Raw genomic sequence first — 54,238 nt, forward strand, 5'->3', positions numbered from 1 at the left:
AAAAAGAAGTCCGACCATTTGTTCGACGTTAAGAAAAACCCAAATGAGTCGCTTCGAGACTATGTGAGGAGGTTCAAAACAGAGAATGCAAAAATAGTCGGATGTAACGACTCGATAGCTAAAGCAGCCTTCCAAAAAGGACTTCCAGCAAACCACCCACTATTCAGAAAACTAATAATGAAAGAAGATCTAACTCTGGCAGACTCTTTCGCTCTGGCAGAAAAGCATGCACTTTGGGACGAAGTTCGGCGATCTTGAATATGAAGTTCCCCACTACTCTGAAGGAGATTCAAAGTTTGACTGGACGAGTAGTCACATCTGAAGCAGAAATAAGCTCTACCATCATACGAGAAGAGCTGGGGGCCCGACTACCTATATTCCACAATTTAAAAGCTCTCCTCGATGCTATTAGTTGTATTCAACAGTTTAAAAGCTCTTATTGATGTTATCAGAAATTCAAAAGCTAACTTTGGCAATAGTTGTTGTAACCTAAAAGCTCAAGTTTTACCTTCAAACGCACGCAGTCATCATCATGATGTACCATTCTGCCGAATCCAGACGTGCGACGATAAAGGAGTAGACCTTAGTGGATGCAAAGCTTTCTGACGAACATAACAACTCAGCCTAAAAGACACGCCAAGGGCAGAAGAACATTGGAAGGAACACTCAGAAACAAGTTTTGTCCTCGTCGTTCCAGAAGATTCTACACAGGAGCAACATGTACCGGCAGTGGAACACTACCTTCTGCTGTGCGTCACACGGCCCTAGCCGACCCTTACTCCATTATTCAGCTCTATAGTGGCCCAATATCGAAATTTAAGCATTTCCTGCTACATGTAACATGGCCCTAGCTCCACGGCTCCCTGCCGAGCCTTCACGCCTAGCCTTGACAACGCAACAGAGCAGCCTAACGACGCCCCGAAGGCAGTCGAGCACACTTTATCCGCACCTACTCCCTCAATGGAGATTTCTGGCATTTGCATGTCAACGGCTCATCCAACTACAAAGGTTTGCGAGCAGTCGTGGTTCTTATCACCCCAAACAGTTCAATGCTCGAGCAGGCGATCACTCTAAGTTTCAAAGCATCTAACAACGAAGCAGAGTACGAAGCCCCACTAGCAGGCCTTCGAATGACAAAAGACTTGGCGGTGAAAAAGCTTTCAATTCATTCTGATTCCCAGCTAATCACCAGCCAGACTACTAGGGGCAAAGGCATGATGATCGTGGCAACCGACTACTTCACTAAATAGGTAGAAGCAGAGCCCATGACAACCACGATTCAGACGGACATAAAGCGCTTCATATGGAGGAACATCATTTATCGATTTGGCATCCCTTAATCCATCGTCACCAACGACGACCCGTAATTCGTGCGCAAAGATTTGGCGAAGTTCTTCCAAAAATATGGCATAAAGCAGCATATGTCAACGCCGAGATATCCTCAAGGCAACAGGCGGGCCGAAACATCCAAAAAGATGATCCTCAACTGCCTCAAGAAATCCATCACCAACAAGAAGGGAAGATGGCCAGACGAACTCCCTAGATGTCTATAGGCATATCGCACCACCAAAAGAAGAGTAACCGAAAGGAGATGGCCACAAGCTTAAATCTGGCAGAGGAAAAGTGCGAACAAACTATCACCTGCATCGCAGCTTACCAGCAGTAGTTCCTTTCCAGCTACAACAAAAGGGCCAAGATCCGGCAGTTCCAGCCCAAAGATCTAGTCCTAAGAAAAGCCTTCATCATTGCCCTCAAAGAAAGCTCCAAAAAGATGGATCTCATCTGGGAAGGTCCGTACAAGCTCAGCAGAATAGGCGGCAAGAGTAATTACACCCTCGCCACCATGAAACGATAAAAAGATCGAAAAGTAGTGGAGTGCCTACAATCTGAAGAAGTACCATGTGTGACCTCCCACAACATCAAAGCCCGAAGACTCAAGAAGTTCAACGGGCATCACCTCACAAGTCGAAGATTATTCAGTTGTTATGCAGTTCCTACCTTACAGCTAAGTTCTCGTTCGTTTCACTCGTTTTTCAATGAGGAATTCAGAAGTAATCACAACTTGGCTCGGCTACATGCTTACAACAACTGATCACTCATGCACTTCAAAAGAAGACTGCGCCATTCTTAGGGACTCATCGCAGGAATTGCGCCCCCCGAGGGACCAACCATGCTCTCCAATGCGAGAGGGTAAACTAATTGCTCTCCAGTGCGAGAGGGTAAACCAATTCCCCGACACCCACATGGGTCAGCTCTCAAAGACGGGAGGATAAACTCTACACTCCGAATATCCAGACGTGGATGAGCCTGGCTGCCCTGGTATAACTAGATGCACGATGGCTTGTGCCGGGATAACTAGAAGTAGCCACAATAGACTTTTTCAAGGCTTAGCTAACTGAAGAATTTTGGGTCTCTTGGCCTAATCCGCGGGGAACCGGGCCCTAGAGACAGAGGGGGCACATTACGCAGTACGCCCTATAGACAGCTACCCTGGAAACCCTAAAGCTGCTACCGAGTGCACTAAGGTAGCCTACGGATTCCGGAAGACTGCCTACGGCTTGCCCTTCGAGCAGTAAAGTCGCATTAGACTTATACAACCGCACATTCTTGTGAAAGGTTAAACAAGCTAGCGCGCATATACGAAGTTTTATCCACTATCGACATGCTACGTAGTCGATAAGCTTCACCTCTGCCAAGCGCGGAACAACCTACACCAAGTCCTAAAGTGTTGTGATACTTGCTACGCAACCTACGGAATTGAAGAAAGTCAAGGTTAACAGCCTAGTGGTTACGCGGACTTGTCTGCTTCTGTAAGTAAGGCATCCGGCTGCCAACCCTATGGCTAACAACTTTGCAAAGTTCTACACTAACACCTACGGCTGCATAGGCTACGCGAGCTTGTTTGCTTATAAAAAAGTAGCATGCCTGTCACTGGTCTATCAAGTCTAAAGGGTAGGGCATGAACAAAAGAAGCGAAGATGAAGAAGAACGAAGGAAAACATGTTTATAAACAACTAGCAAAGGCCGAAAGAGTTCAAGCAAAACAAGAGCTACAAGGAAAAACAAAGAAAATCCTAAAGGCTACCTAGAATACTACACTACAGCAGCTTGGACATCCCACAACTACTCGATCGCCACACCTTCAGTAGCCGTAACGCTCTTAGCAGCGGCATCATCCGGAGCTTTACCCTCGGCTGCCCCAGCCTGGGCACTAACTTCTCCAACTACTTCACCAATGGAAGCCTTAGTGGATTTCTCACAGCTGACTACGCGAGCAGTCTCCTCATTCCCAACAGGCGAATCAGTTTCAGCAGCATAAAGAATGGGCCTTGGTGCCACTTTAGCAATAGAGTCCACCTTATCGCTTTTTATAATAGCAAGCCTCTCCAAAGGTGAACCAGACTTAGCTCCCAACAAACGTCTTGGTACAAAATTCAGCACTAAGGGCATGGCAAGACCTTTATGCCGAACAATCCTATCAGCAATCGCACTAGCCATTCTTGACATGGCAGGCGCCACATGCTCAGATCTAGCAGCCTCATTTTTCGTCCCCTTGGAAAAAGTCAAGTCAATCACAAGCCTGGAGGCAGTCGGCGAACCAACGTGAGCAGCGAAATAAGTCTTTGGTTTTTTTCTCAGCCGGCATCTCTTGAGCAAGCAGAGAAGATCCCTTTTCCCACCTTCACTTGCAGCAGGATCCACAACAGTGATTGGACGAGCCAATGCATCCGCTTTGATCTTATTCACCTCCTCTTTTGGGAGCAGCCCACGTTTCTCCTGACGAAGAGAGTTAAAGTAGCCAACGTCATTCGTGGTACTTAGCAAGGGAGTTCAACCCAACATTTCAGTAGCTCATGAGGTCCGCAACCTCTTCATTTCTCTCAATCATCGGCCTAGATCGCGTAATGTCCAAAAGCCTAAAAGGACATGAGCCATGTGACTTGCCTAGCACTGCGCCCCAGTCACACAAGCTACCCTTTGTTTTAGCCAAGTCAAGCAGCTTAAAGCAGTGGTCCCTGCCACGATGCCTTATCGGCCCATGCCGAGCCGACTCCTGGCCCCTGTCAGCCGACGTGCCGCACCACCCCGATGACTGCCCCACAATAGCACTATCCAAGAAGAAGACAAGAAAAAATTAAATTTTTCTTACATCGGTGCGGCACGGAGAAGACGAAGAAATCAATGAAATATCCTCTAAGCTCTCTCTCTCTTGTAGGGTAGAATAAATCGCTCTCCAAAGTTGATTTAACAACCCACTTAAGGTGGACTTAAATAGGCTTTGAGAGAAATTTATTTCCCTTTCCTAGAAGGATCTAATTTCTTATTAAAGAGAGAATCTACATCAAAACAGGAAGCAGTCCTAAGTTTCCTAAAAGCAAGGAAATCTCTACACCTGCTATCCTTTCCTGCGAGCAGCCCAACAGGTGTAGGGGCATTTGTGGAGCCAAAAATAATCACAAGGCGACACGTGGATTTTTGGGTAAAAGAGGACAAAAATACCCTTGAGGCATACCGAGATTCCTACGCGCGAGCGGCGGACAATCATCCTCAACCAAGTCAAAAATGCTCCAAAAAAGGTAACCAATTCCAATTTATCTCATCCATCCTCATTATAGGTAATTACTTCATAACCTATAAGTTATCCCATAAAATAGAGATTAATTGGCTAATTAATGAATTAATTCCTAATTAATTCATTAATCACCAAATTTATCACCCAATTAACCACAAAATACATCCAATTCAACCCTAAAGCTAGTCAAAACCGGTCACCATCATTTCTCTTTACCTTTTTCCATTTTTCCCTCTTTATTATCCCATTTATGCAAATTAATCAATTTGGTAACCACCAATTTATTCCTTTAGGGTTAATTAGCCAATAAATTGGCTAATTAAATCAAAATTTCAACCTAAAAATCCCCATTAAGGTCGGCCATTTCTTCTCAAAAAATGGACAAGCCTAACCCTATAAATAGGTTCCTATTTTCACCAAAAACTCATTCCAACACTTCGGCAAAAATCCCAAAATTCTCTAAACACTCTTTCTCTCTAAATTCTAACTTTGGCATCGGAGGTTCTTCGGCCAAAGCCCCCCCCATTCATCGTGGGCGCGTGAGGCTCTTGGCCTTAACCTAAGGTGTTAATTGTTTTGTAGGTGCAAAATTGTCCAAGATCAAGGAGGAAGAAATTTGCATCCACAGTCATTTTTCGAAGAACTCCATTTTTTCTTTACAGCCTTTTTACCTTGAGGCCTTAGGGACTGACGAGTCAACACAAATAAATAAATTAAAATATTGATGCAGGTGGAATACATATAAATAAAAATATTATCAACTGATCCGCTAAACTTGTCCCACTACTCAAATTACTGGAAGCATGAGATAGAGCGTTTTTCTAACAAGTAAAGGATATGTTGAGTTTTTTCCAACGACCTTAAAGACCTTGACTACTTCTTGTGTGTTTTCCAAGCCTATCGCAAAACACTTCCGTAATTCTACTCCACATTTCTCGCAACTCCATCTCATTACCCGTAAACAGGTCATGACTAATTTGAACCCAGCATTGACACAACGTAACATCTTCGATAAGCTTCCACGTAGCCATTTTTTTCCACAAAAAAGTATATGAAAGCTTTGGTTGAAAGTGTTGAAAATATTGAAATGTGGTGTAAGGTAGAAGATGATGGTTAGGTATTTATAGAAAAAAAATAATTAAATTTTTTTAAATTTTTTCTTTTTTTTTAACATTTTTTAATAATTTTTTATTAAGTTAATTAATTTGGACCGTTGGATTTGAAAAAGATTCAATCCAACAGCCCACATGTGGACACTTGGCCAACGGTCATAATTCAACCGTTAGGCTTTTTCTTTGGCAAAAAATGTGGACCGCTGATCTCTGGATCGGACAGCCTTGATCACGCCATGTTAGTAGCTATTGGTTTTCAAATTCAAATTTTTTTTACCGTTGGAAATCCAACGGTCCAGAAATCTAGCCATTGGAAATCCAATGGCCCAGAACGAGCCACGTGCCTTCTACCCTGCTCCCTCTGTCGCGCCTGCATTGGCGGGCCCCGCCGCCTTTTTCTTGTCGAGTACGTGCGGCCACTCGCTTGTGTTTTCCACGCGCTTGGCGCAAAAAAAAAAAATTAACTAGGCTATGACATCACGTTGGTGTCACATAGATTGGGCCTTGGCTCGGAACATTCTGGGCCTGCCTAGCAGACGGCTTGGGCCATGTGCCAACCTATTAGGCTGGACTGGAGTATTTTTGGTGGGCTGTTTTTGGTGCTGTGTGCTAGCCTATTAGGCTGGGGTGGAGATGCTCTTGGTAGTAATGCACCTTCAAGCGGGTGATTGAACCATCCCACACTTCTCAGCACAAAAAGGCAAACAAAGAGTAGAACCAAATTGGAATTTCTTTCGAATCACATTATGTTTTGATAGCACTAAAATACTAAAATGAAAGTGGAAACAGAAAATAGAAAGAAGACCAAAAGGTAAGCAAAGTTAGGTAAATACGGAAAGGATATAGTACGTAAAAAATATATAAGTGTATAACTTTTGCGAAAATAAAAGTCCGAATCACATTATGTTTTTATAGGGGTAAAATGTGTGAATTTTATATGTATTATTAAAAATGTGTAAAAATAACATGTTTGAAACATGAAAAGTACATACGTACATGTATAATATGTGTATTATATGTTGGAGTTATAAAAAGTGTACAATTTAACAAATCATTAATATGTGCACAGAAAACGAATTTTTTTTAAATACGTAAATGTAAAATACGCATATTATACATGAATTTACTAACTATAAAGTTAAGTAACAATGCTAAATATTTTGAGAGTTGTTATTGACAGTTCAACAAATATCATTTTGTTCTTTACTAATAAAACATATTATAAAAATTTTTAGCAATTTTCATATTAAATTTAATGTTTTGTTTTATACAAGCAAGTTTATGGCGTGGGAAACCAATCCTAGGAGTTTTAACTACAACAGAAAAATGCTCCAAACTTGAGCTATAAGTCCCTTTCTGTCACGCCCCGAGCCCCGGGTAGGTGGGAAAATCAAACCCAGACCTAGCGCGCGAATAAAAATAAAATTAAATAAAAGGAAAGTGAAACGGGGTGGAAAATATAAATTCCTCTCATAAAACAACTCAAGAATTCTTTACAAGGCTAAAATAAATAAATGAATAAACTCTCTATCCTCACATCTAATACGAACTCATCCCGTTTACCCTCTTGACGGTCTAGTTCGTAAACCTGCATAACAATAGAGGGGTGAGCTTCAAAAGCTCAATAGGGGCATGATCTTACCACAATAAATTGACAATACTAAATTAAGTGTCATGAAATCACATAACCAATATCAAATTATTATTGGTAACAATTAGGGGTACAACTTTGGTTGGGCCAACTCGAACCCACCCTTGTCCAACCCGACTTTAATTGGGTTGAGTTGGGTTGATTATTTGCGCCCAAACCCAACCTGACTTTCTAATATATTTTTTTAATAAATTACCCCTCTAAACCCTAAAGCTATATATTAAGTTGTTAGTCTCCAATTTCATTATGCGGCTTTGCAAGATTGCAACTCAGTCTCTCTGTCCTAGGTCTCAAGGCTACAAGTCTCCATCTCTATCTGAAAGCCCAAGAAAATTTGCAGCTGAAGTATGTTAAGTGGTGTTATGCCAAATTTTATGAAAGTAAAAGGGTCACCGATATAATTGCTAAGGTTCAAGATTTGTCAGTGAAGCTTTATCAATTTTATTTATTAGAGAACATACAAGCATTGGATACTGGTTTATCTCAAAGTCCTAATGTCTCAAGTTTGAATGAAGTGGAAGAACTCATTCGAAAAGAAAGCTCAGGTTGGGACATTCATATTGTATTTTAATTCAAACTTTGCATGGATGAAACATTCATATTTAGCTTAACTTTATAACGGATACAATTTGTGGAATTGAATTTTAATTTTGAAAAAGTTAGGGAACCCGAACCCACCTATGTCCAACCCGAACTCGATTCAACCCGATTAAAACCCAACCCAAACTCGAGCCCGAATTGTAAAAGTTGGGTTAGGGTTGGGTTGACCTTCCAACTCGCCCAACCCTCCTGAGTTGCACCCCTAGTAACAATGCATGAGTGCAATGCAATACTCTTCATCTCTACCCGTTAATTAATATAATAAAGCACGCTGACCTGCACGTCCCATACCGTGCATTTTACCTTTGCAGTGGTGGTTTGAATGTTCTGGTATACAAATTAACCCCTTTAACTCAATCATCCCAATTTCCCCTTTTGTTAATTATTTTACCTAAACTCTTTGTCGCCAGTCCTGAATTACCCTTAAAGCATCTGTGCACTGTGGGCTAGCCTGACTTGGTACCTGTTACGAGTTTGGCTCAACTACCCTCATTTCTAGTTCCTTTCTCAAAACCAAAGTTCCAACCACTTCTCACACATAAGTGATGCACAAATCTCAACTCATGTTTCACATATATCACATCATATTATAACCGGATAACATTCCAGTATAACCAATAACAAATAAACACTCAGGTGAAGCAATTACCCAATTAATATCCAACCACATTAATCAACAAAAAAGATCAAGAGTATTATAACACTTCACGAAATCTAATAAAATAAATCTCCGTAAAGGTCTGCCATATTTCCCCTACCTAAATTCCATAGCATTGCTCTGACTCTCTACTACAAGAGTCTACCTTCAGCAACTCCTATTCACAAGTGTAAGCAATTACTTAAAAAGCATGACATGAACTTTAATCCTAGTCAACATACTTAAGCTTGCTAATACCACACTACTAACTCAAATGTCATTTGGTTAATTTATAACAGCATGGTCATCACTGAAGGAACATTTGAACTAGAATACTTTTATAAAATAAGTAAAGGTATAGTTCAAAATACATAAGTACTTTAAAATACTTTAGCAGAGCCACATATATATTAGATAAACTCACTAATCCGTTGGATATATCTAATACTACGAGTGATACATAAAAATTGGTATTTAAACTCTTTGTATATATACAATAGACTGCTTCATTCAAATTGCATAAAAATATGTTTGTTGTTTTGGGAAAATAGAAATCTTCAACTGAATTCCATTTGTCAAACCAATTTACAAAAGATAGTATCCAACAAATGATAAACTGATGTCATATGTGCAGCCTTTTGAATAGCATCTTTTATAGCAAAATATATATGTTCTCTCTCTCTCTTCTTTTATAACAAAATATATATGTTCTCCCCCCCCCCTCTCTCTCTCTCTCTCTCTCTCTCTCTCTCTCTCTCTCTCTCTCTCTCTCTCTTCCCCGTAAGATACTAATGTTTGAAATGACATGCAGGTGCAGCTCCCTATTTGTAGTCGGAGAAGGCAGCAGCTTCCAACTGGATTAGGGTGCAATCAAGCTAACAGATAGCTTACTCACTTAAAATTGGCAGTAGGTGTCAACTGCTTAAGTAGGGCAAACTCTTTCATCACCACATATTGCCACCTCCAGCTAATTTGGAGTGCTGTCCAAGTAGTCCTACAAATACCCCCTTATCCTTTGACATTCCTATAGCATCCCTTTCTTTCATTTGCTCAACACGCGGAGACGAGCATTAAAACATAAATAATTATATTCAGGAAAAAATATAAATTAAAAATCTGGGCCTTTACACTTTCACTCCAAACCCCTTGCACTAATCTTAATGTTAAGCTCTCACCATTACTCAACAATCTGCTTCTCTCTTCTACAATAAGGTATTGATACTCTAAAAATTTCATCTGCACATCTTCAAGTGAAATTTGGTTTTATGTTTTCACATCTGAATAGTGCAAAATAACTTTTTTAGAGCACCGATAACAACATATACCGAGATTAAAGAAAAAAGTAACGAGTAATGTTGTTACTCATCCACCTTCTCTCACACTCCTATCTCACCATTCGCAAATTCTATCAAAGTTGCTGATAGGAGCATATTTATGCGACTTAGTTAGCTTGTTTTCTTACATTTACATTGCTAGTTTCTACTTATTAGAGTGTTTTAAGCTATTTTCGTGTGTTTTTAGGTTCAAATGACAAAGTTGGCAAGAAAGTGCAATTTTGAGCAGTTTTGGGCCAAGAATGAGTAGCACATGCATGGAGCAAGGTGGATGGATGTTTTTGAAGTTTAAAGAGGCTAGGAATGTGCTACAAATCTGGAGAAATTAAATCAAGGCTTGGAAGATAAGGAATCAGCTAAAAAGAATTAACATTATCCAAAACCTTATCTTATCTTATCCTAACCTTATCCTAATCATATTCTACCTAAATTCCAACTGCAAGAGGGATTCCTTATCATATTAAACCACCTCTTATCTGATTTCTAGGAGTCCTAAAACAATGCTAATAACTAATCCTTTTCCTCCACAAACAATGTCGTGTATCTGCCCTATATATAAACCCATCTCTCACCACAATTCAAACAACACACACAAGAGCAAAAAAATTCAGAAAACTACAATAGTGTTGCAGCTTTGCAAGGAAGGAAGGAAAGGAGACCCTTGGAGCTGTGCCTGCCATTCAAGGCTTTGGATTGCTGGAACGTTCCTAGTTGTATTCTATCCTTAGTTTTAGTTCAATGATTAAATTAGATTGTCTTTGTTTAATTACAACCATGTGGAACTAAATTCGTTTTAGCTAGAGGAGAATTCAAAGCCATGAACATATATGTAATATGAATTGATCACATCCAGTTATGATTTCATGAACCATGAATGCAATTTACTTATCTGTTTGATTGATAACTTGTTCTTGTGTGTTGATTAAGGGTGCACACTTTGTTTGCAAGCAGGGAGTTGATGCTAAAATATAAGGGAATTTCACCTAATAGTTATGAACTTATATTTACAAGTAGTGGAGGTTGCTAGTCTCGATCGTGTTAAGTAAATTCCTGGCAGGAGTATCATGCAGTTCATAGTTACGAATTCCTTATCAATGCTTATGATTTTCATAGAACTTAATGATCTTTGATATGTATATCTATTATGCATTTCATGTAGGGGACTTGATAAGAATAATTTGGTTGTGTCGCTGAGTCCAATTCAATGAATTTAGGAAAATCTGAAAGTTAATTTGTGCCTCTCACGATTAATTTGGGGCATTGTCATTCATGGTTTATAGGAAGAATAACTAGAAATTGATTTGTATGCATAGGTGTCATGTGTGGAGAAGGACCCTCTAGCTAGCCTTTCACCCCTAAAAACATCCAATTTCGTATTAGCTTTAGTTTGTGTCTGCAAGTACTGAGTTTTAGCTTTAAATTCGTCAAAACCTATCTCCCCTTCTTGTTACGTGTTTTAGTTAGAATATATCCAACTGGGTTCGTTTTAGTGTTTTGAGTCTTTTTAGTTTAATTTTCGTCCAAATCACCCTCTAGTTCTTGTTTTGTGTCAATTCAACTTAGTTTTGTGTTATTTGAGTCAGTTTAGCTTGTTTTGAGTTGTTTGAGTCTGGTTTTCAGTTTTTAAGTTTAATTTGTGTTGATTAGCATCCCTAACTAATCTCCAGCCTAGAACGATCCCTACTTATCCATACTACAACTATCTTAATAGGGTTTAATTTGTGTGTTAGTTTTTACCACATCAAATTTTGGGCGTCATTGCCAGGGATTAGCAAAATTGCTAATCTTCCCTTTGTTTCTGTTTTTATTTTGTTTGTGTTTCTGATTTGGTTTTGTTTGGTTTTCTTTGTTTTAGGTACTAGTCTATGACTCGAAGGTCTCAACCTGTTCATGCACACATATTGGAGTTTGACAATGATTTTGAACGAACTTTGAGAAGGAAGAGGAAGCAGCCAGAACCCAATCCACCTAGTTCTTGTTCTGAATCTGAATCTGAAGTTGAAATTGAAGAGGAATTCGAAGAGGAGCAAGACATGGTTGTTGATAATCGAATAATCAAGGAACTTTCAGCCTATTGTGCCCTTATGCATTCAATATCCCAGGGTAGCTTAAGGCAAGACCGATGAGTTTGAATTGAAGTCCAGTTTGCTACATCACATTCCCAAATACCATGGGCTGTCCATGGAAGATCCAAACAAGCACTTGAAGGAATTTGAAGTGGTGTGCTCGAGTATGACACCAATCAACATGGATGGCAATATTCTGAAGATGAAAGCCTTTCCATTCTCTCTTATAGACAAGGCTAAAGATTGGCTCTATGAATTAGCACCTGGAACTGTCACTTCTTGGGAAAGCATCAAGAGAGCATTCTTAGAGAAATTCTTCCCAACTTCAAGAGTCATTCTTTTGAGGAAGAAAATTAGTGGAATTCAACAAAGCCAAGGATAATCCTTTCCAGCGTACTATAAGCGTTTTAAGACGTTAGTTGCATCCTGCCCACAACATCAAATGAAGGAAGAGCTTTTAATTCAATATTTCTACGAATGACTACTTCCAATTGAAAGAAAAATGCTAGATGCCTCGGCAGGTGGTGCTTTGGTTGACAAAACCCCAGTTGCAGCCAAGATCTTAATAGCGAATCGAGCCTTGAATGCACAAAAATACGAAGGAATTGGATAAAGAGACCCCCCCACGGCAACACCAAGTTAATAAGGTAAGTTCAATGGCTGAAATTCAATCTCAATTGGCTAATCTCACTGTTCTTGTGTCATAGGTTGTTAAAGGATCCAAAGGGCAAGGAACAAGTGCTTGTGTCATATGCTCTATGCAAGGACATCTCAATGATCAATGCCCTCAGTTGATAGAGAATGGGGGATGGGAAAGTGCCGATGGCATAGGTTATCAAAGCCAAAATCAACCAAGGAATGACCCATTTTCCAACACTTACAATCCGGGTTAGAGAGATCACCCAAATATGAAGTAAAGGGAGCCTCAACAAGCTCAACAACAAGGGGGATATAGACAGCCACCTCTGGGACTCTATCAAAGGCCATTCGCATCACCACAACTCCCACTACAATCTACCCAATCAAACTCAGGTTCGTCATTAGATAATGATAAAATTCTTCAATTACTAACTTCATTAACGCAGGGCCTACAAAATCAAGCCAAAGAGATGGGCGAGGTGAATAAGCAAATGGGGCAGATGGCATAATTCATGGGACAATTTAGAGAACAAGGCAAACTGCCTAGTTCAACCATTGTCAATCCAAATGGAGGTTTTGAAACCACTAACGCTACCACTTTGAGAAGTGGCAAGGATATTGGAACAAGTTCAAAAATGTCCAAACCAAGCCAAGAGGAGGACGAAAAGTTGCTGCAACAAGAAGAAAGAGCCATGGCAAGAGAAGAAAACCCCTTGCTGCACCCCCATAAGCACCATATGTCGTCCAACTTAACTAAGGTAGGTCCAAATTCAATTCCTTCTAACGTTATTCCACCAAATGTGCCTTTCCCTGGTAGGTTTATACAATCTAAGAACGAAGAGAATGAAAAGGACATTCTAAAAACATTCAGGAAGGTGCAAGTCAATATCTCACTCCTTGATGTGATAAAGCAAATTCCGAAGTATGCTAAGTTTTTTAAGAAGCTTTGTACAACAAAGAAATGAATTCGAGAGAAGAGGTGTTACATGTAAGTGAAAATGTCTCTGCAATGTTGCAAAGGAAGCTGCCACCTAAATGCAAACATCCAGGTAGGTTCACTATCCCTTGTGTAACTGGTAATACAAGGTTTGAACATGCTATGCTAGATTTAGGTGCTTCCATTAATGTCATGCCATATTCTGTTTATGCATCTATAAATATAGGAGAGCTTAAAAAATGATGGAGTTATCATCCAATTAGCCGATCGTTCATATCCGAAAGGAGTTTTGGAAGATGTTTTGGTGCAAGTTAACCATTTGATCTTTCTAGCCGATTTCTATGTGTTTACGATGGAAGATTTAGCCCACTCTCCACCATTGCCAATCTTACTTGGATGACCATTCATGAAAACAACCCAAACCAAGATTGATGTGGCCAAGGGAGAATTAACGATGGAGTTTGGTGGCAATATGATTAAATTTAATGTTTCTGACTCTGTTAAGAATCCTAAATTTAATGTGCTTGACATGAGATTGAAAGTTGTTGATGTATAAATTCCACAATCTTTAATGGTGATAACCCATTCTCCAGATTCTCAATAGCCATTATATAGGGAACTTCTTCTACATCCGTGTCGTGCCCAACCCCCTGAGAAGGATTGCCAATCCCATCTGCCTTGGGAAAATGGAAAAAGAATAAGAAACTAATGAGTTCAGGAAAATCTCTAAGCAAATCAGTACAAACCTTTAAGAGAGGAGATGAGACTTAAGGCTCGCCTTGAAGTTCTTTTGTCCTACAAGTAAATAAATCCAAATAACAAGTAAGCACAAGAGAAGCGACAGAATTAGTTTGGCAAATTTGTCCACATGGACCATACAGATGGTTAAAAATCATTGCAAACTTAGTAATTACAAGGATTTCTCACAACTGTCAGCCGTACACAATGCCTATCTCACCGCCAGAAAGGCACACATCTTTACTCTCAAACTTACACCACTCCACTCTCCTAATTTATTAGAAAACGACAATGGAATCTAAAAATAATCAGTGGAGAAGGCCATAATAAGATATGCTGCAATATTCATCAAACATAATACATTTTTAACACACCCTCATGTGTAGAATGACATGAGCCAAACATGCACACATGACACAACTTTACATTACGTGCACCATGACTTAAACCAAACATGCAGACAATCAATACTAAGTGACATGATAGCTTAAGTGGTTATATCCAGCTCAAATCCAAATTGGCAATGAGTAAGGTGAGAGACTATATAAGGCTTACTAATTGATTTACCCCTGAAACTGCCATCTAGTCTCACTTTACACCATGAAACTGGTTTTGTCTCACTTTGTCCCATGAAGCTGCCATTTTCATCTCATTTAGTCTCAGTTCAACCCATTTTCTTAACAGATGTGATTAATGTTTCATTCTTCTTTGGCTATAGATGTGATTAAAAATTTAGGGCAAGAACATTCAGTCGCACCAATCAAGAATGATGTATCTAGAACCACCATTGAAGAGGGAATTATAGTGGAGCACAAGGAACACGCCACTACCCCCAAAAAATCCAATTTGGCTGAGAGCACCCGTAGTGAATTTGTTGACAGTGCTGCTACTTTTGAGCCTTCGTCGCAATATATTGGTGAGCCATTTATTCCAATTCTCATTTCAACTAATCGGTTGTTACCTTCTTTGGTTTAGGTGCTCAATAGAATCCAAGCTGGTGGGAGAGTTAACATTGACTTTAGGAAGCTTAACGCCACAATCAGGAAGGATCATTATCCCCTTCCGTTCATAGATCCAATGCATGGAAGTTTTGAGGAGCAAGTCGTGGAGGAAATACCCCTCCATGCCGTGGACCCTAGGGGAACTTAAAAGGAGGTATTGCCCAGCTGGAAGACGTTAAAGCAAGCGCTTCTTAGGAGGCAACCCATGCGTTCAAATAAAGAAGACCTAGGAATCTTGGGCTCCATAACCAGATTTGCATTCCTAAACTCTACTCTTTATTGCTTTTACTTTGCCATGATTGTCGTGATTGTTAGTTGTGTTGTTTGCTAGCTTACTTGTGAGTCTTTGTATGAAACATTAAGGACAATGTTTGGTTTAAGTGTTGGGGGGGGGATAAATAAAGTGTTTTTCATTTATTTTCGTGGGATTTTAGCACCTAGCACCTCTAGAGTTGTTTCTCACTGTTTTTAAGTGTTTTTAGTGTGTTTTGAAGTGCTTTAATGTGTTTTGAAAAAAAAAATGAAAACTTGAAAAAAAAATTAGAAAAAGTTTTGAAAAACCCAAAAAGAGTCGTTTTTGTGTGTTTATGTCTTAGGGTACCTTCCAACACAATGATGAGGATTTGGTTTTTAATTGCATGACTGTTAAAAAAAATTACAAACATGGGTGGAAGTTTGATAAGCTCTTTGGTTAATACTTGGTTGTAGTTGTCATTAACGAATTCACATGTAATCACAAAGGAAAAAAAATCAGTTTTTGTAACATGCTTGAAGGAATGAACTCAAACTAACACTACAACCCTGAGAGACTTGAGCCTATTCCTTGTTTGGAGAGCTATTAATATGTGAATTCTTGTTTTCTAAAGTCGTTGCATGATTTCATTGTTTCTTTGCTTGGTTGCTACTTGGAATGCGTTTTCATCATTATAGTTCCAAATACTAGAACTCATGCCCGTTTCATTCAAAGCTTAAAATTGAGTGCATAACATATAACAAGATGAAGTTGTTTAGTTAAACCAGAGCCAAAATGTTTTGTAGGTTTAACCCCTTTGAGCCTCATTTAGCCTATTGTCTTTGTTAGCCACATTATCCTTACCTAGCCTAGAATAGGACTATCCATACCCTTGTTCTTAAAGTATAGTGGAGCATGACTTAGAGGGAATTTCTTTTGATCAAACATTATGCAGAAAAACAAGTGTGGGGGAATGTAATTTCCAAAAGAAAAGAAGAAAAAAAAAGTAAAAAAGAAAAGAAAAAGAAGAAAAAATTGAGAAAAGAAAGGAAAAGAGTTGAGAAATAAGTGAGAATAAACTCACAAGTATTGGTTGTTGAAGAAAGGGTCCAAAAGTTTGAATCCGGCCCTAAGTGTTTTGTGAATCTCCCCCTTGTGTTTAAAGTTAGTTGCTGCATTCAAAAGTTGAATTCTAAGTGTTGATTTCATTATTTTTGCGTACTATTGATTTAAGAACCTTTGTTTATCCTTAACCTTTCTTTGTTATCCAATACCCTAGCCCCATTACAACCCTATGACTTGTATCTTGGTTGTTATGTGTTTCAATATGTGGAGTTTGAAATTGGTATGGGCATATGGAATCCCTGGTTCTTGCTTCTAAGTAGTGGCATTCCGTTCATGAGATCATATATATACTTACATTAATAATTCCAGAAAGTACCTTCTTTGATTATAACATATGTGAGTGTTAGTCTACATGTTTACATCAATCTTCTCACATATACCTAGTATAGGGAGTGTAGTCAGAAAATCTGTGTAAAAATAGAGAGTATATCTGGTGAGGAATTAAGGGAATTCTCTAAGGCATGTTACTACATTCAAAACATTGTTTTAATTGATTGAATGCGAGCTAGTGAGTGGTGACTGCGATTAAGTATGAGCTCGAAGGTAAGGATAGCTAAAATTTGTGGGAGTAGTGATTTTTAACATGTCATGTTTCATTGGAAATCCATAAGGCAATTGTTGGAAGGTTTAGGTTATGTTTTGTTTGCTTTGTTTTGCTCGAGGACTAGCAAAAGCTAAGTGTGGGGGAATTTGATAGGAGCATATTTATACAACTTAGTTAGCTTGTTTTCTTGCATTTACATAGCTAGTTTCTACTTATTAGAGTGTTTTAAGTTATTTTCGTGTGTTTTCAGGTTCAAATGACAAAGTTGGCAAGAAAGTGCAATTTGGAGCATTTTGGAGTAGTTTTGGGCCAAGAATGGGTAGCACATGCATGGAGCAAGGTGGATGGACGTTTTTGAAGTTTAAAGAGGCTAGGAATGTGCTACAAATATGGAGAAATTAAATCAAGGCTTGGAAGATAAGGAATCAGCTAAAGAGAAGGAACATTATCCAAAACCTTATCTTATCCAACATTATCCAAAACTTTATCTTATCTTATCCTAACATTATCCTAATCCTATTCTACCTAAATTTCAGCTGCAAGGGGGATTCCTTATCATATTAAACCACCTCTTATCTGATTTCTAGGAGTCCTAAAACAATGCTAAGAACTAATCCTTTTCCTCCACAAACAATGCCGTGTATCTGCCTGATAGATAAACCCATCTCTCACCATAATTCAAACAACACACACAGGAGCAAAAAAAAATCAGAAAACTACAATTGTGCCGCAGCTTTGCAAGGAAGGAAGAAGAGGAGACCCTTGGAGCCATGCCTGCCATTCAAGGCTTTGGATTGCTGGAACGTTCCTAGGTGTATTCTATCCTTAGTTTTAGTTCAATGATTAAATTAGATTGTCTTTGTTTAATTACAACCATGTGGAACTAAATTCATTTTAGCTAGAGCAGAATTCAAAGTCATGAACATATATGTAATATGAATTGATTACATCCAATTATGATTTCATGAATCGTGAATGCAATTTACTTATCTGTTTGATTGATAACTTGTTCTTGTGTGTTCATTAAGGGTGCACATTTAGTTTGCAAGCAGGGATTTGATGCTAAAATACAAGGGAATTTCACCTAATAGTTATGAACTTATATTTACAAGTAGTGGAGGTCGCTAGTCACTATCGTGTTAAGTAAATTCCTGGAAGGAGTATCATGCAGTTCATAGTTACGAATGCCTTGTCAATGCTTATGATTTTCTTAGAACTTAATGATCTTGGATATATATCTCTATTATGCAGTTCATGTAGGGGACTTGATAAGAATAATTTGGTTGTGTCGCTGAGTCCAATTCAATGAATTTAGGAAAATCTGAAAGTTAATTTGTGCTTCTCACGATTAATTTGGGGCATTATCATTCATGGTTTATAGGATGAATAACTGGAAATCGATTTGTATGCATATGTGTCATGTGTGGAGAATGACCCTCTAGCTAGCCTTTCACCCCTAAAAACATCCAATTTCGTATTAGCTTTAGTTTGTGTCTGCAAGTACTTAGTTTTAGCTTTAAATTCGTCAAAACCTATCTCCCCTTCGTCTTACGTGGTTTTAGTTAGAATCTGTCCAAATAGGGTTCTTTTTAGTGTTTTGAGTTTTAATTTTCGTCCAAATCACCCTCTAGTTCTTATTTTGAGTCAATTCAACTTAGTTTTGTGTTATTTGAGTCAGTTTAGCTTGTTTTTTGTTGTTTGAGTCTAGTTTTTAGTTTTTAAGTTTAATTTGTATTGATTAGCATCCCTAACTAATCCCTGGCCTAGAACTATCCCTACTTATCCATACTACAACTATCTTAATAGGGTTTAATTTGTGTGTTAGTTTTTACCACATTAGTTGCTAGCAGTTTGTGACCATTTTTTGCAATGTTAGCCATTCAACAAAGAACATAATTTTTTTTTTCCAAAAAAAAACCAAAAATCATTAAAACTCTAAAAAGCCCCACACAAATTAAGAATGCGAAAGCTTCAACTCATATAACTAAAACAAACCACATACATCAACAAGAAAAAATGCAAAGCGATAGCAAGATAAAGAAAGCCAAAACAAAAAGAAAACTTTGGTGAGTGCAAAGTGGAAAATATTACTGATGAGTGATCATGTCCTTTCTCCTTTGAGCAGCATGCTTGTCCTTCTCAAGTCTTCTTAAACTTTGAGGTATGAATCTCTGGTTGTGCTCATTTTTTCAACAACCACATCCATCAACATCCGCTCCCTTAGTGACATTGCACAACAAGATAGTCCTATCTACATCACTAAAACCAAGCATTCCTTTACTTTCATTGTTTTTAACGGACCACGATTGTTACATCTAGATGGAGTTCCATGATTGTTAAGTCAAGATGGAGTTTGTTCTTGTACTATGTCATCGTTAACATCACCATCTGCTTCGAGGTCGACCAGAATTGAAAGGTTAACAACGTCCATCACATGGCTAGGCAAAGCCATGACTATGAATTGGTAAATGCTTAGATCGTTTTTGAACATGTCATCAGTAGGTCTTTTTCCTGTAAATATTTCCAGCAACAGTATCTCATAGCTATAAACACCTCCAAGTGTGGAAACTTGGCCTCCCGTGCCATACTCTGCCAAGACATCCATACAATAAGATGTCATATGCAATTGACAATTAAAACAATATATTTTTCAGATTTTTATGTTACTTATTTTCCAAGAAAAAAAAGGCAGTAATACATTTTTTTATTAATTAGTGCTTAGTGGTATTAACTAAGAACATAAAAAGTAAGTTAGAATGATATAAACTCATACCTGGAGGAATGTAGCCTATAGAACCTTTTAGCTGAGATGACATGGTTTGACTAAAGGAAGGATCATTTGATGTTTCGAAAAGGAACCTTCCTAAACTAAAATCCCCAACATGGGCTACCATATCTTCATCGAGAAGTACGTTGCTCGGCTTTAAATCGTAATGAACAATAGTTGTTTCACAATGGTGATGGAGATAATCTAACGCATAAGCAACACCAATGGCAACATCCAATCTTCGAATAACGCTCAATCTGTTACTTAGAGATTGCTCCTCTTCCCTTGGATACAACCTTGAGTCAAGACTTCCATTTTCCATGAACTCGAAAACTAAACTTTTGAAGTCTTTGCCTGATTATCAATGCTCGAGCATGCAGTTATGATCTTGAGAAGATTATGGTGCCTTATACTTCTTAAAGCTTTGGATTCATCAATGAAACTCTTGGAAGCTCCATGTTGTTGAAGGTTAAATACCTTAACAGCAACTATCCTTCCATCACTAGGAATTACCCCTTTATAAACAGAACCAAAACTTCCCGAACCAATAAGATTATTCATAGAGAACCTGTTAGTTGATTCAACGAGTTGTGAGTAGGAGACACCTAATTTCCAACCCATATAAGAACGCAAAGTTATAAGTCCATCTCTTGACTTTTTCAGCATTGAACAAGCAACAAAGAAGCATGATAGAGCAATTACGATTGCAAGTGTACAAGCTGTAGGAATGACTACTTTGGGAGAAAGCGGTCCTCGAGATGAATGGAACTTTTTAGGGGGGCCTGGAGGTAGATAAAATTGTGGGATGCCACCACACAGCCCATGATTTCCAAGAACAAACACACCACCAGCATTTGCAAAAATACCTTCTTTAGGCAACTCACCCTCAAAATCATTATACAAAAGATTGGGATACTTGAGAGCACCAAGCTTGCCTATGAATTCAGGAATCTGCCTAGACAAGTTGTTGCTTGAAATATCAAGTATTTCCAAGCCTTTTAAATCTTTAAGAGATTGAGGAATTGTTCCTTCAAACTTATTACCTTGCAAATACAAGTGCTCCAAACTAGTACAACTACCAAGGTTGCTCTAGAGCACCCGATAAATTGTTTCTTAATACATTTAGCTCCGTGAGATGCACTAAATCACACACCTCAAAGGGCAGCAGACCAGTCAAATAATTGTCAGACAGGTCTAAAGAAATTGAAAGGGTTGAAAGCTCCATAAGCATTTTAGGTATGGTGCCCATAAGGTTGTTACTTGAAAGGTTAAATTCTAAAATGTTTCGGTAGTTTCCAAGACTTGGAGGTATATTGCTCTCAAACCCGTTTAACCCCATGTGGAGGTTTAACACTAAAGTCATACTACCAAGGGAAGACGGGATTGACCCAGAAAATTGGTTAACATCCAAATACAGTTGCTCTAACTTCTCTAGCTTCCCAATTTCAAGAGGGACACTACCGCCCAAATAGTTATGATCAAATGCTTGAGTGGTCAAGTTTATAAGGTTTCCAATTCTGTTAGGGAGGTTTCCATGTATAAAATCCCCCCCCCCCCAGTCTAAGTTAATTAAGTTGACTATGGATCCCGGGATTTCTCCTCCAAAATTATTAAGAGTCAAGACCCAAAAACTCCAAACTAGTGCAATTAGCCAAGAAACTGAGAAAATTCAAGTCACCAACTTTTCTATTTCCTAATTGATTGCCGTAAATGTTTAGCCAAACTGAGCTTCGCAAGCTTCCTACACTTTCACCAGAGATTGTCCCATAGAAACCATTTTGAGAAAGTTCAAGCGTCTGAAGTCTAGAAGCATTTGACAATGATATAGGAATACTTCCTCTGAATTTGTTCCCACTGTAGTAAAGTTGTACGAGATTAGGAAGCATAGTGCCAAGATTTGGTGGTAGCTCTCCATGCAACTGGTTTTTAGCAACACTAAAAGTGGATATGGAAGAAATATTATAGATTGTGGAAGGGATCATACCAGATAGATTATTCTCCTCAACTACGAACTCCTCTAAACCTATTATATGGCCCAACTCATTGGGTATGCTTCCTTGAAAATTGTTCTCACCAAGAAAAAGACTGCTCAACAAAGAATGAACTCGGGCAGGAAATTGAACAAAACCAACTTACGGTTAGTACATCAATGCTCCATCATTGTTCTAAGACACAACAAATGAGAAAACCGAAGTTTAATTTGCACAATAGCATGCAATAGAAGAAATCTTCTCACATGTAAGAAACAACACTTGATTGGATGGCCATACAAATTAAGATAGACCAACTTAGTGTACAACTACCCTATCATTTATTGATTGGGTTGCTTCGCTTGCGGCTGGAGCTCCAAACCAACAAGACCTTGATACCTGCCTATTTCACTTCTAAAACTAAAAAAGATTTCCACGTTGTCGTTTATGTTAGATTTTGTTGAATAAGCAGAATTTTTGTCAACCGAATTCCAAATTTTAGCGCTACAATAATGTTCACCACTGCTCTTCCACGCCATTCACCGACCACACTAGCAACCATTCACATCAGTCGCCGCCATGTGTGTTGGAGTTTATGTATTTATTTAATTCAATATTTTTGAATGAAAAAAATGCTAGTGAAACTTTTCAAATGGAATAGAATTACTCTAAAGGAATCAATGCATTCCTTGGTAAACGGTATCATCTAATAGATGAATGTTTGCATCTCTTAATCAACCAGTATCTTAGGTTTAATATAAACTCAAGTTAGTATAGCCAAGGGATATAACAAGAATTTAAAGATTAGAGTTTTCTCAAATACTTTTTATTCATTATTGTTGAATTCGGAGCCGCGTTTTAAAAGTACGGAATATATTGGGTTCGTCAAAGTCCTAAGATTGAAATGCTTCAACTTTGAATTATATATCGTTGAATCCTGAGAGATGAAAGTCTACCAAACTACAAGTACAAGAGTAGGGGTGAAATTTTGTCTTTTTGACATTGATTTTATTCAAGCCCCAATTTCCATGTTTGTCAGTACTTTTTACTTTTCCTCTAGTTGTTTACATTAATCTTGTTTACAATTATTGTTGCTATTTTCTTTATGATTATTATCATAGATATTCTGTATCATTTTCATATATTTCTATTATTGCTCCAACAATGTAAGGACAAAATTTATTTATTTATGCAATAATTAGAAAATATGAGCAATTCCCATAAAGCCTAGGGCTTTACAATGGCAATAAAAAGATGTTGCAATTTGACATAATCCTAGTCCTCTTTTGTAGAAAGAAAGAAGATACGTGCATAGATGAGATTCAACTAAGCCCGAATCTTTCCAATTTCCGTAGAAAGATTTGAATTGATCATTTGGGCTAGATGGCATGCTGTAGATTATAAGTTCATGAGTTCTTGCAAGCAAACACAATATATACAGAAAAATATATAATAGATAAATGCATGCAGGTCTTGAGGGGTGATGGGCAAAAATATAACCCAATATTGCCTTTAAAAAATTAGGCGACGAAAATTGGTGGTCCTAAATTGAACCAAAGCCCAAACGGGCTAAAACCGTGAAAATCGTGGAGCCCAGGCCTAAAAAATTGGGATGGGATCAAGTTGGGCGAAGCATGGAAGAAGGCAGCAAGCCTTTCTGGGCTTCACTGGGAAGAGGCCCACACAGGGCAACTGGCTGGAGGCTCATTAGGGACCCAATCCAGTGCACCACAGCGCAGTGGACACCACAACAACAGTGTGATAGGATCACATAATGTAACAGTGCAGAAAGTAAAGGAAAAAGGGAAAGAAATAACTAAAACATCTTGATTTTCATTTCATGCCTTTCCCAAAAGGTGAAAGGGGCTTAAATACAACCCTAAAGGAGGAAAGCTCAGATTGGAACACATCTCCATCGTCACAACCGTTGGATGAAACCAACTTCTACACAGATAAGACAAAAGACCACAAAGATGGGAATTCACAGCTGTCTAATATTTGTAAGGTCCTAACAATCCTGCCCCCTAAGAAGGAGCTTGTCTTCAAGCATTGAAATCTGGGAAGCGGTCGAGAATGGAGGCAGCATCCTTCAAGGTAGCATCATGGTCGGGAAGGCCCATCCATTTGATAAGCCAACGTGTGACAGCCGAGTTACCTTTCTTGATCATGCCACGCTGCAAAACCTTCTCCGGAGTCCAGGTCACCAGCCCCGTATCAGACAGAGGTGGAAGCGCAGTCGACGCAGCCACGTTGGAGCCGAGTTTTGGCTTGAGAAACGAGATGTGAAACGTGGGGTGGATGCGGGAACCAGGTGGCAAGTCCAAGGTGTATGCAACCTTCCCTACGCGAGCGAGGACCTGGGAAGGCCCGTAGAATTGGGGTGCCAGTTTGAGACAATTGGTGTGATGGACAGAGGATTGGCGGTAAGGCTGTAAGCAAAGGAAGACCCAATCGCCCACTTGGAACTCACGCTCCGAGTGCTGTTTGTTGGCGTAGTGGCGCATACGATCTTGAGCTTACTACAGATTAGCACAAAGGAGGCGGAGCAAAACATCTCGGTCCCGAAAGGAGGTGTCCACAAGGTAGACTGAGGAAGAGCCTGGGAGATATGAGGAGACGCGAGGAGTAAGGTAGCCATACATAGCCTCAAATGGAGTCATCTTGGTGGATGAGTGAAAAGTGGTATTGTACCACCACTCCGCCTATGGCAACCAGTCAACCCAAAAGGTGGGCTTGTCGCCGATGAAGCTACGCAAGTAATGTTCCAAGGTGAGGTTCAAAACCTCAGTTTGGCCATCAGATTGGGGTGATAAGCCGAGCTGCAGCAAAGATGCGTTCCTTGGAGTTTGAAGAATGACTCCCAGAATGTGTTGATGAAAATAGGATCCCGGTCGCTGACGATGGTCGTGGGCATGCCATGGAGGTGAAAGACCTCACGGAGAAAGATGTCTGCCACCTTGGTTGCTGAATATATATGATTGATGGTAATGAAGTGGGCATACTTGGAGAGTTGGTTGACTACCATCAAAATTGCATTGCGTCTGTAGGTGTGGGAAAGGCCGTCAATAAAATCCATGGCAATATTTGTCCAATTCTGAGAGATGATGGGAAGTGGCTGAAGCAACCCTGGTGGTTTAATGGCCTCATAGTTGTTTCGCTAGCAAATATCACAACTGGCAACAAGGGATTTGACTGCTTGCTTTAACCCCGGCCAATTGAAGTTTCGACGAACTCGTTTATAAGTCCGAAGAAATCCCGAGTGGCCTATGGTGGGGGAACAGTGAAATTCTTGAAGAATACGATGGCGTCATGGGGAGGAAGCCACAACGAAGATGCCACCTCTATAATACAGAAGGTCTCCACGAAGAGAGAAATGGGCGCACGACCGCTGGTTGTTATGCAAGTAGAGGTCGCGGGCTGAAGGGACGAAAGGGGCCGCGGTGGCGTTGATGCTTATTGTCATAAATGCGGGCAAGCTCGATGGCCCGAGACAAGGAGCGAGGGGTCTGGGCCACAATATCATCTTGGAGTTCTGGTTTAAGCCTCCCAATGAAAACCCCCAAAAGTTGTGAATTGGACCAGCCTTGGGCCCGACAGGATAACCGAATAAAGCCACAACGAAGATGCCACCTCTATAATACAAAAGGTCTCCAAGAAGAGAGAAATTGGAGCACAGCTGCTGGTTGTTATGCAAGTAGAGGTTGCAGGCTGAAGGGATGAAATGAGCCGCGGTGGCGTTGATGCTTATTGTCATAAATGCGGGCAAGCTCGATGGCCCGAGACAATGAGTGAGAGGCCTGGGCCACAATATCATCTTGGAGTTCTAGTTTACCCCCAATGAAAACCCCTAAAAGTTGTGAATTGGACTAGCCTTGGGCCCAACAGGATAACTGAATAAAGTCAGTGATGTAGTCATCCAATGGCCTTTTTTGGGAAACATGGGAAAATGACATGTTGAAGTCCAATTGGTTACCAGGCCTAAACCGTTGGAGAAGAGAGTCGGTGAAGGTGGCCTAGAGTTTGGATCCGACATGAAGCTTATACCAATTGAACCAAAGAGCCATATCGCCGATAAAGTATAACCCTACAATGGTGACCCGGTGTGCCGCATCAACCTCGTGATAATCCATGTACTCTTCAGCGAGAGCCAACCAGCTGTACGGATCGTCCCCTGAGAATCAGGGAAGTTCGATCTTCATGTGCTTAGGTCCAGGGGAAGTGGGGTGGGGTGGGTAAGGGAACGGAGGTGGTGGGTGAAAAGAAGATGATGGGAGATGGGTACGGTGGGTGGTGGGTGGTGGGAGGAAAAAGGGAACCGAGGGGGAACGAAGATAAGGGGAACCGCAGGTGTGAGGCGGAGCAGCGGAAGGAAGTTGAAAGGGGTGTGAAGGCGGGGTGGGGTGGGAGGCCGGTTGAGGCAGCGGGGTGGAGGACGATCCCAAGGGAATCTAAAGTGACCCGATTGGAATCTGGGGACAGGATGTGGATGCGGACGGCGGTTGCTTGGAGGCACGAAGCTCCTCCATCAGATGGGTTTGGACCAGGCTAATATTAGCTAAGGAGGCCTGGATTTCCACCAAGTTCGACTGGAAAGACTTCTGCCGAGTGGCCAACAGAGACACTGAGTTATGGAAACTATTGAGTTGTTTCAAAATATGATGTTGTTAGTACTCCAGTTCGAGATCAGCCTTTGTGACGTCGACTACGACCACATAAGCCTTGTTTTTGCCCATGAATGGTAGCAACCTAGCTCTGATACCAGATGATAGGATCACATAATGTAATAGTGCAGAAAGTAAAGGAAAAAGGGAAAGAAATAACTAAAACATCTTGATTTTCATTTCATGCCTTTCCTAAAAGGAGAAAGGGGCTTAAATGCAACCCTAAAGGAGGAAAGCTCAGATTGGAACACATCTCCATCGTTACAACCGTTGGATGAAACCAACTTCTACACATATAAGACAAAAGACCACAAGGGTGGGAATTCACAGCTCGGCGTGGGGTTTTCAAAACCCTAGTTTTATTTATTTAATTTTTTTCAAATCTTTTATAAATATCAATTCATAATAATTCAACAATTATGAATATAATACATGAACAATTTAAGTATAATCTAAAATTTGTAAAACGTAAAATTGGGTCATGGATTATGGTGAAGGTTCATGCGATCATAACTGAAAAATGTCGAGATAAAAACTGTTGTTTTGAAAGAACCTGATTGCGTTAGGATATTGATTGTTTGTAGCAGAAAATTCCCCTTCAGATTCCTTAACGCAACAAAAGAGAGTGCTAATATCGTATTGTAGCCTATTTAAGTAAAAGGGAGAGGAGTGTTGCGGCAAGAGACAAAGTGGAGAAAGTGTAGAGATTTCTTATGTGAATTAACTTAGTGTAGAGATTTCTTATGTGAATTAACTTGTCCTCCAAGTAAATACAATCATATAGGGAAAGAATAATTAGTAACCAAATCTATTTAGGATTTACACAAGGGAAATGATAAACACACACCTTTTATAGCTTCCTACACACCCCTGGCTAATCATGTCCGTTGTTTTCGTTTGATTTATTTAATCCGATGGCCTGGAACAAAGAGGGGTGTGGGAAAAGCTATAAAAGGTGTGTGAAAATCAGCTCCCTTTACACAATCATAGTCCAAGAATATCTAAACAACATAATATTATATCAATATTAAGGCAAAATAATAAAGGCTTTTTTTATCCAAAATGGTCCATGAGATTTGCATAACTTCTCATTTTGGTCCATGAGATTTAAAATCAATAGAATTGGTCCCTGATTTTGTCCACCATCAATCATTTTGGTAATTCCGTGAAAAATCTCTAGTAAATAAGGATAGAATGACAAAAATACTCTCAATTTTTGTCAAATCATTTTGACCTGTTGTTTATTAAATTGAGAGTAGTTTTGTCATTTTAATCTTTATTTGACATAACTATTCACAGAATGACCAAAATAATTGATAGTAAACAATCTCAAGGATCACTTGTATTGAATTCAAATCTCAGAGACCAAAGTAAGGAATTATGCAAATCTTAGAGACTATTTTGACTAAAAAAACGGATAATAAATTCCATATATAAAGAATAAAATGAATTGTGTATTTGAAGAAGTTTGAGAGTATCTAAAAACTAAAAATATATGAATTCCGATTTACGTTCGAAAATTCCACTCCGAATTTTTGCACAACCATAGTATGTGGTCTGCCAATTTAAAATAATGAAAACTTACAAGATCAAGTATAAAAACTAAACATTAATACCACACCAGATCGGTATAAAGTGATTAACGGATGGTACGAATATGAACTCATTATTGTTCTCAATCTTCTTTTCTTAGTTTACATATATTTTCCTGGATGAAAGAATTCCGGTCGATTCGAATATTGTCAAGCAGACCCAAGTATTCATCCCACACAGACATCAAGATTTCAATTCAATCCGGTATAAAAAATTCCTCACATTACAGATTTAGCTAAATTGAGCTGCCAAATCAACCCTACTTTAATTAAAGGCAGCGATAACTATAACTAAAACGCCACTTTCTGTAAGTTCAGTTTACACGCTGTTGGCATCGGCCATATCCCTGTTAAGAAGTCCCGTTAACTGCAGCTGCAGTGTGCATGCTCAGGTCTTGACCCTGTGGCACAACATGTCCATACCCACCATAGCCCTGTCCTCCATAATGTGCTCCGTTCCACTGGTTACTTGAATCCGACCTCCACTGAAAAAACACTTAGTCAATAATGAGATAACACAATGCGGGAGGGAAGCTCTGAGGATTCTATGTGCAAAACTGGTAGATAACTACCCTAGGGGACAATTCATTCAACTCTTAGAAATGTAAGGTTTTAGGTTTAGGGGTGGGGTCGAGAAAGTGCAGGGATTCTACATTCTAAAATGGTGGAATATACAACAAAGGATGGGGCATAAACATTATTGTCGTATTCTAATGTTGCTGACATTGGGATCTTTTTGAAGTGCAAGAAGAGAAGGGGGGAAGGACGGGGGATTATGTGTGGCCCTCCTATGTTGTAAAGCAACATAAAGATCAAACCAGACAAATGCCAAGATAAATACAGGTGATATTCAGGAATACATTTCTGAGTGTTATATAGCTTAATAGCCAGCAGATAATTAAATGAAATAATTGACCTAGTATTACCTGCTTGTTCCCCTGACTGCGACCCCAAGAAAGTCGAACTGTTTGCTTGCCAATAACCGTTCCATTCAGCATCTGTATTGCGTTCTCAGCATCCTTCCTGCAAATCGAAACAATATTAGGGAGTCCGTTACATGGTTTTTGGCTCCACATAATAAGATTACAACATTACTATTTACCTCCTTCAGTCTTCAACAATTTTGATCATATTTCTTTTATACAGTTTATTATTGAATAAATAATTGTAACATTGATATTTGACATTGCAGCTTTAGCTTTATTTCCAAATAACAAGATATTAGGACCCATATATCTTAAATGAGAAGGGTACCTATTAGCAAACTGAACAAAACCACAAGCTTTTCCAACTGGTATTTTCACAGAGACAACTTCACCGAAATGAGAAAAAGGCTGCCGGAGGTCTTCATCATTGACCTCAGAATCAAGCCCTCCAACAAATATCTACAATAGTGATAGATTAAAGAGTTATATAGGGTTAATGATACTTTTAACGGGAAAGAAGAGACAAACTTACAGTTGTGTTATTGGGCTCACTGTCAAACTGGGACCCTTGGGCGACGGCAACATTTGATGCATGTCCACCACCAGCCAATACCAATGCTAAATCAAGAGGATAAAAGTAATACATTTAGTATGAAATACCATTCAAAATGCACAGCTTAATAAAAAATAAACTTGCATTTTCTACTGTAGTGCTAGTAGTAATGATTGATTCTAGATCCAGGCTTGTTATCTTTTCTTTCCTTTCAGATGGGGGCAAGTGTAACAGTGGATTTGTTTGGCACAGAGTGCCATAGAAGGTTAAAACATAATGGCATTAGGGCCTAGTAGTTATGTTTGGCACAGAGTACCCTAGGCGCTAGTCGGGTGGCAGGTTAGGGACTAGCGCCTAGAGGGTTAGGCAGGGGCCTAGGCGGATTTAAGTACATTTATTATATATCGTATAAATAAATGCCTATTTATACTTAAAAATACACAATTGTATTGGGATACAAAATTGCTAAGTAGAATGACATATAGATTATAAAGCATTACAACATATTGAAAACATGGGAAAAAAGCATATAAGGAGGTTCATCCAAGTATCAACAAGTCACTTACAGTTTAGTGAAAAATATAAAATGCAAAACGAACGCTATCTATGTTCTGTCTAAGTAAGAGTAGTGACCTAGGCAGGTGCCTAGATGGGGTAGGCGGGCACCTAATTAGGTCTAAGGGCCCTTTCTTAATTTTGAAAGGCCTAGAGATTAATCGGGGGGTGGCCAGCCGTCTATCGCCTAGGCGGTGCTTGGCGGGGATTTTTAGAATGGTGAATATAAATATATTATACCTTCTCAATACTCTTGTCACGATATGCTTACCATATGAAATGAAAACTGCCACTCTAAAACATGGTTTTGAAAATTCTTTTAAAAAAGTGGTATCCCTTGTCTTTCAAATGTGCTCTCTTGTTGCTTGTTTTAGAAAATCCTCTGCCCACTAAATGATGTGACTCCATTTGTCAACAACAATTTATCTATCAAACTTTTTTGTTGGTAACAATTTATCTAACAAACTTTTTTGTTGGTCAACCTTTTAGCGTTTACTTATTATGCATGGCCAAATCTGTACCTAGTGAGAACTGAGAACTCAAATGACATCATACGTATGAACCCAAATGAGAATTCAAATGACAACACAAGTAAAAATCCAACTAGCTTAGTGGAAACCTACTCTTTCTAAAAAAAAATATAAAAAATAAACTAACAATGCATGTGAGATTGCATAAGCTTAACTTCTCACTTTGAATTTAACCTCAACTAAATTTTAGAATTAAAAATTTTAGGAGGGATATCATCTAAATTTCTAAAGATTACCCAACTTAGTGAAGACAATTTGCAAAGATATGAAAAAGTACTCACAGATGAAACCACTACATACACACATTACTTGTCAGCAATTAAATGGCTTACTTGTTGGTTTCATCGAAGCAGTTAAGAATGATGTTGAACAAGGATAAAATATTAATAGAAGAACACAATATGATAAAAATTCCCCAAATGAGGCAGGAAAAGAAATTCCCCAGAATGTGTAATTGTAATTGAAACATTCTTTTGAAGATGTTAATCTCAGCAACAACAAATACATCATAGATTTGGTATGTACAAAAAGTATTTACCATACAGGAAAGGACCTTATCAAACTCTCAAAACAAAACCTAGAACCTAAGAGATAGACCATAAAATGGGAATCGAAGAAAACAAATAATCCAAAAAACAAAAACTAATAAAATTCACTCATGGCTTGAGTATTGAAAAGGGAAAATAAAACAGAAAGTTACATGGACCGCGGCGCTTCCAACAATTGAAGAAATAGTGATGATTTGTACTACCCATTGCTTTAGTAGAAATGGAGAAGCTCTCTAATAAAAGATACTGGAGAAAGAACAAAATAGAGCAACAAAAATAGACGAGACTATGCAATGATGCTGCCTAGAACTCAATCACAACTTTTTCTGAACCCCTCCCAACTCTTATTTAAAACCATCTAACACTCACCTTACATCAGAAGACAAGCAGATACAACTGACATTAAATGATCATAGAGAAAAGTACACAATCAACAAAAAAAGGGAATTGGAGAGCATTAGTAAGTACAAGTATGTAAATGATAAGCTAGACTTATTATCAAATGCGCTTGGACAAAAATGAGCGGATTTATGATGGATATATATATTCATAAAGACAGCCACAAGACAATCAATATTAAGCAGCAAAGAAGAAAAACGGGGGCATTATATCATACCTTGTGAAGAATACTGTTGCTGATATGCAGGTGATTTTTTGGGTGTTGCAACACCTATGCGCATGGCCCTGCTTGAACAATACGCACCATTCATTTCAGCAATGGCCCTTGACCTCTCATTTTCATCACCAAACCTAACAAAACCATAACCTTTTGAACGTCCAGTATTTGCATCTAGAACAACTTTTGCTCCCTTAACAGATGAATATCTACTAGAAAAAGTCTCCTGCAACATAGTGTCAGTCACATCTGTAGCCAAATCTCCTACAAAGATAGATAGATCAGAACTAGGTTCTGCTCGTCTATCACCAGCACTGAAGGTTGCCCAGTTCAAACGAAAAGGCTGCTCTGTATTCGGCATGGGAGCTCCGTTACAGTTCTGCAAAACTTCTTCAGCTACTTCACGTGAATAGAACTCAACAAATCCGTATCCCTCTGACTGACCAGTTTGCTTATTGCGTATAACCTTTACTGAGGAAACCTGCACCGTTTGTGACACCAAAAGCACATAGTTAGTGGTAAAGTAAAGCTCTTACCCAAGAAAATGAATACACAGAATTTATTTTTTTTCAAATAAAATTATAGATATTAGCGTGTCTTATTAATTGTTATTGGAGTGCACTTAAGACCGTCACAATGGCAAATAATTGTGGTAACATGGGGAAATCTCCACATAAGGGGGCTGTTGGTTCCTAGTTTCAAGTTTCACTTCTTAAGATTTGTTATTCTATATCCTCATAGTTGATTAAAGAAATAGGGAAGAACAGGCCCATGATACATTGCTTCTCAATTGCTTCAGTTCTCATAATCGAATGATGCTTTTATCATGTTTAAGACAGATGGTAATTATTAGAACTTGACATCAGATAACAACCCAAAAAGATGTGACCTAACTAGAAAGACAAAAAAACAGAGAAAGACATTGCAACTGCACTCTAACAAACATTTGGCATTAGTAAACAAAAGGCTGTAAAAAAGCAACATAAGGTAACTACACAACTAAAGAACACCTTAGTGCCCAATATTCACCATCATTCACTTGACCCCAAAGCAGGGAAGGATGACAAGCTGGAAACGGAAGATTACTCGTCCATATCAATTATAACTACCAGATGATCGGATGTCCTGAATAGTATTCAAACAAGGATTTTTAGCTCTGCAATAATTGACAATTGACCAATCTGCCGGAGCACCTGTAAACTATATACAGTACAGACAGTATTCAAAACGTGGCATAAGAGATTAACACCACATGAATGGTTTGCAGTAGAATGGACATTGCCATGGGGAGTGGATCAACTGCTATTGCTCCCTCAGTCCCTCTATCCGAAAACACGGTAGTCACTCAAGAAGGGTTTCGCATTTAATTTGTCAAGCTATGGTCATTGTTGCATGCAGCAAGAAACTGTTGCTAGGAATCTCACATATTCAACGGTATTCAAAGACCATATACACTGGTGTCGGGTTGTGGGATACTATAAGCTGAACCAGCCACCATCTACAATAAATAGAGTTGACCCAACATAACCAGTAAAGAAACGGAGCTCGCCACTGAACATACTCAACTAACCGAAACCTGCATCATTTCTATCTAGGTATAGTCATCTTGATATACCAAGACTGAATTTTGTAGTGAGTAGTTGGCATTAACCTTACTCTTTCAATCATTGTTCCGTTTCTAACTACCGAAAAACCGCAAAGATAAGCTAGGATATACGCTATGACAATCACATAACATTCAATCATAAAAGAAACCATCTACCTCCAATCAATCATAGAGCTGTAATTATGTAAAATAAACTAAAACCCACAATTCTTTTCATCAAAATTTCAAAACTTTAGCTAAACTAAAACCCACATGAGTTCATACATGAAGTCCACTGAAGCTAAAAGCTGACCTGTCCAGTGTGAGCAAAGCATCCGTGAAGGTAAGTCTCGTCCATCCAATGATGAAGGTCGCCGACCCAGATGGTCCTGACCTCCTCGGTGGGCCCCTGTTTCTGGGACGGCGAATGCTGCTGCTTCGGCGGCTGATGCTGCTGATACGCCACAGCCTGAGGCTGCTGCTGGTATGGATTGTGGTGAGGATGATGGGGAGTCGCCGCATATGGCATGTAATGCTGCGGGTACACCATCATCTGCTGCTGCATCATCGCCATCGCCGCGGCCGGGTACTGCATGGCCATCCATTGCTGCTGCTGCTGCTGGTGCATCCATTGATGTTGCTGCTGCTGCTGCTGTTGTTGCTGTTGTTGTTGCAGCTGCTGCTGCTGAGTGCCCAGATCGGTGCCTCCATTAGATTGCTGGGCCATGATGGAGTTCTTCTGAGGTTGTGATTCTCTTCTCTTCTCTTCTCTCTGCACCTCTCTCTCTCTAGAATTCTTGGTTCTCTGTGTTCTTTGAGATTTGAGGAGAGAGAGCAGAGAGAGCTGTTTGAAGCTAGAGAGAGAGGGAGGGAGGGAAGGCAGGCGAGGTCTGCGCGGAAGCGGAGAGGGGGGTTTCAAGTGACGAAATGGGGTTTTAAAGGGCGGCGGTGGTGTGATTATTGCTTATGATTAGATTTTTTATATTATTTTATTTTAATATGTATATTTTCCATTTTTGAGATGGGACCTCGTTTGCTACGTCCGCCCGTTAAATCACGTTTGCTTGCCGTCCGTGACGTGTGGGGCCCTCCTCAGTCGGTAATTTGCTTTGGGTCTGAGGCCCGAGGGAGTTACTCACGTCCGATGTACATGGATAGCATGGAGTGGATGCTGCTAACTGGTGCTTAGGTGAGCTGGATTGCACGTTATCAATTTTTCACTTAATTTGTCCCCTTTTTTGGCACTTTCTAGCCTTCATATATTGACCAAACCTATTTAAGATATTTGCCGCCGATCAGTAATACGGTTTGATAATATTACTTTTTATTTTTGGGTGGAATGTTTTAAATTTGAATTTTATGGATGATGAATTCAATACCAAAAATAAGTTGTCCATTATATAGCTTAATCGAACTTTGAACTTCCTTATTCCTTTATTGCAAAATATGTCGTTTTACTAAAAACAAAATTAAGCTATTTGACCTTAGTGTCCAGAGTCTAAGGATCAATCCATCTAGGCTGTTGATTAGTATGTAAAAGAAATTAAAGTTATTGGTTTGTGTGTGGTGGACCAACAAAATGAGTTAATAGAGATTGTTGGATTCAATTTGTGTTGCCCATATAAGTTGATCCTTAGGCTTTGGACACTAAGGTCCGGAGCGGATCCAATTCTATAGTAGTAATGCTCAATACCAATTAAATTCTCTAATCCTAATAGACTCGGACTTGAAGACCAGTGCACCAAATGGTCAAGTGTATTGTGCCTAATGATTTTGCCTTGAGATTATTTGATGGCTTATGTGGTAATTTGTACAATTTTTTGATCCACCTGATATGTTAAATAATAGTATCATTCTATAATTTTATTCATTTCTTTGTGGAGTCCAATTATTGAGATAACTAATCAAATACTTGGAAGTATAACGACATTGATTATATAATGCATCACATCCATAAAAAATTATTAAATAAATTTGATAGTCAAATTTGACAACAAAAGGCTTTACTTTCAATTGACTCAACGCCACCACATAAGAAAATGAAAGCTCTGTTGGAGAAAGTGTAATGTCATTTTTTACTATTATATGTCTATATGATAGTTTTGACATTTCTTTTGAAAATGCTCTTAATTAAACCAAAAGGTTGACCAACAAACGTTGTCTCAAAAGGTTGACATTTGCCCTAGAGTCTGGAGATGCTCCTATTCTTTCCTTTTTGAATGAACTCTCTTTAATTTTTGTCAAATATATATACATGAAAATTGTGTACACAAACACTTTTGAAGTTATTTATAGTTAAAAGCAATTAAATTATGAGCTGGTGGTTCTGTGGTAAACAACAGATTACGAGGCTTTCTTAAAACTAAAAGCTGGAGGTCTCGGGTTCAAAACCCGCTGCTAGTGTGGAAGCCAAACTTGTGGCCAAAAGGAGGCTGAAATGACTATAACTTGTCACCAGTTGCTCTCCTTAAAAAAAATAGAGTAAATAAAAGTGACTTGTCACCAGTTATTCTTTAAAAAAAATTAGTTAAAATTAATTATTTTGATATAAAGAAGGTATATTCATGGTCTGTCACTTATAAAGAAGGAACTGTGGTCCTTTTGCCTTTTATATATTGTCACAGATTTGGAGACTCAAGTTTTTGGGTGTTAAAAATAAAAAGTCAAATTTTGGAAAATGGAGATTGAGGTGGTTAAATTTTTGTCCACTGGCCAAAACAGGAAAAAAAAAAAACCTATCTGGGTCCTACAATTGACGCGAGTTATATCTAACGGCCAACAATAGCGCAGCCGACGTAGAATGATGAAAACGCGGTCGTACGCGTTCCTTTTTTTTGTGCCGGATTGTAAATTTTTGACCAGCCTATACCCTCCAGTCAAAACATCCAACATGTCCTACCTCACCAGACAAACAATACATTTGTGAAACAAATACAATACAGGTCGGTAAACCACATTTTCCACTTTTTTTTTTTTTTTTTTTGAGAACCCCACCTAACAAATCTTCCAGGATAAGATCACACTTCAAATCGAGAAACTTACATGGACAATGTTCTAACCTGCCAAGTGACACCAAATTTACAGCGTTCTAAACTTACATGCAACTGAAACATCAAGTCAACAGTGTTCTAAATCTGCCAAGTGATGTTATGCGTTTAAAATGTGTTTTAACTCTCATACATGCCATTACGTGATTAATTTAAAATACTGCTATTTTTGTATGTAAATTCTTCTCGACCGAGCACCTTGAACATCGTCTCCATTTGGATTTGTAATACAATGGCATCCCTTAAAGTTGCAGGGGAACAGAGTTTATAAAGAATGTGTCCGGCCAAATGTGAGGGTCCTTCATGGAAGCAAGAAGACATCTCAGGTGGCCGGCCATCTGTACGACGGATGAGGATCCTCTCCGGATCCTCTTTATGGGGATCTAAAAGATCAATCGATCGTGTCTATTTGTCGTACATAGTGCGGCTAGTTTTCGTTAAGTCTTGTTAGTGTTTAATTTTAAATAAAAATATATAAAATAATTTATGACCGCACGACGTACGATAAACAGACACAATTGATTGATCCTCCGGATCCCCACAAAGAGGATCCGGATAGGATCCTAATCCCTGTACTACAAATTGCTCCAAAGTATTGTGAAGATAGGTAAAAGGTTAATTGACGACTAATAACAAGTTGCATTGGTAAATTTCTGAAGATTTTCATACGTTGCAAGGTGAAACTGCAACTTTCTCTATTGATTAGCTTGAATACAACAACGATGTTTCTCGTAGAGGAGAGGACAAAGAATCAATTGAATATTAAACGAGTGTGGCAAAAACGAAGCAAAAATTGAGTGACAAAGAAGCTACAATCAAAATTAGAGGCTGCAGCCAAAATTCCAACAGGGAGGTAACCCGTTAGCTTCTGCGGCTGAAGACGAAAGAAGAAACAAAAATGTGAAAAGAATAAAGCAGGGTTTATACATCGCCTCACTACTGTTTACCTTCTTCGATAATCCGCACTGAGGAAGCTTTCATACTGTGTTCCTGTAAGTGTCTTTTGGACGTCGCCCCAATTCTCAATCTGACTAGACAAATTACCTTTGTGTATCTTCACCTGGCGACTCTTTAAATCCCTTTTTGGAACCTTAAGAAAATCTTGAACATCAAGCAACTTCTGCAAACACACAAAATTGAAACTTTCAGAGGTTGGTGTTCTTTATTTTCTACCCTTTTTTCGGGGCGCTGGTTTAAGGAAAGAGGAGGGTGGAGACAAAAATACTGATGCACAACCATTAATTTATTGCAAACAACAAAATGAAAAATCAGTTTAGCATTCATAATGTTTCTCTTACAGTGCGGTTTTTTACGATATCCTCATAGTAGAGAATAATATGACGGGTGCTCTTGAAATATTCCAAAGCTTTCGTGGTTGTATCCTGTACTTGCTTCAGGTTGGGTATTAGCAAAGTTGCATTGATTGTAGGCTTGTATTTTGCAAGTATTTCTGCCTGTAGCCATGACATGTAATAAGTTTTCAAATCGAGTTAAAAACAAGCAATTCACTTTTCCTTAAAAACCTTGCATATGAGGGAGGGAGACACAGACCTCGTGAGGAGAATGCACGTGAGACTTGTGGGTCCCATTAAGCAGCTTATTATCTCGGTCATACAAATTTGCAAGGACAGAGATCATCCTCCGCAACAGATTTCTTCGAAAGAGAAAGATAGCAGAAACGCCCCGTGTATTGAAGTACTCTACTATTTCTTCGTGATGCTGCATCAAGCCCTGCATAAAATGTTGCAATATTTAATTGGCTGGTCCATGCATGAAACAAGAAAATGCAGAGCAGAACAAGTTAAATTGTTTCTCATGAGCTAACCAAACTATTGCCTACTGGTCATATTCCACCCTAGAACAAGGAATCTGATACAAATATAAACATAAAGAAAGAATTTCAGACCAATTGGTTATGAGAAACAAATTGGGTGGACATTTCGATGGACCAAATTAAAGTACTAGATGGATAAACCCAAATCTTAGTTTGCACCGAAGTTCTTTCTGACCAAGACTTGTATCCATGTAACTACCATACCAATCAAGTTTGAAATGTTACTCAACTCATCCTCCTTTGTTAAGAATCATTCATTAGTTGCAGTGAGATGGTCCTATACTTTAAAATATAAGGTCTTCATTACTTACAGGATGTTCTTCACTCAGTGACATGATATGATGAACAATATCTAGATCCATCAGTTTTCATGAAATCTATATGCTTCTTGCTAATTAAATTGTATCATCCCTTCGATACCCTAAATTACTTTACTTGAAGGCTAGCTTCCTAATAGGCTCTTCAGTTTCATTCAGGACAAGCAGTTCTTAATGATAGCACTGCCTATGTCTCTAAAATATGTCGTAATGCAAATACTGAGCATTCATGCATCAATACATAATCTAAACAAAGTGTGAGACTAATACCATCTTTTTGTAATGTACAAATTTCATGGAAGCAACTTAACTCCTGAAGTGCTACACATTAGCATATAAAATTCAAGCTTAACAGTTGTCCAGAAAATCATTGTCTATTTTCAGCCATCTCTCAACCCGTCCCACTAGCCACCAGTGAGATACAAAACAAGTGCAGGATCGTCATTGGGACAATCATCCATTCATACTTGCCGACCATCGATGACCCTAGAAGATACTACCGTATCCAATCACACATGCCCGGTACCACTCTCCACAAATATGCATTTTTATCATTACAATAACACAAGCTTCTTGGCAGGACTTGAAACTATACATTTTACTACAATATCTGCAATTGTTACAACTTACAAAAGAGGTAAACAATTGGGCAAGTGAGTCCTTAATGTTACTTTTGCTAAGTATAACTTGCTATCTAACACAAACAAGCTAGGCCTTTATTGAGGAATGAAAATTTCCTGTCGAAAATAAATAGAATGTACTGAACTGAAATGTCATTGTCTCTCACTCAACAAAACCACCATATAGCCAATTAACAGAAATAAAAACTAGAAATAAAAAACGAAAAACAATGCATGAAAAAGCACTGACCTGATTAAGCATCCACTTCAAGCCAACTGCAGTGGTGCATTCATTCTTTGAGGCGCTACTCAACCAATCTAGATTATAAAGTCTGTCCAAAGTCTCAACGATTGCTGAAATATTACTTCTCCTAACTTTCACAGAGAAAATCTCCCCATTTGAGCTTATGTTAGTATGATTATTCAATAGCGTCTCAAACCACCCACTCCCAGACCTCTGCATCGACAAAATTGCGAAGTATTGCACAGGATTGCACGCACACTCAGCCCTATTATGCACAAAAGTAAATCTAAATCATTGCATTCCAAATAGAACCCAACTTGAAACTCCAACAACCAGTAGCATACCTGCTATAAGTTTTGGGCTTTGGGTAGTGCATATAATGAAGTTCTTCGGGCTCTACATCAGGCTGTGGACACGGCCTTTGAATCACCTCAATATTTAAGAATCCAGATTTTGTGCGGGTGCTGACCTGCTGTAAACAAATTGAGCAAATATAGACACCACAGACCATTGCAAACAACACAACAATCATCCGCAGCACCAATGGGGAATTCTTCGGCGCCTTTATCAAAAATATATCCTGCAGTCCATGAATTAGGCAATGCAAAATTGAAGGTAAATAAAAAATAATAAAGGGTAATGAGTCCTAACAAAGTCCAAACTTTACAAGTCAATCTGATCGCCATCGAGATACGCAGAAGTTTATGCACAGTCAACTCAGCAGGAAGAACAAAATGAAATGGGTCTAATTGCAATGATCCAAAAACTCCCAGGACTCACAAAATCGCATGATTAAGCTATTAAATCACAGTGATTAATTAAAAAAACAATAGTGTGATTAAGATTTAATCCTAACAGATAAAAATATGACATGGGTAATTAATCCTAACAAAGGTTTAAACTTTTCATTCAATCTGATGAACAAACGACATGGGTATGAATGGAATGATCCAACAAACATTCCCAGGGTTCATAAATTGACATTATTGTGCTATTAATTAATTCATTAAGTAAAATAATAGTGTGATTAAGACCCCTTTTCCTAATAAAAAAGGATTTCTGGGTTTGCTTCAGCTTGAATGCACAAACCAAAAGAAACCGATAAATCCGGGAAACAAAATGTAAAAAATTTCAGCACCCAGATCGGGAAATTCACATGCAACCCATAAAATAATCAAACAAATTACAAAAGGGTCAGAATCCAATACCCCAAAAATTAAAAGTCCAGAAAAAGAAAAAAGGCAGAAAGAAAAACAGCTGAAATTTCAAAAGGAGCATGAAATAGCAAACCTTGAAGGACCAGAGATCATCAGCCATTGTAATGGGAACTCAAAAGGCAAGCATTCCTCCTCCTGCTTTAGTTTTCTCAAGCTTTATTCCTCACAATAGCCATTAATTCAAAAACCCAACAAAAAAAATTGGATAAAATGGAAAAGGTAGAGAGAGAAAGAGGAGGAGGGGGAGGAGAGAGAGGGAGAGTATAATATGTTTATTTTGATGGGGTTCGGAGCTTTTTCTCGTGAAGAACACTATGATTGGATGCCTCTGTTCCTCTGAGAGACCCGTTGCACGCTCTCTTCCTTCTGCTTTTTCGTGTGTGTGTGTGTGCGTGTGTGTGTTCCCTTTCGAATTCTCTCTGGACTTGTTAGTGCTGGAACGGCGTCGTTTGAGTGATCTTCCGCGCCCATTAATTAAGGAAAGAGAACGATATTAATGTTTGACGATTTCCCAAAGAGTTGGTACTGTTTCCGACCGGAAAATGCTTTTAATTATTATTGGAGTTAATTAAAAGTTTTGTTTTTTTTTTAATTTAATTATTATTAAGAATTTTAAAGCCCACACAAAACGCATAAGTTTTGTCAATGGGCTTCCCGTTATGCTACTTGCTCTTATTCTATTTTGGGATTTGGCCGGCTTTGTGTTTGGTTTTTGCTTAGAATACAAGTCTGTTCATCATCATTTGAGTGATGTCTCTTTTATGTGACTTTTAATTATGAGAAAAAAAGTGACTTTTGTTTATTTAATTGTGCGGGCAAATAGTTTGACTTTGTTCTCAAAAGAACATTTCAATTTTAAAAATACCTACTTTTTAAAGGGAAATATATTAAATCGCAAACCTACGAGGCCAACCGGGACAACAGTTACCAAAGAGGATGACGTTTCTAGTCCTACAAGGGATGATATCAATTGTTGGACTTAACTCGGCCACTTGAGTTCTTGTAACTCACAACGATGTAGAATGACTAGAACTGATTTTTGGTGGAGCGTCTCTAATGGAGATGTCAAAAGATAAACGTCAAATGTTAATTTGATAGCTAACGTGACAATGTTAGATTTTCTCTTTCTTCAACTGATATGTTTTATTTTTATTTTTTGTTATAAATGATATTTGTAGGACTCATTTTAAAAAGAAATCATTAAAATAAATTTTCAAGATCTATAATTGGTGCATTAATAAGATTCACACAATAAAATAATTAAAAATTATTTGACATCACTTTTTCTTATATGTCAAATTTGACATATGAAAACTCATATGTCAATCCACATAGGATTGACATATCAGTTAGAGTTTGCTCTTGTCTTTAAATTTGATTACATGGCTTTTCACTTAGGATTTGACATCTTCTTTGAAGATGGTCTTAGAGCATCTCCAAAGGAGATATCAAATTTAAATTTGATGGCTGACTTGACAATTTGACATATTGTCAATATTTTCCTTCCACCCGATATGCCAAAATTTATTGGTTCATTTGTGTTTTTTATTAAACAAAAATAATAAAAGTTGGGTTGTTATTGGTTTTAAAATAATAAAATAATACTTAAATATACTAGCATTTAAGGTAAGACAGATGAAATGCCTTTGAAAATAGCAAAAATCAAATTTGAAGGCAGCTTCAAATTTGACATCTCTTTGTCCATGTCAACTTAGCCTTCTTTTTAATGTCATCTTTGACATCTCAGTTGGAGTAAATGGAACATCATTTATTACCGTTATGTGTCTATGTAGTATTTTTGACATCTTCTTTGAAGATGATTTTAGTGTGTCATAACTTTTCTTGTTGCACCATTACGTCCAAGTGCCACATGTCAATCATGGGAGTACTTCAAACACAGAGTGTGACAGGAGCTTCAACTACAAGGCATCCACACAACTCAAGGGTTTAATACCAGTAATCAAAGGAGCACCAAACACAGGGATCTTATGACAAAACAAAAAGAATTATTAGCAACTCTTTGGCACTAATAGGATCTTACCAAAAAAACCAATGTTATGTGCAACCAAATATCTATAAATTGAAGCTTTATGTTGGATTCCTCGACGAGGAAATTTAAGTGTTAGAGATTGAGGAGACAACGACAACAAAAAAGCCTTTTCTCATTAAGTGAAGTCGACTGTATGAATCCTAAAATGTCATTACGCTCGGTTCTGTGTCACGTCTTCCATTAGATCCAAGTACTCCAAGCCTTTTCTTAGAGTCTCTTCCAAAGTCTTCCTAGGTATTCCTCTACCCCTTCGGTAATTGAAAGACCTCTGGTTACTTAGGGTTCCTCATGATTAGGGTTTCTCGGTATTATCTGGGTAATAGGGTTTGTGTTAACCCTATTAGTGTTTTACCTAGTTAATAGCCGTTTATTTTCTTCTTGCTCTTATCAACTTGTATAAGGGTCTTGTTGTCAACTGTTACACCCCACTCCCATTTTATTTAAAAATGGTTTTTAGTTTTAAATTGGTGAGCCCAAGGGGCCCACCCCTGATTTTTTTTTGTCCCCCGAGTCTCTTTTATCTCTTCCCTCTCAGTCCTCTCTTTCTTCCCTTTCCTGTGCTCTCTCTCTCTCTCTCTAAACACTCTCTTTTATCTCTCCAGCGCCGAGAAGGAAACCACCATCACCCACGCCATTTTCAACCAAACCAAAACCCAAAAATCTGAACCTCAAACCTTTGGGACATGGCGAATCCACCTGCAGCCTTGCATGTGTCATCAAAGCACCTCTATGTGCTCTGCCATTAACGCAGAGAGCTTGAGCTCTCTCAAACTTTATCTCAAGTATGGTTTAATCCCTATCTTGATTAGTGTGGGTTATAATCTGGTCTGTGATGCGTGTTTATGTCGAAAATCTAAGGGTTTAAACCCTGTTTTGAATATGTGCATGCATGTCCGGTTCCGACAATGAACTCCGGCAAGTTCGTGGGTGTGTGTTGTGCAGTGTTCATGGGTGTGTGTTGTGCCGTGTGTGTGGGTGTGTGTTGTGCAGTGTTTATGGGTGTGTGTTGTGCCGTGTTCGTAGGTGTGTGTTGTGCAGTGTTCGTGGGTGTGTGTTGTGCTGTGTGTGTGGGTGTGTGTTGTGCAGTGTTCGTGGGTGTGTGTTGTGCCGTGTGTGTGTGTATGTATTGTGCGTGTGTGTGAGTGTGCCTGTACAATGTGTGTGTGTGTGTGTATGTGTTGTGCCCGTGTGTGTGTGCGTGTGTTGTGCACGTGTGTGGTGTGTTGCTTGTGTGTGTGTGTGTAGGTGTACATGTGTGTTGTGCATGCATGTGTGGGTGCTGGCATGTGTGGGTGCTGGCATGTGTGTATGTGTGTTGTGTGGGTTTGGGCTCAAGCCCAAACCACCCTTTTTGTTCCTAAACCTATCCAAACCCAAAAACCCAATAAGTCCTAACCCTATTTAACCTAAACCTAAACCCTAATCCGGATCCAAACCCAAAACCCATTTCCATTTCTTGAAATTCTATAGTTGGGTAGTTTGATAAATTGTACATTTTTGTGCTTAGGTGAAGTTGCTAGTGGGGATTTCCTTAATCCTTTTTCGCACAACTCTGCTGCTACGGAGTATCTGTTAGTGAACCCCTTCTAAAATTTGCATAATTTTATAGTTTATTTGCATAATTTTATAGTTTATTTGCATAAATGAAATGCATGCCTTACGAGTTTATAAATTGATTTTATGTTAAGCATGTTTATTGAAATGTTGATTATCGTCTCATTATTTTGTAAGGAATTAATTGTTAGCCTATATTGAGCTATAGTTTGATATATCGTATTTTCTATAAAAACCTGATAGACTATCTGATGGATAACGATAGGATGCTAGAACATGTTTTCAAAACCCCTCTTTATAGTATAGACGATGGATGACTTTATACTTGCCACTGAAGTCACTCAATCTAATGCAATGGTTCTTGCACATCACACAAAGTCCCCCACTGCAACTAACCAACCAACTTCAAGTGATAACACCAACACTTCTGTTAAAGATGAATCTCTCCACAACGTTACACTTGAGGAATCTTCGTACGAGTCTCATTATACTGCGCCTCGACAAAATCCTATTCATGAAAGACATCCTCCAGCAAGACTGCAAGACTTTGTCACTTACAAGCCAAGGCATCCACTGTCCAATTATGTGTCCTATAAAAAACTGTCATCTAAATACATTGCTTCTCTTTGTAATGTATCTGAGCATGTTAAGCCTCAGTCTTTCAAATAAGCAAATCAATCACAAGTTTGGTAGCAAGCTATGCAAGATGAACTGCATGCCCTTGATTAACATAAAACCTGGAGCATTCTGACACTGCCCAAAGGAAAGAAGACATTAGGTTGCATGTGGATATACAAGGTTAAATTCAACTCAGATGGGTCCATAGAAAGACACAAGGCAAGGTTAGTGGCTCGTGGCTTTACTCAAACATTTGATGTGGACTACAAGGAAACCTTTGCTCTTGTTGCAAAGATGAACTCAGTGAGAGTACTCCGTTCAGTTGCTGTTAACAAAGAGTGGCCTATGTATCAAATGGATGTAAAGAACTCCTTTTTACGTGGTGATCTTGAAGAAGAAGTCTACATGAGATTACCCCCAGGTCATCCTCAACGTCATGAACTTGATGTTATGTGTAAACTGCACAAATTGATTTATGGTCTTACACAGTCACTGAGAGCTTGGTATGCCAAGCTCAGTTCAGTGTTTACAATTATTGGTTTTAAAAGAAGCAATGCAGACTCCTCACTGTTTGTGCGCACAGGAACTGCTGGGAAATTGGTAGTCCTTATATATGTAGATGATTTGATCATTATAGTAGACAACCCTGAAGAAATAAAGGAGCTCAAGCATTCACTACAACAACATTTTGCAATCAAAGATCTTGGAATACTAAGATATTTTCTTGGCATATAAATGGAAACCTCTCACAAGGGTTTCTTTCTCAGCCAGCGGAAATATGTTCTGGACCTTCTCAAGGAAGCAAACATGAGTGATGTTAAACCTATTATACACCTCTTGACATCAAGCTCAAACTTAGCTTGGAAGGGGCAACCACTTCCAAACATAAGCTATTATCAGCGACTTGTTGGTAAGTTGATATATTTTACTATTACAAGGCCTGACATAGCCTATTCAGTGAGCATTACTAGCCAATTTATGCACTCTCCCATGATGAAGCATTTTAATCTTGTCAAAAGAATTCTTCGGTACCTAAAATGTTCAGTGGGTCGTGGCATAATCATGAAGAAGAGCACTCAAATCACAGGTTATTGTGATGTTGATTGGGCTGGTAACTCTATTGATTGTAGGTTTACAACGGGGTATTGCACGTTTGTGGGAGGCAACCTTGTTACATGGAAAAGTAAAAAGCAAGCAGTTGTTGCAAGATCAAGTGCTGAGGCTGAATATCAAGCCATGACATCGAATATCAAGCCATGACATCTACTGCGTGTGAACTAATATGGCTGAAAGGTCTACTATCTGACTTAAGTGTCTTCACTCTTCAGTCTATGTCTATTTTCTGTGACAACCAGGCAACAATGCACATTGCTGCTAACCCCGTCTTCGACCAGAGAACTAAGCATATTGAAGTTTATTGTCACTATGTTCGTGCACAAGTACAATCACAAGTCATCAAAACTTATTTTGTTAGGAGCTACGACCAACTTGCAAACTTATTCACTAAACCATTAGCCTCTCATCAGTTTCAAAGGCTTCTCGGCAAGCTTGGATCCATCAACCTTCTGGATCCTGCTTGAGGGGGAGTATTGAAAGACCTTTGGTTACTTAGGGTTCCTCATGATTAGGGTTTCTCGGTATTATCTGGGTAATAGGGTTTGTGTCAACCCTATTAGTGTTTTACCTAGTTAATAGCCTTTTATTTTCTTCTTGCTCTTATCAACTTGTATAAGGGTCTTATCTTGTTGTCAACTCCTTTATCCAATGAGCTTAGTTATGTTCCATATGCCGGCTATTTAGCATGATTCAAGGAGATTTGGGATAGGTAACTTGAGTGTTGAGTGTAGTTTGCAACTCACTCAAACTCTCCTATATATTTGTAACCTAGGTATGCTCTCATTACAATTTCTATAATACATACAAAATCAGAAACTTCAAAAGTCAACATTGGTACTAAACCTTTGTCTCGTAATCGCATATTCTAATCAAAGCGTCAATAGGCATTCGTTTCCCATGTCCAAACCACCGTAATCGATTTTCTGTCATATTTCCTTTAATTTCAGCTACTCCTATTTTACCTCAAATATCCTCATTCCTAATCTTATCATTTCTTGTGTGCACACACATCCAACGAAGCATTCTCATCTCTGCTACACTCATTTTATGTACGTGTTGATGCTTCACTACCAACATTCTGAGCCATAAAGCATTGTTGGCCTTATTGTTGTTCTATAAAATTTTCCCTTGAGCTTTAGTGACATATGACGATCACACAACACGGTCGATGCACTCTTCCACTTCATCCATCTAGCTTGTATTCTATGGTTGAGGTCTCCATCCAACTTTCCGTTCTTTTGCAAAATAGATTCTAGGTAGTGAAATCAATCGCTCTTTCGTACTTCCTAACCTCTAATCGTCACCCCTAACTCATTTGAGCCTCCGTTCGCACTGAGCTTGCACTCCATATCCTCTGTCTTTGGCCGACTTAGACAAAGATCTTTATATTCCAACACTTCTCTCCAAAGGTTAAGCTTCGCATTTGCTCCTTCCTGAGTTTCATCTATCAACGTTACATCGTCTGCGAAAATCATACACCAAAGATTATCATCGAGAATATGTCCCCTTAACTCATCCACTTAACTCATCCATTACCAATGCAAAAAAAGTAAAGACTTAAAGATGAGGTTTGATGTAACCCTACAGTTATGGGAAAGCTTTCGGTTTGTCCTTCATGAATTCTTACAGGAGTCCTTACTCCATCATACACATCATTTATAGCTTGGATATATGCTACTTGTACTCATTTATTCTCTAAAATCCTCCGAAGAATGTCTCTTAGGATCTTATCATACACTTTTTCCAAATCTATAAAGACTATGTGCAAGATCTTGGAAAAAAAAAAAAGATAGTATTTTTGTGAAAACCTGCTAACTAGAAGCAGTAACAAACAATCTCAAAACAGATATAATGTTCCTGGCAGCATTGTTGGAGGCTTTGATAAATTCTGGAAACAAGAAGAAATCCAATTATTTCAGTAAACCCTTCGCCCTGAAGTGAGTAAATTGGTTGATAAAATTAGTACAGAGAAAATATGATGGTTTTATAAAAGTCAAAGGGGGGCAGCAGTGACACAAAAAATTCACCTTTTACAGAACCCAAAATTAAAACTTCAGTTCATATTTCAGAATTATGGCTCCGTCTCTTCAGCCACGAAGTATGTTGAGGAAGAATTCCTTCGCCCCTATAGAGGATTTTCCCCATGGCGAATGAAACAAATGTATTGAACTGTGGAGCAAATGCACTGAGCGATGCCACCACCTAATCCATAAATGTCAACAAGGGTACCAAAAGGCCTCCATCGGGGACATGGATGATAAAACCACCACAACATTCCCCTCCTCCTCACTTCAACTCCTTCCTTTTTACCATTGGAATAATCTCCAAACTAGAAATGAGTACTACCACCATGGCCAACAACATGCCATGTAGTTCAAAATTGGGCTTACTTGGGGAGGAAGTCTGGTCACTAGTAAGTGAGAAGATTACTAAGCATAGGGCAATAATTAGAAATGTCCAGTCTGCAGAAGTAGCCTACATAATAAGTTAGTAACATTTCAGTTGGACACTACTTTTTTTTTACAGTCAATAAATTGATCCATCTCAACTAAATTTGTACACTTAAAGTCCTCAAGGTTAAATTCAGTATTATTTGTGATAGCAAACATGGTTGAATGAATAATATCTAATTCTCTTTTCTGTCCTAGCACTCTAAATTTAAATTTTGGTAACTCGAGCGGTTGAGATACGTGATCAGCATTGGGGCGCTTACCTGCATTCGTGGTTTCGAAGCTGTGACAGTTAACATCATCTGGGAACCTTGCATCCCTTGATGTTGTCCAGAACGTAAATGCAAGGATATCTAATATCTCATCAAATATATAATGAGGTTAGTGCCCTGGCTAAGGTTACATCTAATGGGGCATTGAGAACAGAAAATTAGTAAATAAATCCTGATAATTATAAGTTTTATAGAAAAATACTTCAAGAAATCTCGAGAAATACATAGCTCTTGGTATCCTCCATTTGAGAAATTCTTATGTGCCTCATCACGAGTGATGCTTCCGTCCCTATTGGTGTCTATATCCATAAATATTGTTGTATAGTTTTGAACTTTAGATTTGTTCATCCTTGGCCAGGGAAGCTCTGAATCATCTGAAGCAGATCTGGCTGGGAAATTAATTTGTGGGGCTGGAATTTTTGGAGCACCAGGACCATTCATGGCTGCCATGACAATCTCCGACATTAGTTATAATGGAAATGTGCCTTAAAGCTCAATCAAGAGGTGACACTTCTATATATTTTCATGTCACTTTCATATATTTTGGGATTTCGTCATTTCGCAATTGAATTTCGTCTCTTACAAGACTTTTATATCATATAAGATTTGTTTGTACCATACTTGACCAATCCCGAAACCACTGAGCATCGGTCAACGTTATACCGTCAAAGACCCAGAAGAGCTTCCCTTCAACCAGGAGGCCAATCACAATGCGACACATGTCGACATTAGAAGCCAATCACAACTAGACACGTGTCAACATCAGAAGCCAATCACAACACGACACGTGTCAATGTTAGAACAAAACTAGAAACTCTCTTCTATAAATAGGGATCATTCTCTCACAATAATCTCTAATGTCATTTTGTACTAAACTATTCACTAGAACTCACAAAATGAGAGCTTGAACCTATGTATTTGTGTAAACCCTTCACAATTAATGAGAACTCCTCTACTCCGTGGACGTAGCCGATCTGGGTGAACCACGTACATCTTGTGTTTGCTTCCCTGTCCCTATTCATTTACGTATTTATCTTCACTAGTGATCGAAGCAACCAAGCGAAGGTCACAAACCTGACACTTTCTGTTGTACTAAAGTCCTCGCTGATTTTGTGCATCAACAAGATTAATTATATAGAGGATGTGGATATTCAATTACCTTTCATTATTTCAACTGTATAGACCTTCCAATATAACCTAGGGAGCTAATTTTGTATCTTATAGCTATGTCACTACGTACTCAGGTGTACCTTATATAACTCATTTGCTAGCACTTTAAATTGTCTAATTGAGACATCATGTAATAATGATAATGTCACTTTAATTTTTCTGGTAAAAGTATCTCACCATTTGAATTGTGATCTTCTGGATTGCATTATCTTCCATCCTTATTTTGGAATACAAAAATCTCTTGACGAGACAATGGTACATTCATAATTATTCACGTCGTTCTTCAAGAACAACTTTTCTTCCAATAACGATGGGAAAATTGATCTCACAGATCTAATACTATTTGTTTGATCAACAATTTCTTAAGTATTCTCTTTCATGGACGTTTGGTAAAAACATTAATAATAATGCAGAATCTTCATGCTCGCTTAATGGATGTCCATATGATATCTTACTTGTATAGTGTAACATAAATATTATGATCTAAAAAACGAGTCAGATGTAAAATTTTCGTGTCATATCAACACATTATATTGATAAATTAACTTCAAGTTTCCAAGTAAGGAGCTCAAACATAATTCTAAGAAGCAACTTATAATGAAAATAATTCTAACCTTAAGGGATAATTATCGGTTACGTTCAATCTCGACATGAGTATATAGAGATTATAGGTCATGTTCTTCTAGAACTAAATGCATATTTTTAACACTTAAAATAGGAGCATCAACAAGGGCTAGCATGGTCAACCCTTGATGGGCTCAGGATTAAGACTTCAAAGATATGACAGTAAGGTTTAAGTGGTTCACCCTAAAAAACTAGGATACGTCCACTTTAGTGTATATATATTTGAAATGGATTAGAAGGAGTGCTCTGTAATAGTGTATTATGTTTTCTTTTTCTCTTGTGTGTCTGACTGCTTGTAAGCCCCAAAAGTCATGGGCTCTCAAGTACTTCACTACTCTAGCATTAAATGAACCAAACGCCCCAAAAGTCACGGGTTCTCAAGTACTTCACTACTCTAGCATTAAATGAACCAAACGCGCAGACACAACTTGCTAGCTACTCCTTCGTTCTTCAGTCAACACGTAGAGATGAAGTGATGTTTACTCAGGTCTAATTGCATGGTTTGATCAGCCAATCCATCTAGAACACCTCGCTCGGCCCTGAAGGGTAGAGGAAACCCCCGCCCGAGCGCTGGGTGTACTTTCTAGGTTTTCATGTTATAAGGTTGTTAGTTTGCCAAGTTACTTCACGTAGTCAGAAAGTACTTTCTAAATAGGCTCTCAGCTTCTTTGCTGATAATTAATTGAGCACCGGTCTGGATTAATTATCAGCAAAGAAGCTGAGAGCATCGGGAGGCACCTATGCCGAAGCACAAGAGTTTCCTTCCAACCAGGAGGCCAATCATAGCACGACACATGTCAACGTCAAAATAAAGTTCATAAAGTCCCATATCGACTGCGGACAGAAGCTGGAGACTCTCCTCAACTATAAAAGGTGACCATTCTCCTACAATTAATCCCGAATGTCATTATTGTACTTAAACTAGTCATTAGTACCCATTAATGATGGTTATGCTTGAACCTATGTATTTGTGCAAACCATTCATTATTAATGAGAACTCCTTTACTCCGTAGACGTAGCCAAACTTAAGGTGAACCACGTACATCTTGTGTTTGCTTCCCCATCTCTATCTCTTTACATATTATTGATGCGATGAAAGTTAAGCACTCAAATTAAACCCTATTGTTGTCAAATTGTAGTATAAATGCAAGTAGGGATCGTTCTAAACCGGGGATTAGGAGGGCTTGCTAAAACCTCTAAACTTACTCAAAAACATAAAAACAAAGTTAAAAACGTTTGAATAGACTCAAGGGACTCAAAACAGATTCCAAAGACTCAAAACAACTTAAAAACACTCAAAACTGCCTAAAAACACAAACTGGGCAGATTTGACTCTAACACAACTTTGGACGAATTTAGTGTTTTGACTTAAATCAAAACACTCTAAAACACAAATAAAACGGATTTTAAACACTTTGGAACAAGAAAGTAAAATGGGGTTTTTGATTTGCATGAATTTGAAATAAACAAGCAAGTTATAAAACTAGGCAGATTATAAAATGAATTTGAGAAATAAAATGATGGATGGATTAGTTAGAGGTCCGTTCTTCACACATGACACACTTGTACATGAATCCCCAATTGCTTTTAAATAAATTATGATACTCAACACCCCAGATTAATCGTGATGCACAAATTAACCCTCAGATTTTCCTTTACTCATTGAATTGGATGAATGCATGCGACAACCCAAATCATTCTCTAAAAGTCCCCTATATGAATGCATAATAGAGATACAATCAAAGATCATTACGTTCAATGAAAATCATAAGTGTTGATGAGACAATTATAACTATGAATGCATGATACAATTGCCAAGAATTCAATTAACGCGATTGTGATAGACAACCTTCACTACTCATGAATATAAACTTGTAACGATTAGGTGAAACTCATTTATATTCTAGCATCTAATTCATGCATGAAAACTAAGTATGCATCCTTAATAAACATACAAGAATCAGTTATGAATAAAATAGATAATTGAATTGCAATCACAACTTATCAAATCACAATTGGAAGAAATCAATTCAAATCTCAAGCATGTTCATGGCTTCAAACTTCCCCCTAACTAAATAGGGGTTTAGCCACTCATAATTGCAACAAAATTAGAAAATAACAACGTAGACATTGAAAGCAAGAACGGAGTACACTTAAAACGCTCCAAAGTTCCAAGCTTGAAACGTCAAGGACCTTTGTTTTCACCACCTTGTTGTAGCACAAGTGTCTAGGATGTGTATGGATATATGGATGGAATGGATTTGCATGGCTAAGAGATGAAAGTGTATGGATTGGTGAGATGTAGTATGGCTAGATGAATGGATGGAGGTCACGGCAAGGAAATTGTGTTTGTGAATGAAGTTGTGAGATGTGAAATGTAGTGTCTTTGGATGATGGCCCCCAAATTATGGTGAAGGGTGGATGTATTTATAGGCTAGGGAGGGGACTGTATGGAATTGTAATGAGTGGATGTAATGGGTGTAGTGGGTGAATGTTTGGTAATGAGTGGATGTAATGGGTGTAGTGGATGAGTGTTTGGTAGTGAGTAGTGTTTGGTAATAAGTGGATGTAATGGGTGTAGTGGGTGGATGTTTGGTATTGAGTGGATGTAATGGGTGTAATGGGTGAGTGTTTGGTAATGAGTAGTGTTTGGTAATGAGTGGATGTAATGGGCGTAGTGGGTGGATGTTTGGTAATGAGTGGATGTAATGGGTGTAGTGGATGAGTGTTTGGTAATGAGTGGATGTAATGGGTGTAGTGGATGGATGTTTGGAGTTGTAGGTCAACACACTTGCATACATACATGCTGATTTCTAGCCTTCAAATCTTCAAAAACGTCCATCCTCATGTCTCCATGCTTGCACTATCCAATCTTGGCTCAAAAATCCTCTAAAATGCTCCAAAATGCATTTTCTTGCCAACTTTGTTATTATGACCTACAAACACACGAAAATAGCTTAAAATACATAATTAACTAAGAAATAACAACACAAATGCAAAAGAACAAGCTAACTAAGTCACATAAATATGCTCCTATCAATTTTGTGCATCAACATTTGGCGCCATCTATGGGAAAATACACTTATTCCTACTCTCTTCAGCTTTGTCAAGCTGGTTTCAATCATTCATACACTCTCCTTTGACCAAGCATCTCTCTCCAACATTGGGAGCAAAGGAATCGACAACACACAGAACGACACTCTCTTCGTGCCTAGTGTGAGGCAGTAAAGTAAAGAGCAAAAAAGTTTACTCTTCAAGCTACAGTTGAAGAGCTGGAGGCTCAGAACAAGATAGTAATGAAGAACGAGATCTTCTAGGAGCAGTATGAGAAGCTCTTCGAGATGCTCCACGAGGCTAGGCATACTCAGTCACACGAGCCCATTGCCCTTGTGGACGTTAACCATTACCTGGTTACTCCCCAATACGGAGGGTCATCGATCTTCAACATGGATATTCCTAATAAGGATTGAGCTACTTATCAATATGTTGATCAACGTGAGACTTCTCTCAACCCTGCTACTTCGACCTGAAGCAAGACCAGTAGAGGGAGGCACCTCCTTGCAGAGGGAGCAGAAGGATCGAAAGCTATTTATCGCGACTGTTGAGGCTTCCT

The 54,238-nt window shown here is 38.6% G+C and overlaps 5 protein-coding genes across 5 annotated transcripts; all 5 read right to left on the minus strand.

Moving 5' to 3' along the window:
* Positions 1–19,530: 19,530 nt before the first annotated feature.
* Positions 19,531–20,278, minus strand: LOC103433671 (probable LRR receptor-like serine/threonine-protein kinase At3g47570). The gene is made up of 2 exons (XM_008371936.2): positions 19,963–20,278; positions 19,531–19,778 (listed from the first exon to the last, which is right to left on the minus strand). Exons 1-2 carry the CDS (start codon positions 20,276–20,278, stop codon positions 19,531–19,533), a joined length of 564 nt encoding a protein of 187 aa, XP_008370158.2.
* An 11-nt stretch (positions 20,279–20,289) lies between these two features.
* Positions 20,290–21,295, minus strand: LOC139196089 (receptor kinase-like protein Xa21). The gene is made up of 2 exons (XM_070821750.1): positions 21,110–21,295; positions 20,290–21,045 (listed from the first exon to the last, which is right to left on the minus strand). Exons 1-2 carry the CDS (start codon positions 21,293–21,295, stop codon positions 20,290–20,292), a joined length of 942 nt encoding a protein of 313 aa, XP_070677851.1.
* Positions 21,296–23,968: 2,673 nt separating this feature from the next.
* On the minus strand, positions 23,969–24,430 carry LOC139196090 (uncharacterized). The gene has a single exon (XM_070821751.1). It carries the CDS (start codon positions 24,428–24,430, stop codon positions 23,969–23,971), a length of 462 nt encoding a protein of 153 aa, XP_070677852.1.
* A 3,804-nt stretch (positions 24,431–28,234) lies between these two features.
* LOC114824808 (polyadenylate-binding protein RBP47-like) lies at positions 28,235–34,649 on the minus strand. Its single transcript, XM_070822306.1, has 6 exons — positions 33,806–34,649; positions 31,908–32,388; positions 29,638–29,723; positions 29,434–29,564; positions 29,106–29,202; positions 28,235–28,664 (listed from the first exon to the last, which is right to left on the minus strand). Exons 1-6 carry the CDS (start codon positions 34,217–34,219, stop codon positions 28,530–28,532), a joined length of 1,344 nt encoding a protein of 447 aa, XP_070678407.1. The 5' UTR covers positions 34,220–34,649; the 3' UTR covers positions 28,235–28,529.
* Positions 34,650–37,189: 2,540 nt separating this feature from the next.
* LOC103454498 (uncharacterized) lies at positions 37,190–41,228 on the minus strand. The gene is made up of 6 exons (XM_029102081.2): positions 40,845–41,228; positions 39,899–40,134; positions 39,561–39,819; positions 38,091–38,270; positions 37,838–37,993; positions 37,190–37,659 (listed from the first exon to the last, which is right to left on the minus strand). Exons 1-6 carry the CDS (start codon positions 40,869–40,871, stop codon positions 37,483–37,485), a joined length of 1,035 nt encoding a protein of 344 aa, XP_028957914.1. The 5' UTR covers positions 40,872–41,228; the 3' UTR covers positions 37,190–37,482.
* Between the last annotated feature and the right edge of the window lie 13,010 nt (positions 41,229–54,238).

This window comes from Malus domestica, chromosome 05 (assembly GCF_042453785.1).
Source record: "Malus domestica chromosome 05, GDT2T_hap1".
Lineage (NCBI taxonomy): Eukaryota > Viridiplantae > Streptophyta > Magnoliopsida > Rosales > Rosaceae > Malus > Malus domestica.

Excerpts from the sequence above, each read along its gene's own strand:
- LOC103433671 (XM_008371936.2), bottom strand. The coding sequence starts at position 20,278 with ATGGAAAATGGAAGTCTTGACTCAAGGTTGTATCCAAGGGAAGAGGAG. Across the intron at positions 19,779-19,962 it reads TATAGGCTACATTCCTCCAG|AGTATGGCACGGGAGGCCAA; the intron begins GTATGAGTTTAT and ends ATGTCTTGGCAG.
- LOC139196089 (XM_070821750.1), bottom strand. The coding sequence starts at position 21,295 with ATGGGGTTAAACGGGTTTGAGAGCAATATACCTCCAAGTCTTGGAAAC. Across the intron at positions 21,046-21,109 it reads CTGGTCTGCTGCCCTTTGAG|AGCAACCTTGGTAGTTGTAC; the intron begins GTGTGTGATTTA and ends CGGGTGCTCTAG.
- LOC139196090 (XM_070821751.1), bottom strand. The coding sequence starts at position 24,430 with ATGCGCCACTACGCCAACAAACAGCACTCGGAGCGTGAGTTCCAAGTG.
- LOC114824808 (XM_070822306.1), bottom strand. The coding sequence starts at position 34,219 with ATGGCCCAGCAATCTAATGGAGGCACCGATCTGGGCACTCAGCAGCAG. Across the intron at positions 29,724-31,907 it reads GCAACAGTATTCTTCACAAG|CATTGGTATTGGCTGGTGGT; the intron begins GTATGATATAAT and ends CTCTTGATTTAG. Across the intron at positions 29,565-29,637 it reads GTGAGCCCAATAACACAACT|ATATTTGTTGGAGGGCTTGA; the intron begins GTAAGTTTGTCT and ends TCACTATTGTAG.
- LOC103454498 (XM_029102081.2), bottom strand. The coding sequence starts at position 40,871 with ATGGCTGATGATCTCTGGTCCTTCAAG. Across the intron at positions 40,135-40,844 it reads ATGATCTCTGGTCCTTCAAG|GATATATTTTTGATAAAGGC; the intron begins GTTTGCTATTTC and ends CATGGACTGCAG. Across the intron at positions 37,660-37,837 it reads ATATCGTAAAAAACCGCACT|AAGTTGCTTGATGTTCAAGA; the intron begins GTAAGAGAAACA and ends GTGTGTTTGCAG.